This window comes from Trachinotus anak, unplaced genomic scaffold, assembly GCF_046630095.1.
Source record: "Trachinotus anak isolate AG129_WGS33_773 ecotype Australia unplaced genomic scaffold, CSIRO_AGI_Tana_v1 ptg000001l, whole genome shotgun sequence".
NCBI lineage: Eukaryota > Metazoa > Chordata > Actinopteri > Carangiformes > Carangidae > Trachinotus > Trachinotus anak.
Window position 1 is genome coordinate 10,865,099 of NW_027273852.1, and position 61,854 is coordinate 10,926,952.

The window sequence follows — 61,854 nt, forward strand, 5'->3', positions numbered from 1 at the left end:
CCACACAAAAAAACATCAACCATAGTTTCATTTTACAGCTATGGCTTCGTAATCGTAGGTGTTCTCCACATGTGCTTCAGACCAAATCATAAAAATCAGGCATACATTAACTTTTGCAAGAAAATCATTTATGCTAGTGAAAGCTTATATAAGGTTTGCAGTAAAAAAGAATATTTGTCCCCTGGCACAAAGTTATTGTAAAGTCCAAGAAAAGAGAGAGAGGAGAGTGGAGTCCAACTCCTCTGTGAGTACAGCACCATCCAGTGAAAAGCTCTTTCTGATTCAAATGAATGGAGCCAAGGTCGGGGCCAAGGAGTCTGGACGCTGTGCAGCATGCAGTCACCTCTCAAAGCAGCACTGAACACACGTTTTTGTGAGAGACCAGGGGCAGGTTTAGAAACTTTTGTATAGGGGGGCCAGACTGGGCACAGTTTTGAAGACGGGGGGCACATTTGTAAAATGAGTAAGTTAGGGGAGGGTTAAGACTCAAATATGAAGCCCTGGTTCTCAGTGATGATAACCTGTAGATTATTAATGGTTACATTGTCGTTTTGCTAGTATTTGTGGTCTCTTTTGAGGTGTCCTAGGTGGTTTTACATCTCTGTTTAGTCATTTTGCATCTGTTTTTGGTCTCCTTTTGGTTGTTTCGTTACTCGTCGTGGTCACTTTGTAGCTCTTTTTGATTGTTATGTGTCTGTTTTGGCTGCTTCGTGTCACTTTATAGTCACTTTACATCTCTTTTTTGGCATTTTACATAATTTTAGGCGTTATACATCTTTTTACTCATTTTACTTCTCATTACAACCAGATCTTTTTCTGGGGTGGGGCCTCTGGCACCAACCCTGTGAGAGACTGTACAACAACACCATGGGATGTTAGGACGAAAACCACAATCTATTGACTTTACATTGAAATTATTAAGAAAGCATGACATATTGTAATACAAGAAAGAAGCTGAAAAATGCTTCACTGAGTATGAGGTATGTCATGTGAGCAGCTGACTGTTTACAAGTTACCACAGGATTAGGATGGGGTGGATTTATGCCCCAGCTGAGGTTCAAATAATTCCATGTCAAATCCAGGGATATGTATATTTTGTCCACCCATTCTAAAGCACTCCTTTCAAGCTGATGGATATGGTGAGGGCACATGACATGAAGAGGATTTGCTATTCCCTTTCATGATTACTGTGGCATTGTTTCTCTCTAAGCTTTGCGAACCTCTGAGGTTGTTTGGGGAAGCCAGGCATGTGTTTGTTTGTCAGAAGCCCATTTATAATAGATCCGTATTTCAAAACAAAAGCATACCATCAAAGTGTTTATCTTAATCATTACATCCTAGTCAGGACAGCATTTATGAATTGTGTTACAATGAGGAAACAAGCCTCAAAACATGAAAGAACAAAAGAAACTGCAGGATTTAGTGATACTTGATACCGTGGAAGATGAAATAGCATCCATTTAGTGGATAGTTGGTTCATACAATAACAAGTTTGCTGGTTTGTCTAAATCCACACAGCCGTAGGAATTTTAAGAATCATTTTTAAGCCACTGTGCATGATGTGATGATTACTTTTTGATTTCTTTCTCTTCCAGTCTGATTTGCATTTTGAGGAGGAGAATTCCTCGGAGAATCTGCTCAGAGGAGTTGCATCAACCTTGTTCTCTGGATAGACGAAAAGGGCTTTATGTGTCTCTGCAAGCTTGTTAAAAAGCAAAGGAGAATGTCAAGGAAAGAAACACGTGGATATACCATTCCCAGTGGAACAGCCTGGACTTTATGAGAGAAATGTGCTCCAGTTTTTTTTTCCTAAATGGCTATTGCTATCAATGTATTTTATTAAATATGAAAAGTTCACTAACAAACTGCCAGTGACCTGAAATGTCATAAAATTTTCCTGGAACACAACTCGGAAGTGAAATAAAAGTGTGTTTGTTATTGCTGGTTCCGAGTCTGTGCTATTGTTAATGGTGTCATTGACTTTGCTACCTTTGAATTGGTACCCAGCCCAAGTTAAGATTATGATTTATTTCCTACAAATGACCTTAGTATAGTACATTAAAAGGCTGTAACAAATAGATCTTCAACTTTAGCCAAAGCTAAGTAAGTGGATCAACAGCACAGCCGAGTTACTGAATAGAAGCTGAGGCAGGAATCCAGGTTATGACCTATTTTTGTTTACATACACCTTCGTTTGCATGTCATGTCTACAACAGTTCCTGTGCTGACATTTACAAGTCCTGTGATAAATGTGGATAGCTGTTGCAGGCCTCATCTCCTCACATGGAGAGTGCTGGGTAGGGCTTAACATCAGCTTGTCAAGCGTCCACACCAACCACAGAGCATCCTGATAGGTCCATGTTGCAAACATGGTGACAAGACATCCGGACCTCGAGCTCCAACGGCCTCATAGCGCCACATTACTATTTCCTCTTATTAGTTCCCTCATTTATCAGCGAGACCCTTCACCACATGCCACTGATCTACAGTGATCCCAAAACCAGGACCACTCCTTTGATATGGAAAGAACATTCCCATCACATCAGGCAGCTCTATTCAGACAAACGACATTGATTGTAATTGTTTCCCATGTGAAGGTGCTCCTTTGAGTTACGTCTGATTTGACTTTAATCTGAATCTGAAGGTGTGATCACAAACAGGCCAAGAATCAGCAGAACATTGCACATGAATATCTCTGGAACTCATTTTTCTCAGTGTCTGGGTTTTGCTGCGAGGTGTGGCTGGGGAACAAGAGACAACATTGTAGTGGCTACAGCAAAGTGTGGATATGTCGCTCTGCCAACTGTCCTCTCTACATCCCTCCTCAGGCTCGGATGTTTAACCTTGAAGGCAAAGCAGCGCTGAACATATGCAAGTAATTCGTATGGAATAAATAACTGGATGATCTTATGACAGTCAGTACAGCTGCTCTGGTTTCTTTGTTGTTGGCTTAGCTCTCAGGAGGCAACAGTGCCAGGCTTCTAGCTGTCACTGTGGAGACCTGGAGCTGAAGTTCACACTTAACTTAAACAAGTGTTTACTGAGATTTACATGTCTTTAAGTGAAAGCAAGTTGCACCACCCAAACTAGTTCTGATGTAGAAATTATTTCTTACTTGATATTTAGACCAAGCAAAAGCCATCTGTTACTATTACGTTATGCAACAACATAAAGCCTGATGTCATTAACTACTAACTTATACATATGCATACTCACACATATTTTTCAAAATATCAAAATAAAACACTTACCTTTACAAGAAGTTAGGTTTTATAAATATATATTAATTCCTTTATTGTACAGAGGTTAAAATGTGAGCATGAACAGTTAAACCTGACTTAAATTCACATCACTTCAAATTCTCACACCAGCACATGTTAAGGGTGGGGATCTATTTGGGAAATGTCTAACAGCGTGCGAGTAACGGATCATAAACTTTGGTGTCTGTAGCTTTTTTTTCTCTTTTTTTTTTGATGTTTGATGATTCATGGTATTGGAGAACTGGAGATAGTGAAAAAAAAAACAACTTTATGTCTTTTTCACCCAGTTTTTCCATCAGCACATCTAAGCCAAACAAAAATCTCCTAGAGAGATAAACCTTAACACCAGATCGATGCTTCTCTTCACCATGTCAGATCCACTTGCCAGTGCAGGTATATATTATGGATCTGCTCATTTCCTCTCCATGAGCCAAAGAGCAGATGGATTGCACATTAAAAGACTTCAGACGCGCCAGTGGCCATTTATAAAAGCTAAAAAAAGTGGGATAGAGGCGACATCCTTTCAGGAAGGAGAAAGATTTAAAATGGCATGATTTCCCAAAGGCCTCAGTAACCAAAAGGCAGTTGGAGAAAAGACTTTGAGTAAAATATAACCAACTTGAGATTGTTTGATTTGTTCTGTACATGGATTCATAACATGTCTGATAAATGAACAGTCTCTCAATGCAGCACAAGGTTAAGATGCTCATTAGACAGCATGGCTAAGGTGGATCAACAAATTACACACTGAGGAATTTAATTAGGTGCAAAAGAATGGATGCATGTGTGTTTATGCTTAAATGTTCAGCTCTCATGTTGGATATTGATACAGATGTAATTCCTACTCTTAGTCTGGCTCAGCTATTGGAAGGAAAACACTGCCTGATGCTTCACAGAGATTAATAACAACCTTGGTCACACAGTACATTTGCATTAGATGGATGAGAGGAGAACATTTTATCAGACATCTGTTCAACCTGACTAATCTCAGACAGTTGGAACTGAAGCTCGCTTGCAGAACCAAATAAAGCCGTGAACTGTTGCTAACACTGTACAGTGACTCGTGGTGGACTGTCATCCAAGAATACCACATAAAACCAAATCATTCTTATAAAGCTCTGCTGTCCCCACGGCTTTGAGCTGGGGCTTCAGAGCATATAAAGGGGATACTAAACCCCTTTAAGAGACTTTGTGGCCTTGAGGTTAAGGTAACAGCTAATTGTTTCACTTGTGTCCTGAAGCTATTCACAGTGAGCTCATGAATCAAGCATGCGACTTATGCATCAGGCCACATCCCCTCATTCTGTTCATACAGCACACAGGCTGTGATTTATGGCTGGACAGTGGCCCTGCAGAGGTGTTGGATTCAATGAAATACAAGGGAGAACATCTGGAAAGCCTATTAGCTTCGAATCACAGCTTGGGCCAGTTTGATAGCGATGGCTGATGCAAGCCTGAAATTGACATGCTGGTGCACAGAGGGACACTGAGTCCTTCTCATCTAACAGACATGTGTGAACCGAGGTTGCTCATATTTTAAGTAGATCAATATTAATGGTCCTACTTAAAGCGCCAGGTGAGCTAATAAGAGCCTCAAATGAGCCTCTTCCATGTATCCATAATGTCTCCCAGATGTAGAGCACTTCAGTCCTGTTGGCGTCCTTGGCTGGAAACAAGAGAAACTCTTAATCTGAAAAATGAAAAGGCCTTGATAGGATAAAGCTGCGTGACACAGCCAGTGTTATACAAGTCATTCTAGTCAAGGATAATTGGTTAAGAAAGAGCATCGGCAGGGAGTGTCTGAACAAGGTACCCCACCTCCACTCATCTCAGCCCTGTAATAAGAGCATGGGGAGGTGTGTTGAAATACAACCCCGTCACTATTCATCCTCTCCCCCCTGATGCAGCAATGACTAGCATGCAGTCTGCTTTTCATTTAAGGGAATTACCTTTGGGAGGCCAGCAGACGTCTCCTGAGTTGCTCTGTGTGTGTTCTTCTCATCCCTGCAGAGCTGTCTCATTAACACAGAACCCAGCAGGCCTGGTTTAGCATAGCCCCATCTCTGTCCTGCTGAAGCCTGCAGCCTGCTGCATGGAAGCTGAAAATAATGACTCACACACATTACAAAGTCCCTGTACACAGTCCCCACTTCCAGCACCACTCCCCAGGTCGCTACAGCTAAAGACCTCCAGCCACTCTAACGAGTTGACTGTAATGTTGAGGCAACTTAAGACTGAGAGAACAGTAGAGCCGGGAGGGAGAGCTGGGTGAAGTGAAAGAGGTAGCACTGGTTTAGTTTAATTTATAACTTTCATGAGAAATATTTGTGACAGTGTGTGTAGTTTACCTAATGAGGTTTATGACATGATACATGAGTTCTTATAGCTTTTCAATCTGAACCAAGACCTGTTGTGTTATTCCAGACCGGAGTGGAGGAGCTATTACTCTTTTCCTCTGTAAAACATGTTTTACAGCCATTTGAAAAAGGCCTAATTATTCAATCATCAGTAGGGTGGCTGCTTCCTTTAGAGCACTTATGAGTTCAGGCGTCATCTCACCGGGGTGTGGCTCATATCATTTACATTTCATTAAAACACGCTGTGAGACATCATTGATTTCTCAGTAAACCAGGAGTTTCCATGATGCAAGCTCATGGGTGGGGGGTGCGGTAGACGCGTCACCCATCAGGAGCTGTCAGGAGCTGTCAGAGGACAGGATCCAGACCCATGGCCAGGAGAGGCCAAGCCAGCCAGCTGTCACCTCTCTGACACTGGCTGAGACCATCCATCTGGCTGAGAGAGGCCCACCATGGGTGGAGAGAAACTCACCAGATCCCAGACTACATGCACATGAAGGCAGGAATGTGCACACAAGCAGACATGTTTCATGTACACATAGATAGATGAACAAATGTTTATGCACATACTACGACATACATGCACTCCTCTACGTGTATGTACACATGTATGAACTTGTTCATCGTTGCATGCCAGCGCTATTTTGGGGAAATCATCAGTACAATCTGTGGTGCTGTCCACATGAATCATTCCATCACAGACGGATCCGGGAAATAGAAGTGACACGCTGCCATCAAGCCCAACAGACACAAATAAACAATTATAACATTTGGCCGTAACTCTTGCTTTCACATACAGTGACTCTCTGTCTCACAGAGTGAGCTTTAACAGCAGGAGTTTTTTTCCCATACACCTACGCATCATTATGGAGTACGTAAAAGTCCTCTGCTAGTAATAATGTTTGAATGAGTGGCAGTCTTGCTCAACTCCAAATTTAGACATGGCACAGTAGTAGATCCATCTCTCCTTGTTAGGTTTCACTGGAATTTTTACTGCTGTGATACTCATGTAAAGTAAAACAACATCACTGCATATTGGTCCAATGTGGAACACATCCACCCTGGCATGTTTAAGTAAGAAGGGTCAGTGGAGTTGCCAGACATATGGAGAACATTTGGAGATCTTCAGACTCCACATCAACCACAACAGAGACAATCAGAGTGTTGTACATCTTGTTTTGGTAACATCTAATTTTCCCAAAAATCTTAAATAGCCACAAAATCCCCAAAATTCTGGATCTATTTTACTAAAGCATTATTCATTTACTATGTTAAGTATTATTTCACCGAAGACTGAAATCCATTAAGATTATTGTCATTTGCACATGTGCATTTCACTCTGATAATTGCCCTTAGCATAATAGTGATTCAAAATGGAATTTCTGTCTTTTGGGTCAGATCTTCATTGTTCAGTTAGGATTTTATTCAGTTAGTGAGGGCTCAATTAACCAAGGCACAGTTTAAATGTGGGTGACCTCCATGAAAGTCTCCATGTGGGCGACCTTGTCTTTTCCTGATAGTGAAGTTTAAATTCTCAAAGCAGCAGCAGATATGTTATGTTTACAGGCTTTTGAAAGCACCATAGAATTTAATCATTGTTGTTGAACAATTCTCTGTACCATTAATGAATACATTACAGGAGGCTGTGGTTGATGATTGTGACAGAGATGGATGCTATCTTTTTGGTGTGAAGACAAAACCAGACTGACAATAATAACCCAGAGCTGTAGTCCCAACACATTATCTCCTCACACTGTTAACAGAGGATGTGAAGAATTAGAGTCAAGAAAAGGTGACTGTATTGAAAGACCGCACAAAACAGCTAAAAGTCCATTGCTGTGCACTCAGATGCAGAGTGTTATTCTGGTGAAGTCATCACGATTTCATGTCACACTCACGAGATGAGAGGCAACAGTGAGCCATGAGAAATATTACCGAAAGCACAGGGCAGACTCAGGAAGACAAAGACAGATGGAGGAGAGCGGGAGAGATCAATGATAATGTGATCTGATGACATAGTTGAGCGAGCTGTTCCCCTCTGGTGGTCTCACCATCGACCAACTCAGAGCTGGAGAGAGTGAATTTTGTTTGGATTGGCTTTAATCTTTCCATCAGACAATACGAGGCAGGCAGTATGCTGCAAGTGTTTTCCATTTTGCCACAGGAGAATTGTGTCAGGTTCTGCAAGTGCACAAGCACAGATACGTCAGTGTGGCACATTGACAGGCAGCTTGTTCAAATAAAGAGCTGACAATGCTCGTAGCTCAGCGACTCGACTGCTGAGAAAAGTATTTACAAAAAAACACATGCACATGACAACAGAAAACAAAAACAAAGTGATTCCCTCTGCTGGATCTCAGAAACTGTCTGTCCATGGTGCTGAAAGGATAAATTTCCAATTGTTGAAAGGGGCGATGCATACTTTTTCCACACCAAAGTTAATTACAAATAGTTACAGACTAGCTTAAAAATGTGATGAAATGGAAAACATAAGCTCTTGTGACAGCTTTGCAATGCAGCGTCAAGACTATTCAACAACTTCTGTGGATCTTATCTTTGACAAATATCGTCATATGGAGCTGGATGTTTGAGACAGAAGAGTGTGAAACCAGATGATGAGTGGTGCTCACTGCAAGGTAATATAGTATGTAAGTCAAATGGAAAATGTGTTTTTCATCTATTTTGTTTCTGTCTCAAGAGATATTCGTGCTTTGACTAATTTTCTTGACAGAGGAACAAGATCAAGAGTCTACAGTAATGCTAACAGCTTTGTGAGGCTGTACTTTAAAGCCAAATGTTAATGCTAAATGGTAACATCAGCACGCTATGACAATGCTAAAGCTCCTGTTGTATAATGTTTACCATCTTAGCTTAATGTGTTAGCATGTTGGGTTGATTATGCTGGTTCATGATTCTGGGATGTTTTGGGCACTATGCACACACTGTTGAGTAGCTCATGCAGGATTGAGAGGTTGTTGTCTGTCGTTTTCCCGCTGAGCCATTGGTGAAGTGTCAGGATCGATCTTTCACTCAGAGATTCGCACAACACATGGGGGGCAGGAGTTTATAGATTACCAATCAGATCGCAGCTTTAAATTGACCAATCAGTACGCAGCTTTAAATCAACCAATCAGACCGCAGCTTTAAACTGACCAATCAGATCACTTCTTATAAGCAACCAATCAGAACGCAGCTTTAAATCGACCAATCAGATCGCTTCTTGTAAGAGACCAATCATATCGCAGCTTTAAATAGACCAATCAGATCGCTTCATTAAATCAATCGGCCAATCAGATCACTTCTTTAAATTGACCAATCAGATCGCAGCTTTAAATTGACCAATCAGATCGCAGCTTTGAATCGACCAATCAGATCGCTTCTTCAAATCAATCGACCAATCAGATCGCAGCTTTGAATCGACCAATCAGATCGCTTCTTCAAATCAATTGACCAATCAGATTGCAGCTTTAAATCGACCAATCAGAATTCAGCTTTAAATCAACCAATCAGAACGCAGCTTTAAATCGACCAATCAGATTGCTTCTTTAAATCAATCAACCAATCAGATAACAGCTTTAAATCGACCAATCAGATCATTTCTTATAAGCAACCAATCAGATCGCAGCTTTAAATCAATCGACCAATCAGATCGCAGCTTTAAATCAACCAATCAGAAAGCAGCTTTAAATCAACCAATCAGATCGCTTCCTCAAATCAATCGACCAATCAGAACACAGCTTTAAATCGACCAATCTGAACGCAGCTTTAAATTGACCAATCAGATCTCAGCTTTAACTCGACCAATCAGAACACAGCTTTAAATTGACCAATCAGATCGCTTCTTCAAATTAATCGACCAATCAGAAGGCAGCTTTAAATCGACCAATCAGATCTCAGCTTTAACTCGACCAATCAGAACACAGCTTTAAATCGACCAATCAGATCGCTTGCCAGCTTGCCAGTAAACTTAACTTCTAAATTGATTATAGTATCTGGATAAAATAAATTTTCACTAAAATTAGCTACTAACTAATCTAATGTTATTGTAAAATCAAAGAAGACATTAACATTAGCTGGTTATTTGGTCATCAACATTATAAGGAATAGATAAAAACATTGTTACATTACCTGCGAAGTTTTGCCATAAAACAGAAATTTTCTAATATTTTAGAAATTAGGCTGTATTTTAGAATTTTCTGACATGGTAGCAGTTGTTAAATATAACTTTACTGTCTGCCTTAGCACTGAGAAACTTGTAGCTGAGGTTGGGCTAGAGTTGACCTACCTGGAGCATTTGAGCCTTCCAGTAAGTAGCTCTAAAAAATGCCACTAAATGTCATTTTTGGTTTCACAATGTCCAGTCTTTACTCCAGTATCCTCACTTTTATAGGTTATGTCTCTCCTGCTTCCCCCAGCCTCTGTTTTTCTCTCCTTGCTCTGTATACCTCCATCTCTGTTGCAGTTCCAAACTTATGTTCTTCCAACAAAGTCAGCAAAAAATCTGTCCTCATGAATTTAAAAACCTGACACATGGGTATTCATCATTAGTTATTTTACCATGATGAAATTAAAAAAAAAAAATCTTAAATGTCTCTCTGGCTTGTTGTCTCACTCAGCATAAAATATGTTATGCAGAATTTAGTCCATTGTAAGATGTACTGGAGTTCAGTAGCCAACTATTTGATTTGGAGCTGATTTTTATGACACCACTGCCTAATACTCTTACACACAGTGGCATGACTGAAGTTACTGATGGCTAAGCCGGTCTGGGGTTTTTACCTACAGCCCTTTGAATTAGCACCAGAGATGTTCTTCAGGGTCTGCGTCATCATGAATAAGAGCTTCCAAACAATGGAATGTATTTACTAAACACTATGCCTGTAAGATCTGGTGTGTGCAAAATAGCTGTGCGGGCGTGTAGGTTTTAAAAATAATACAATTATTAGTCCAAACTGCTATTTCAAAATAACTTACATTTAGCCTGTAAAGACTAATTTTGAATACAAATTCAATTTGTCTGCCTTTTATATATTTGCACTTCGACCATATTTTGAAATGGATATACAATGTTTGCAATCAGTGGTTTTGGGTGACCCCACTTTTTTGTTTTATTTCAATACTTGATACTACCACAAAATAAGCTTGATAACTTGATGTAAGTTACATTGCAACACTGAGTGACTGATGTGAGTATTAACAAAATGTAGAGACCAGTCAAACGTTTCTGCACATTAGTGCCTTGGGGATGAGATGACGATGTGCTCGCCCTTCACTCTCATTTCAGGCCACACCATCGAAACGCTGGTGGCGTTTACACCATGCAGCACCTCTCCACCTGGGAGTTTCTCTAGCTTACGGCGTGTTATATTATACATTATATTATTATTATTATATTATAGACATTTGTATTCATGCATAATAGCTCGTTTTAGCAGAAAGAAATGCAAAAGGTCATTAAATGCACATTTAAAAAATTGTTATATAATATACTATTGTTGTTTTTATAATAATTATTATTATTATTAAATATACATCATATCATATCAAGGCAATGAGATGGAAAATAAGCCAGCGTATGGGTGATCTGTTACCCAGCAATAGAGTTAATATCACTCACCAGGTTGGGTCAAATGAAAAACACACCATTCTGGGTTAAATGGTGAAACCCAGCACATGGGTCAAATCAACCCAGCACGTTTTCTGTCCCATAGTTACAGTTGAGTTATTTTTTGACCTAGAAGTTTTTTGAGTGCATCCTCTGGGAAACATAACTGTCATGGCAATCCATCCAACAGTCTTAGCGCGGACCAAAGTGGAGGATGACCGTCGGACTGACCATGTCACCCCTAGAACCACTAGTGTGGCTAAAAACCATATACCATGTTATACTAATGTCGACCTAATGTTTTCCAATACTTTAAAACAGAGGTTTGCCTTTTTATGCTATGTAGTGTTTGGCTCTGTTTCATAGTTAGCTGTGTGCCCATACTGTTTAGATAAAATGCACAAATTAGGCCAGGTTCTGTGTTCCCACCACAAAGATGAAAGCTGTCTCCAAAGCAAATGCCCAAGAGAGACCATAATGAAAACATGTAAATACTCCAAGCTTTTCCCTGGCCATTCAAAAGAAAATATTTACTTACTGAATCTGCTATTGATGTTTCAGATGGAAATTATTTCCAAGACATTGTGTGACAGAGAAAGTGTGCAGACAAAGAGATGTGACCAATCTTCAAACTCTTGCCAGGCCACAAGGAGATGTCTGAGACTCTGTAATTAGCTTTAAGCTGTCCTGATGTGAAGGAATGCATCACGAGGCTCACGCAAAAACTGTGCACACCTTCAGTCTGCCAGGGGGAGGTCTAATAATCAGTGTTTATATTGTGGTCACCAAATATGCACGTGGCAACAGCGGTACGTCTGATAGACCACGTGTTGTTCAGACATAACCAGACAGTAGGTGACATCCTCAAATTAAGTTCCTTATTAGGGGAATGATGACAACATTATAGGTGTACAAATCTCTGCAATGATCTTGACAGCCCCCCCTGCCCCTGCAGAGCAAGGCCTCCCTTCTTTACATTACAAAGGAGCTGAGATATATTTAAATACCTTCAATTACCTCTGAGATCACATTTGGTTCAGTAAGGACAGTCAACCAACTTTCAATCTTCTACCCTATATCTTTTTTAAACAGCCCCATTTGCAGCATTTATAGGTATATAAGTAGTATATTAATAAGTGCTGCCACTGTGTTGGTTACTGCCGTGAGTATAATAATCTTTCTTGCCTTGGGCACACTTGAAATTTACATGATGACCAAATGTTAGCAGAAAAATAAAAACATGGCGGTTGAGTTGGACCCAAATATACAGCCATAAACATCATCACCCAAGAGGAAAACCTTGTTAAATATATAGTATAATAATAACTCTGACAAACAATGCTCTGCCATTACTCCTCATACAGTAAAAGCAGGGTCCAAAGACAATCAGGATTTAATAGAAGTCTTTTATAGAGATAGGAAAGGGATATTATTTCATTATAATGTTGCAACCACATTTAACAATTTATCCGCATAATCATGGCGGGCACCAAGGTTGCACTGTCACAATAAAGTATGGCCCAGAAAGAGCCAAGAACTTTTATTGCGCTGATATTAATTGATTTGTCCTCAACTACCCAGACTTGGTCTCTGTGGGTTCTGCTTCTGCTTCCTCAGAGCAGTGGAGCAGTGCCAAAGCTCTGTCCTAACTCTGCATAAAAATAAATGAGAAGCTATGGGCCAGTCTCTAAAGTCAGAGGATATTGTTCGATTTCACGTCAGCCCTCTAGGAGGCAATTTAAACAACCCAGCATGCTAATCAACCTGGTATAAAAGGCAGTTCTGGAGGGTGGCCCATTTTTCTTTTTTTTTTTCTCCCTGTCCTATTGCAACAAGGCCAAGAAGGGACTAAACAATTTGAGAGAAAAAGCATAATCTGGCCTGTATCTGAGAGAACATTACACTGTACTGTAATGTAATGTAACTATATGATGTGGAAAAGAAAAACAACCACGCCATTAAAGGCCGTGTTCTGGCCAGTTGTTTAAAAAAAAAAAAAGCCTTTCAGCTATAACAATCAACCCAGAGAAATGATATAAAATGTGTTGGCATTGAAAAATAAAGCCTTGCTTGACTGGAAGACTCTGCGCCAGGACATGAGCATCCCTGCTGCCATCAAGCCATCAGCAATGTCTCAGTGGAATCACATTATGACCCTCATCTGAAGAGGCAGAGGCCCAATCTCCACAAATAATTCAATATTCTAATATCCCCTCAGTGTTTGTTGCGACCACAGAAATGTGATAGCACTCATCCTCTGCTTGTGCCCTGAACCCACAGGTCAGGTGGTTGCAGATCACAGACTTCTCTGTGACTCGGAGGTTAAACTAATCGTGCATGACTTTCTCACATGGCCCAACCGGTGCCCTCTGAAATCTGCAACAGCTTGTCATCCAGCAGTGGGTGAACCTGCCTGGTTGCTAGTTTACTGCGGCAGCTCCTCACTGAATTCACTGGCAACCTCCACTGAATTGTGCATGTGCTCAGTTACTGATACAAAATGTGACGCAAGTGTCCAATAAGAAACATGTTTCTTTGAACTTTGCCAACAATGTCTCTGAACTTCTCTGAATTTTATCCTTGGACCAGCTCAGACCCACACATTCCTACATAATACATTTATACAACTCCTCATCAAGACCCTGTCAACAGCACAAGGCAACATCACAAGTATGAACGTTTCAGACTTCAGATAAATGTTCTGCAGTAAAGTGCTATTAAGCCACATTTTTGCCATTATATTTTTCTACTGTGTATTTGTTAAGCCTGCTTTTATATCCAAAGATGTCCTTCAGCTGTCTCAGTGTTGAGGTCTTAAAAAGAACTAATTTCTAACATCCCAGTTTAAACAGCTTGTGACTAGAGGTAAAAACTGATAAACACTGCCCCCTACCGACACAGAAATATTTTACAGTTACTTCAAAAAACATCTGATTCAGAATCTGTTCTTTTTTCTGTGTTGAAGTTACAGTTTTGCAGTCTTCAGTTGTCAAACACAACATCATTGTATTACCTTGTTTTTCTGTTATTACACTGCAAGTGTATTGCATTTAATGTCAACAAGCCCCCCCAAAAATACATGGTCTCCATTATTCAACTTTTAAAAGGAATCTAAAAAGAAAGCTGCAACATTCAATAAACACTCTGACTATAACAATTTTTTTTCTTTATTTCTTTTTTTTTTTTTTTTTATTCAAACTTACAGGAATCTGAGCTGTGAATATATAACATGTTATACATTAGTGTTTTCTTTACTTGTCCGTGCAATGAAGGTTTCCCGAAACATTAGCAAAAACTACAATCACAGAATGGAAACAAAACACAAACGTAGTTGTAATGTCATGAATGAAAATCACAAACGATTCATGAACAATCAGTGCTGACAGTTATATACCCTGAACCATGAAAAACTTCTTATATTATCACAGCCATGGATTAGCAGGTACAAAAGAAACTTCACTTTTTTTTGTGAACATATATCTGATAATAAATGATTTTTAAAAGCATGCATGGGGATTACACCTTACAGTATGTATAAGTATGCAGCATCATGAAATCACATATATTAAGTACTTTATGAATCCTGAGGGATTTCTGAGTCTGATATTACTCCACCTGAAATAAAGCATTTTGAATTTTTAAAGAGAAATTCTCTATCTTCAGCCTTGTCTGGGTCTTTAACCTTTCTCACAGTCACTGCACAATCAACTAAACTTATTTCCACTACAAGTTAGAGTCTTATTAAAAGCAAGGCCAAATGTCATCTTCCTAATGTGTTAGGAAAAAGTCAGCATGAGAGTCAGGTGATTAGTGCTTTTAAACTAATAGATAAATATACAGCTTCTTATTTATAAAAAATATAGCATCATCAGTAGAAACTCTACTGAAAAATTAATAAGACAAACAATAAAAATATATATATAGAATGTAGTAGTTGTTGTTGTAGTTGTTAATCAAAAACATTTTAAGATTAATACTTGTCTATTACGAAAATCTTAAGAAAGGGGTACTACCAAGAAAGGAACAGTTTTTCAGTCCTCTCTGACTTTAACACCTGGCAGCCACTTCCTACAAACTGTCATTTCCGTAGTGCCTTTTCAGGGTCATGCATCTCTTATCTTTCTGTGTATAAAGATGGCTAACTCTGTTGTATTTAAGTCAGCTGTCTAGTTAGCATACTGGTATAACTGCTCTAAATGAAACCTTGATGTTATGTGACTTTAAAAAAGAAAAACCAACAGAGATAGAGGATCCCCCTTCTGCTTACAATCTACTGTGAACCTCAACCTCAAAACTGTCCTTTTTCACTTAGTCAACTGTCGGTTCTCAGTGGCTCTTAGTGAATGTCAATCTATCCATTATTTTATTTATGTCCCACAGCAAATGTTTGTCTGCCTTTGGACTGTCTTTGCCTTAAAGTCCTACATACGCTTTTAACTCTGCCTTTACATGGTTGAATTGATCTTATCCATTTGCCATGGTGTATTTTCATCTTCACTTTTACTGTCCACTTCCTTTTTTATTTATATTTTTATTTTCAGTTTGCAAAGTTGTTGAAAGGCCTATTTAAACACTTCAGTTTTCTTTTGTCCTTCTTTATCCTCACTCAGGTTCTCACTGGCCTTTCTTCCTTTGGGCCACATTGGTCCTAATTCTTCTCAACAGTTTTACCAACACCCTGACATTTATCTGCCCCTGGTGTGCGGCTGTCTGACTGCCCCTAAGACTCATCTGAGTACCTGGTTTTGCTTTGTGGTTCTTAGTCTGGATCTGCATGGGTAGTGTTTAGAAACCCTTAAAAAGGTTTTGGTTTAAGTGTTGTCTGGTTTTGTTTGTGTGGGACTCTGAGGCTGATGAGAGGTGTCTCTATCTATGTCATCCCTGTCACCTGTCTTCTCTTGTCTGTTTCTTTATGTGACAAATTTGAATCATGCTCTCGCAAAGCTGTTTCTGAACTTTTCTGCTCAGGAACGGTGGGCAACTGTTTCTCCTCACTAGTCATCCGATTCATTTCTTTCCTGTGAACCTGGTGAGTCAGATTCTCTGACGGTTTTTTCGGAGGTTTCTCCAATTACTTGATCTGACTTGGCATCTTCCTTGTGTTCACCAGCAGTGTCCTTAGTTCCCATATGTGGAAAGTTTTTGGTCCGACGTGAACGAGGCCTAGGAATAGGCCGGGAGGTGCAATTTGGAGGAGACTTTTCCTCCTCATTCTCTGATTCTGAAACAGAGAGTAAACAAAGTAAAGAAATTAGTACAAAACTGCACCTGTTTGTGTAGCCTTTGCAAAAGGGTTAAATCAAGGCAGTCTCCTCCAGCTTTTAACGTGCTTTTTATAGATACATATTTAACTGTCAAAACTAAGAAATGTTGTGGTCTTTCTTGGGTTTCTCATTGGTTGGTTTTTCTTCTATGAGGAAAGAAACAGTGAAATCTTATTTATTTGTAAATAATAATCAGTCAATAAATGAAACTGCTGCTGCATCATTTGCACCATGAATCAGATATTTTAAACTAAGCAAAAACCTGGGTGTTTCATCCAGTGACACTGTAAAACACACGCTAACCTTTAAACAGAGGCAGCACAATGACTTAACAGGTAAAAATAAATTCAATTCTCATTTCAGACTCTTATTTCATAATTTTATTAGCTTTCCTATCTGAACAAGATGCATAGTCGATCAAATGAGATCAGTGTATAAAGCAAATATATAGCATATATGTAGCAAGCAAAATATATTGCTCAGTTGTATGATGCAAGACTTCACAACACTAGTAGCCTGAAACTCAAAGAGTAAACACCTAGATAAAAGGAAACATGCTGGACGCTGACTGAGAAAGGTCAAAAACTCGATTTTAGCCGGTTGACAGGATTTTGGGTTTAAAGCTTGAATCTAACTCAGACAGTGTAGTTTCCAAACCTGGGAGTTCAGGAGCAGGAGATGGTTCCACCTCAGACTGTGTGTCCTCACTATCGTCCAACACAGCAACTTGGTCTGGTTTATTTTCCTTCTCAGTGTCTGAATAATCAAACTCTGGGACCTTGTTCTCTGATGGTCCTCTGAGCTGATCTGCTTCTGCATCTGTAAGAATAATATAAGAATTCATTGCAGCTGTTAATTAAGCTGACTATTTTCCAAGCACTATATTGTTAGCTTGTTATTATGTCGCAACTCCTGCTTTTAACACACACTTTTTAAAAAATAGATTCTACACTGATCAAATCTTCATGGTGACCTTTATATGACGCCAACAACAAAATAATTATGCAATATTTTGTATAAAAAGTATTTGAGTGTTATTGTCGACCATCAATGTACTTCACTTGTGACTGATTATCTAGAGCGAGAAACAAAAGTCACCTGTCCGAGTGTCTAGAGGAGGCATCTGTCCACCATCGTTTGGCTCAAATTTCCTTTTAACATTTTGGACATACCCTGCAAAGAGTGAACAGTCACAACCAGCAAAATTCATTTCTAGCACCCTTTGTAGTAGGCTATGCATCAGTGATGATAAATACATTTTTTGTTAGAGTAAACTTGTTGTAGAATCTAATGTTTTAAATCCATGTCATGTTCAGTGAAATAAAAAATAAAGAATTAAAGAAAGAATTCTTCCTGCTTAAGTCCTTTACAATCAGTTATAATCCATGACACACACTGAAATTATCTAAATTTCATCCCTCTATTCTATACGCACAAGTCATTGATTTCAATATAGCCTAGGTTAAACACTATGGAAAATGCAGACTGTGTGTCCTCACTATCTGCTTCTGCTTCTCCTTTGTCGTTGCCTGGAAGATTGTCTAGCTCCTGACAGGGAGATGGCTTTATACCCGGAGAGCAAGGAGGAGACGTAGTTTGCTTATCCATGTCTGTATTCTTTTCTAAGTCTGAAACCCAGAAATAAGAAATTAAAGACAAAGAATGTTTTAGAGATAAAAGATTAAACCTTACAAAAGCAGTCAGAGGAGTTGGGAGGCAGATAAAACAGTTAGGAGTAACATGTTATGCTAATATCAAGTAGTGCTGAAACAAATAACATGATTAATCAATTAAACGACTGACACAAAATTTATCAACACTAATTGTAATTATTAATTAATATTTTGAGTCACTTCACTCTTGGTCAAACTAAATAAACAATCTTAACAAGTCTACTTGGGTTTTGGGTTTCACCATTTTTATGACATATTACAGATTTTAAAAATTACTTAGTAAGTGAGAATAAACATAAGAATTGGTTTCAGCTCTTAATTAAGCGGAAAATCCATTTTCCAAGCACTATGTTGTTAGCTTGTTATCATGCCTATGGCAGTCCCTACTCCTGCTTTTAACACACACTTTTTAAAAAGAGATTCTACACTGAACAAATCTTCATATTGACTTTTATATGACGCCAACAACAAAATAATTAAGTATGCAATATTTTCATAAAAAGTATTTGAGTGTTATTGTTGACCATCAATGTACTTCACTTGTGACTGATTATCCAGAGAAAGAAACAAAAGTCACCTGTCCTTGTGTCTAGAGGAGGCATCTGTCCACCATCGTTTGGCTCAAATTTCCTTTTAACATTTTGGACATACCCTGCAAAGAGTGAACAGTCACAACCAGCAAAATTCATTTCTAGCACCCTTTGTAGTAGGCTATGCATCAGTGATGATAAATACATTTTCTGTGAGAGTAAACTTGTTGTAGAATCTAATGTTTTAAATCCATGTCATGTTCAGTGAAATAAAAAATAAAGAATTAAAGAAAGAATTCTTCCTGCTTAAGTCCATTACACTTTCAATCAGTTATAATCCATGACACACACTGAAATTATTTAAATTTCATCCCTCTATTCTATACGCACAAGTCATTGATTTCAATATAGCCTAGGTTAAACACCATGGAAAATGCCTTAGCACATAAATTTGAAAGGTGACAATGATTTGGACAATTTTGACCAATTCAGTGAATTAAATACCTGACAAATCAAGGTACTTAATCACATTGATTAAAATAATCCCATAAATCCAATATCGCTGCCACAGAGCAGTCCAGTCAGCATTGTCTGCAATGACCAGTAAAGGAACAGGAAAGTCTCTACTGGTTGACAATCATCCCCTGGTATGTGTTGTACTGCACAGCACTGAACACTGCATATCTAAGTCATTATTTCCTGCTCAGACACTGGTCTGCCTTATTCTAGCTGGTTAGTTTCTGTTGTGTTTAATCTAACTCAGACAGTGTAGTTTCCAAACCTGGGAGTTCAGGAGCAGGAGATGGTTCCACCTCAAACTGTGTGTCCTCACTATCGCCAAACACAGCAACTTGGTCTGGTTCATTTTCCTTCTCAGTGTCTGAATAATCAAACTCTGGGACCTTGTTCTCTGATGGTCCTCTGAGCTGATCTGCTTCTGCATCTATAAGAATAATATAAGAATTTGTTGCAGCTGTTAATTAAGCTGACTATTTTCCAAGCACTATATATTTTTAGCTTGTTATTATGTCGCAACTCCTGCTTTTAACACACACTTTTTAAAAAATAGATTCTACACTGATCAAATCTTCATGGTGACCTTTATATGACGCCAACAACAAAATAATTAAGTATGCAATATTTTGTATAAAAAGTATTTGAGTGTTATTGTCGACCATCAATTTACTTCACTTGTGACTGATTATCTAGAGCGAGAAACAAAAGTCACCTGTCCGAGTGTCTAGAGGAGGCATCTGTCCACCATCGTTTGGCTCAAATTTACTTATAACATTTTGGACATACCCTGCAAAGAGTGAACAGTCACAACCAGCAAAATTCATTTCTAGCACCCTTTGTAGTAGGCTATGCATCAGTGATGATAAATACATTTTTTGTTAGAGTAAACTTGTTGTAGAATCTAATGTTTTAAATCCATGTCATGTTCAGTGAAATAAAAAATAAAGAATTAAAGAAAGAATTCTTCCTGCTTAAGTCCATTACACTTTCAATCAGTTATAATTCCTGACACACACTGAAATGATCTAAATTTAATCCCTCAATTCTCTACTGTATACAAAATATCCTCAAAAATAAAATTATAAGCACAAGTCATTGATTTCAATATAGCCTAGGTTAAACACCATGGAAAATGCCTTAGCACATAAATTTGAAAGCTGACAATGATTTGGCCAATTTTGACCAATTCATTGAATGAAATACTTGACAAATCAAGGTACTTAATCACATTGATCAAAATAATCCCATAAATCCAATATCACTGCATTGGGCAGTCCAGTCAGCATTGTCTCCAATGACCAGTAAAGGAACAGGAAAGTCTCTACTGGTTGACAATCATCCCCTGGTATGTGTTGTACTGCGCAGAACTAAACACTGCATATCTAAGTCATTATTTCCTGCTCAGACACTGGTCTGCCTTATTCTAGCTGGTTAGTTTATGTTGTGTTGAATCTAACTCAGACAGTGTAGTTTCCAAACCTGGGAGTTCAGGAGCAGCTGATGGTTCCACCTCAGACTGTGTATCCTCACTATCATCCAACACAGCAACTTGGTCTGGTTCATTTTCCTTCTCAGTGTCTGAAGAATCAAACTCTGGGACCTTGTTCTCTGATGGTCCTCTGAGCTGATCTGCTTCTGCTTCTCCTTTGTCGTTGCCTGGAAGATTGTCTAACTCCTGACAGGGAGATGGCTTTCTACCCGGAGGGCAAGGAGGAGACATAGCTTTCTTACCCTTGTTTGTATTCTTCTCTAAACCTAAAACCCAGAAATAAGAAATTAAAGACAAAGAATGTTTTAGAGATAAAAGATTAAACCTTACAAAAGCAGTCAGAGGAGTTGGGAGTCAGATTAAACAGTTGGGAGCAACATGTTATGCTAATATCAAGTAGTGCTGAAACAATAACATGATTAATCAATTGACTGATTGACACAAAATTAATCAACACTAATTGTAATTATTAATTAATATTTTGAGTCACTTCACTCTTGGTCAAACTAAATAAACAATCTTAACAAGTCTACTTGGGTTTTGGGTTTCACCATTTTTATGACATATTACAGATAAAAAATTACTTAGTAAGTGAGAATAAACATAAGAATTGGTTTCAGCTCTTAATTAAGCTGGAAATCCATTTTCCAAGCACTATGTTGTTAGCTTGTTTTTATGGCTATGGCAGTCCCTACTCCTGCTTTTAACACACACTTTTTAAAAAGAGATTCTACCTGAACAAATCTTCATATTGACTTTTATATGACGCCAACAACAAAATAATTAAGTATGCAATATTTTCATCGAAAGTATTTGAGTGTTATTTTCGACCATCAATTTACTTCACTTGTGACTGATTATCCAGAGAAAGAAACAAAAGTCACCTGTCCGTGTGTCCAGAGGAGGCATCTGTCCACTATCATTTCGCTCGTTTGCCTCAAATTTACTTATAACATTTCGGACATTCCCTGCAAAGAGTGAACAGTCACAACCAGCAAAATTCATTTCTAGCACCCTTTGTAGTAGGCTATGCATCAGTGATGATAAAAACATTTTCTGTGAGAGTAAACTTGTTGTAGGATCCAATGTTTTAAATCCTTGTCATGTTCAGTGAAATAAAAAATAAAGAATTAAAGAAAGAATGCTTCCTGCTTAAGTCCATTACACTTTCAATCAGTTATAATCCATGACACACACTGAAATTATCTAAATTTCATCCCTCTATTCTATACACACAAGTCATTGATTTCAATATAGCCTAGGTTAAACACCATGGAAAATGCCTAAGCACATAAATTTGAAAGCTGACAATGATTTGGACAATTTTGACCAATTCATTGAATGAAATACCTGACAAATTAAGGTACTTAATCACATTGATTAAAATAATCCCATAAATCCAATATCACTGCCATACAGCAGTCCAGTCAGCATTGTCTGCAATGACCAGTAAAGGAACACGAAAGTCTGGACTGGTTGACAATCATCCCCTGGTATGTGTTGTACTGCGCACCACTAAATACTGCATATCTAAGTCATTATTTCCTGCTCAGACACTGGTCCACCTTATTCTAGCTGGTTTGTTTCTGTCGTGCTTAATCTAACTCAGACAGTGTAGTTTCCAAACCTGGGTGTTCAGGAGCAGGAGATGGTTCCACCTCAAACAGTGTGTCCTCACTATCGCCAAACACAGCAACTTGGTCTGGTTCATTTGCCTTCTCAGTGTCTGAAGAATCACACTCTGGGACCTTGTTCTCTGATGGTCCTCTGAGCTGATCTGCTTCTGCTTCTCCTTTGTCGTTGCCTGGAAGATTGTCTAGCCCCTGACAGGGAGATGGCTTTCTACCTGGAGGGCAAGGAGGAGACATAGCTTTCTTACCCATGTCTGTATTCTTCTCTAAACCTAGAAACCAGAAATAAAAGAAATTAAAGAAAAGGAATGTTTTAGAGATAAAAGATTAAACCTTACAAAAGCAGTCAGAGGAGTTGGGAGTCAGATAAAACAGTTAGGAGCAACGTGTTCTGCTAATATCAAGTAGTGCTGAAACAATAACATGATTAATCAATTGACTGATTGACACAAAATTAAACAACACTAATTGTAATTATTAATTAATATTTGGAGTCACTTCACTCTTGGTCAAACTAAATAAGCAATCTTAACAAGTCTACTTGGGTTTTGGGTTTCACCATTTTTATGACATATTACAGATAAAAAATTACTTAGTACGTGATAATAAACATAAAAATTGGTTTCAACTGTAAAAATCTTACGTCATCAATTAAGAAACCATTTGTAGATAAAATAACACTGGAATGTTTGTTTTTGACCAATTCAGTGAATTAAATACTTGACAAATTAAGGTACTTAATCACATTGATTAACAAAATCCCATAAATCCAATATCGCTGCCACAGAGCAGTCCAGTCAGCATTGTCTGCAATGACCAGTAAAGGAACAGGAAAGTCTCTACTGGTTGACAATCATCCCCTGGTATGTGTTGTACTGCGCAGAACTAAACACTGCTTATCTAAGTCATTATTTCCTGCTCAGACACAGCTCTGCCTTATTCTAGCTGGTTTGTTTCTGTCGTGCTTAATCTAACTCAGACAGTGTAGTTTCCAAACCTGGGTGTTCAGGAGCAGGTGATGATTCCACCTCAAACTGTGTATCCTCACTATCATCCAACACAGCAACTTGGTCTGGTTCATTTTCCTTCTCAGTGTCTGAAGAATCACACTCTGGGACCTTGTTCTCTGATGGTCCTCTGAGCTGATCTGCTTCTGCTTCTCCTTTGTCGTTGCCTGGAAGATTGTCTAGCGCCTGACAGGGAGATGGCTTTCTACCCGGAGGGCAAGGAGGAGACATAGCTTTCTTACCCTTGTTTGTATTCTTCTCTAAACCTGAAACCCAGAAATAAGAAATTAAAGAAAAGGAATGTTTTAGAGATAAAAGATTAAACCTTACAAAAGCAGTCAGAGGAGTTGGGAGTCAGATAAAACAGTTAGGAGCAACGTGTTCTGCTAATATCAAGTAGTGCTGAAATAATAAAATGATTAATCAATTGACTGATTCGTGACACACACTGAAATTATCTAAATTTTCTCACTCTAGTCTGTACTGTATACAAAGTATCCTCAAAAATAAAATTATAAGCACAAGTCATTGATATCAATATAGCCTAGGTTAAACACCATGGAAAATGCCTTAGCACATAAATTTGAAAGCTGACAATGATTTGGACAATTTTGACCAATTCATTGAATGAAATACCTGACACATCAAGGTACTTAATCACATTGATCAAAATAATCCCATAAATCCAATAACACTGCATTGGGCAGTCCAGTCAGCATTGTCTCCAATGACCAGTAAAGGAACAGGAAAGTCTGGACTGGTTGACAATCGTCCCCTGGTATGTGTTGTACTGCGCAGCACTAAACACTGCATATCTAAGTCATTATTTCCTGCTCAGACACTGATCCACTTTATTCTAGCTGGTTTGTTTCTGCCGTGATTAAAGATTAAACTGTTCACCATCAATCACAATTAGCAAATATCATTTGTAACACCCTTTGTAGTATGTATCAGTGATGACAAATTATTTGTTTGTGTAACCTTTTGAGGATTTTATTCCTGTAAATCCCAAGTCCAAAATGAGGAGATAAATAAGAAAATAATCGAAATATATATATTTTTTATATTCAATTATTTCAGCAGAAATGGTATTTTTTCAACTCCCTGTCAGTCCTTGTGCCATTGAGTCTGTAGCAGTCGGCTTAAGCATAGGATGGACATTTTCTTTTGTAAATTCCAACAGCAGAAAATTGACAGTCAGAGAGAAAATAACACTATGCATTATGATCTTTCACCATTATTAGAACAACTGTTTCAATTTGCTTTAAGCCGAGATTTTACTGCTGTTGTAGCACACAAAAGCATTTCTTAGCAATAGTAAAATGTTGTAATAAACCTTCTTACAGCTTCAATAAAACACTCTGTATTAATCAGTATTACCTTCTCCTCCTTCCATGTCTATGTTTACTGTGTGATTGCGCTGAGGAGAGTTGTCAAGTAGAGGCTCTGAAACAGATTAAAATATAATGCAGCTCACTAATAAGAAAGACAGATAAAAGATATATTAGACAATATGACCATCATCAGTAAAAAAAAAATACTTGTTATGATTGGGCACATATTTTTAATCAAATAAGTGCAGAAGTTCATATGTCTCATGATATACTATCACTGTTGTGCGCTCTTTTCATTCTCATCTTAAATTATTGACTGATTCATAGGATTAGTCTAGTGACAGAAACTCAGTTGACAACAATTTGATTATTGGTTAATTGATTTGTTTATAAAGGAAACTTCTGATTGAACTGATTTTCTGAAATTAATTGTAAAAATAATCCTCAGATTAATTGTTGCTGAAAACAACTGTTACTTGCAGCCCTGCATCTTAGGCTGACCATTTATAAACATAAAACATCATACCTGTACCAGGTTCCCGCTGTTTTTCCAAAGCATCTCTTTTTGCAAAACATGCTGGACAAGAAGAAAGAAACAGCATGCTCTTGTTTCATACATTGTGAAGATCAGAGTCACTAATAGCAGTGGCCTGTGTTCAGTATTATTACACATAAATGGCTTTCTACACATGCCAAGACCTGGAGGAACTTTTGATCTCTAGAGAATTGTTCCCCATACAAAACTTATTAATACACAAGTGAATATATATGCTCAGTGTATCTGCTAGTTCTATTCAGTTGTTCTCCCAGTTCAGACATCAGTGTCTCTGGTTAAGCTGCAGTTTTTCTTTACTGTACCTCTCCTGTAGAGCACTATGCCCAAAACCAGAAGGAGTAGTAAAATGATGGAGCCCACTATGCCAGCAGCCAGTGCTACAGATGAACTCTCCTCTGCACAGAAAGACAAAAGTTACAGTAACTTCTTATTATATTACATTCATTACTTAAACAATATTCACTTAGTGCTATAACTCTGAACATTTCAGTCTAGATTTTTTAACATGAGCTCTGCAGTCGGTCTTGATACTATACAACCAAAAGATATATTCATTTTGTGAATCACTGTGAAACAGCTTTTGATAGGCAATCTAATAAATGTATTATTATTGATTATAGACACGCAATATAAGCATTATTCGTGTGTTTCATTTTCTTTTTCATTTTCTGTTAGCAATAGAATTAAGATATTTGGTAGGTAAATTTTTAGAATATCCGTGTAAATTAGTTTTCTCATACTTTCTTTGCTTGAAATGACAAATTCCACAGCTTATATTTTCAATATACAGTAGAGTTAATATTTAAGTGAAATCTTACCAGAGTAGCAATTCTTTGCAGTGAATGTAGCTGTTTCAGTGGTCAGAGGGTTGCTCACCCTACAAGTGTACGTTTTATCATGATGTTCACCCTCCAGAGATATTGTTAAATTTGGGCCAGGCAGCACCTCTCCATGCGAGTCCCACTCATAACTCATTGAGGACTGAGGATCTGCAGAGCACGTCAGTGTTGCCTGGGTTCCATGTGTATTAGAGTTGCCGTTATTCATGTCACAGGATATGGTGGGTTTGGGAACCTTGCCTACATGAATACATGAATGAAAATTAATACATACACGCAAATAAGTGATTCCCTTATGTTACATGGATTTATACGATAACATACATTATATTCATGAATCAACACTTTAAATTTGCTACTGGGCACACATAAGAGGAACATCAGAAAGAAAGCATCACTGTGTGAGTTATAGCTGTACATTAAAGACATATGAACAAAACAAATTATAACTAAATTAAATTAATAAAATAACTAAACTGGCAGTGATATTCAATGATAATTAATTCTGCTCTTGTGTTATAAATAATAGTATAAAGAGGTAAAAACTGCAACACTCGCAGTAAACAGAAGAACTTTATTAGACTGATGCATTTTGTCTTATGGCCTTTAAAGTTCTTCTGTTTACTGCAAGTGCTGCTGGAGTTTCCACCTCTTTGGACTTTTCTCTCTCTCCACCTTGGAAGTATTTGAAGTTGTGCCAGAAACCTCACTTTGTCTCTGTAATTAATATTCTAATAATATATAAATATAAATAAGTTTGGGCAACTAAAACTACTTTGTTTAAGGGTTAGCGAAATATTGTGGTCATGACAAATTACTGTTACAGTATGGTTAAGGCAAGACTAAAACACTTTGAGTGGAAGAATGCTGCCATGGTTAAAGGAAACAGATACTGACTCCTACATGACATCAATGTCAAAACCCTGACTTTTTACTGCAATATAAGAAAGTCACAGCAATTCCTTCTTTGGCACTAAATGTAATCGTATACTATCTTCAGCTGTTTGAACAAACCACAAAAATCATCTGAAGAGCAAAGTGTCTTCATTGATACTAAGGCCATCATAAACAGCAAAGCAAGTATGCTATCTTGCTATCTATCTTGTTATCTTAATTTACTTTGGGTGTAGGCTGTGGTGAAAGAAATACACAGATTTTTTTCATATAGCAATGTAAAAATACTCCATTAAAAGTACTGACTGCAAAATCTATTTGCAGTATCAAAAATAAAAGTGATTCTGGGACAGATGTTACACATGACATTATTAGATTGTTAATCTAATAACATGCATGCGGTATTGTATTGTTGGTAATGATGGAGCAAGTTTTAATTAGCTTTATATTGTAAAGTTAGGTAGTCTGGGCCACTGTGTGAATGGTCTGTGGGGCTTCCACACTGACCCTTAAGACAAGCTGCAAATCCTACCAAATGGAGGTTACATGGAAGGAATGCAGAAGTGAATTTGAACACAAAAAGCCTTTAATCTACAAAATAAACCACAGTGAATGGTGCAACCATTACTGTGCTGCATAGTAATAATATTCTTAACTGCCAAATTCACGTGAAAATGCAATTCAAAAGCTATAAACTTAATTTTAAAAAGATGATGAAATCTGCAACTTGACATACAAACCTTGCCAAAAGGTACACTGCCTTTACAGTAAAAATATCTGCCACTACTGTACCCCTTTCAGATCTTATAGCTTTATATTATTACTTTTTCCTTTCAGGTTGGCTCATACAAATGTTCCAAGCCAGATTGAACAAACTTTCTTCATTGTACAGATTTTTCATTAATTGCTTTTTCCAGCCTGGTAAAAGCCACAAAATATTATAGCCTATAGTAGGTGACATTACACTGTCAGGTGCAACAGAAGATGATACTGAGACTTTCTAAGACAAATTCCAAAAACAAGAAAACTGGTTAAAACCACGACATTTCTTAAAGTGGTCATACGTGCATTTGAAGAACAAATCTGTTCATATGAGTGGTTCTTGCATGAGGCCCATTGTCTTGACAATAACCTTAATTGAAAGATTTACTCAACTGCAATAGTGACACATCAACTTCCAGCTGTAGAATGCAGATACCAATGTTTAAACTGATTAATTAACATATATACCCATTATATTGAAAAGATTAGTTTAAAAAAAAAAAAAAAACAAGAACTTACCTATGACCTCTACTTTATAACGAAAAGTATGCAACCTTTTGTTAGTGACTATTTCCAGTTCATATTCTCCACTGTCATCATATCTGAGGTCTGTGATACTTAGTTCTGCAGAAACCCAGTCAAGAGTGACCCTGTTTTGAAATTGGCCGTACAACTGTTCCTCCCTGCCATCAAAGTCTACCACTTTGTTGCCATCATGTTTCCACAGAATATCATCAGGTTGTCCAGTGATGTCTGGCTTCAGGTGCAACACTGTCCCTTGGAGGTGATATGTCAGAGGCTGTCCAGAAACTAGACAGAGAATGGAGAGGGGTAGGATAACATGTGAAAGAGCTTTGTATACTTTAAACATTGAAGGATATGATGACAGTACAAGCATTATAAAATGAAGTTCACCTGCAGAACCTTATTTTACCTGCAGAATTCAATATAATCTGATACAAATTAATCTGCAATAAATCCATAATGTTCCACCTTTGTTGACACTGTGTTGATTCGAACCCACTGTATGATCATTTTTGAAAATGCAGTTGGCAGTGGTGTACTGGACTGCATTATGGAGTTTCTACTATTTTCAATGTTGTATTACAAACTTTAAATGTAAGTGTGGCGGTTCAGTCTTGACCTTATACAGTTTAACATAATAATCTGGACTCATGGTTTAATAATGAGTTTTTTCTGAAGCTTTCAACTGCATTTCACAGTGTTCAACAGAAGATAGAGTTTGTTCAGTTGTCATGGAGATGGTTGAACTGTTTACTTAAAGTGTACTTGAACAGACTGCAGTGGGTCTGCAGTGTTGACGTCAACGAACAACCAATAAATAACACAAGCTTTTCAGTTGAATTGTGGTGGATATTTTTTTTTGCTTTTCTCTGAAATTTCATAGACTAAAAAAACAAACCAAAAAACAAAAACAAACCTTAAGTCAAAATTATATTGTCAAACACTTCAATACTATTCAGTCTTCAATAATACACAAACCACAGGCTCAAAAAGGCCCACAGATTAGCTCTGACATAGTGTCAACAAAATGATATAGCTACCAGATTAAGTGGGATAATGTCATTGTATTATTAGATGGGACAAGTATAACTACAGGCATGAAGTCTATATAAACATTTGCATACATAGTTGTAACAAATTAGGTGCATTTCTTGGTATTCCTTTAGTATCAGAAGTAATTACTGTATAGCTACAATAAGTTAGGCTTATATAAAGTCCTACATCAAGGCTGTTCTTAAACATTTGCCCAACCTTCACCACCGCATAACACATTAATACAACTTTAGATAAATCATTAACTTGACCCGCACCGCGGTTACCGTGCCCACACAAAAGTGCCAAGCTTAAAAATACATCTGTACAATTATAATCAACTCACCAAGGCAGGAGGTTGTGATATAAAAGGCCAGGAAATAACGCCGAGACATTTTAGAAAAGAACAGAACTCAGAATGCAGTCCTCGCTTTATCCTGATTTGCTTTCACTTTTGTTATGAGTGTCAAAATGTAGTCGTCGTCGTTCCCGAAATATGAACTCCAAAGGTCATTATGTTGGTTTTCCTCTGCTAGGTTTAGACAGATTAAAAAAAAAAACTATTAACGATACTTCTGCCAAGGTAAGCCGACAAGTGTATTTTACAAGCTGTTAACTTCTCCCAAACAAATGATCTCCAGACTTCCCATATGCAGGTGAAAGTTAACACCTGAGTTTCCGGTCTCTGTGATTTCGGGACCTTCACAATAAAATCTAAAGATGACCATTGATTCTACTCATGAACATGACAATAGGTTACAACGAGCTTCGAGGCTTGTAAATGAATAAATCATGTCCATATCTTTGGAATATATAAAAACGATACAAATACATTTTCGTGTACAAAACACAGACAACCAAATATATCTGTTCACCTACTTATGCGCCAACCACAGACTATAAACAGTGTTTTCTCTCGCTGCCTATCAGTCTGCCCCGAAAAACGAGACATTTTCCCAACTTGAGCACTGAGATGACCAGTAAAGGCCACGCCACACATTTTCTAAATACAGTTTGATTTTAGTATGTTTTAGATTGAAAATATACCGGAAGCTCATCTATTTCCTCTGACCGTTCACCTGGTGTTATCACAGATTGTGTTTCTGCCTGACGGTTGTGAAAGGTGTGTTCCCGTCGGAATGTAGGCTATGTGGAAGTAAGGTGATTTGTAAAAGCAGTATTCCTGTGAGATTTGTAGCCTAGTTTTTTGAAACCACGTTTGCAGTGTAGGACAATAAAGTATTTGTTTTAGATTAGATTTAAAACAGCCACAGACACGCACATACACACGGTGTCATTTACGTTCAAGTACATCATTGCCTAGTTTGTTTTTCAGGGTTTACAATTTAAACTGTAAAAACGAAAAAAATATGCATTAGCTGAAGTGCAAAACATCCATCCATCATACTACCAAAGTATAAATGGGTGAAAGATTGTGATATTGAAGCAGACCTGATATTATTTGTTGGTGGTGAGTTAGAAGAAAGGCAATGCCTCCCTAGTTTTGTAAGACAACACTGAAAGACTGCATGATTTACCTGATGTTTTAGTATTTATTTGTGCAGTATTTCTGTAGTAATATCTTTTCATTTCTTTTGAAACTTTATTTATTTGTATTACTGTACCATAATTGCTTGATTGTGATATAGTATTAAAAAAAAGTTTTTTGTTTTTAAGACAGAATGGAAGGAACCAATGACTAAATTTAAATGAAAGGAAAGACACGCTGTATAAAAATAGAGTTATGTAAAAAGGTTTGTGTCCTTACATTAGTCAAAACAAAATGATTCCCACTATTTGAAAGTGGCACATTAAATGAGCAATGCAATGCGTGTTAAAACATTTGCATCATTTTTTAACAGTTTATTTCAGTCTTTATGCATCCTTTCAGTCCCATTCGCATCAAAATAAAGTCCTGTTTTCAAGGTCTGTATCACTGGCACTCTGAAGCAGGTGTTATTCTGTGTATGTGAGTGTAGGACTTCATGAGTGTCACACTGCCATGGTGTGACACTCCCATAGGTAAAACACACTCCTCTGTCAGCACCTCTCGGGCGACGTCCCAGCACATCACTGTGGAGATAACTTGGTTTTTGTTATCCCGACCTCCCGTGATGAATAGTTTGTTGTTACAGGCAGCGATGGCGCAGCTTGCCCTCTCCCCTAGACGAGTCACAAGGGACCACGAGTCCGACAGAGGGGAGTAGCAGTACATGGCATGCATGGCACCACCTGAGAGCAGAAAGAATAAGGTTAAGAAATATATACATATATAAACTGATCCATTTCTCAAGCAAGAATCTCATTTCATATACAGTATATAGGAATATTGAAGCCAAATATAGATTCACACAAGTGGTGGAGGACTTCTACTACTCTAATATAAAAATACTCCATCACAAGTAAAAGTCCTGCATTCAAAATGTCACATAAGTATTAGTGTGAAGGTTTTATTAGCGAAATATATTTAAAATAAAAAAGCAAAACCACCCACAATTGGTTAAGCTAATTAAAGTTAATTTTACTATTTTATATACTGCTGGGTAGTTTAGTCTGTTTAAGTTTTAATATTAATGTAGTGACATAAAGATATTTCACTCTGAACTGCTGTGGCATAGTGGCTAGTATATGTAGATGTATAAAGTTTAAACTAAAGTATAAATACCTCAAATATGTACTTAGTTACATTCCACTACAACTTACCAACTACATAGATGCAGTTCTTGAATGTAACGGCATTTGTGCATTTGGTTTCAATGGGAATGGGCGCCCGCAGTTCCCAGCAGTCTGTCCCAGGTTCCCAGCACTGAACCTTATCAGTTGCCAACTTTCCATTCGGCCCACCACCAATCACATAGATCCATCTGTCAAAGCTTGCAGCAGCAAAGGAACTCACACCTACTGCAAGAGGTGTCACCTGCAATAAGGGCAGCCAAAAGGGCTTTTGAGTAAGAGTATGTGATGAAGTATAGCCTAACAGACTTAGAATGAAATATGGAAGTATATTGCTTAGAAGCAGTATCCTTAAGGAGCATCAGATGTGCAGTATGACATCTAATGTACACAATAACAGTAAAAAAAATCAGTGTCTTATTAGTCAATTGTTCCCAGCTTTGAGAAGCTGTAAACACAACACTGATATGACTTTGTAAAGCTGACATTGCAAACTGTATTAGAGTGGCCTATTTCGACATTGAGTCGACATGGACCAACATTAGGATAAATATGGAGGTCATGTTTATGACCACTTCACAAATGTGAGTCGAATATTCACTCTCTTTTGGACAGTGTTTTGGTCCTCACCAACTCCTGAGGGAAGTATTTTGCAGCTTAATGTTCCACCATGTTCACCAGGTAGTCTTTAACTTTTCTCTGTCTGCCGTTTGGTGCTGAGCAGGTATTATAACATGGGTTACCTGCTGCTGCAGTGACAGTGAACGAAATCTAGCTCACATTTGATTGTTAGAGCCTTTTAGCTGAAAACAGCTGCCTTCAGCCACTGGTGATGCAAGTCATATCAGGATAGTTGCAGGCCGTAAAACTTAAACAATGCATTGAAAGGTGCTTAAACACTGTAGAAAGGAGAAGAACTGCAGAAACGGGGGTAATTCTTTCTCATCACTACAAGCAACAGTTTTCACATACTCAGAGTCATTTGTAACATATGTCAATTATGTTTTACCTGTATCCAGCGATTGTGAAAGGGATCATAGGCCTCTACGCTAGCAAGTCTCTGAACCCCATCAAATCCACCTAGTGCATACACCTTCCCCTCATGGACTGCCATCTTGTGTCTCCAGCGGCCAGTTATCAGAGGCTCGATTTGGATCCACTTGTCCAGGGCACCGTTGTATTTCCAAACATCATGTTGTGTCTCCTTACCTCCTGCAACAACAGGAGCATTACAGAAAACTGTCACCTACAGTAGGCACTATAGCTTCTATCCCAATGTGTCACTGAGTATTTAGTAATGACTCTATCATTGCTCTACATTGGGGCAAAAAGTTATTATTCTGATTAAACATGTAAAATCCAATGACAGAGTCTGAACTTTCACAGCATACATGTTGCTGAACAGTTAAAGTAACCACAGCTAATGTATCATTTCCTGAGTTGGGAAACACCTAAAACCACAACTGTTACTGCAGATGATGTCATGTCTTCCTGTTGTTTTGTTCAGTGTAACTTTTTCATTAAACTGTTACAACGTCCCATTTAAATAAGAGCGGCCTAGATCCATTTAGAGCAACCTGTTTACACGATGGAGATGCAAGAAAAATGAATACATGATGAAGGACACATAGAAACTTTTACTTTGCAGATGCATAATCAGCTGCCGGTGAACAATTTCACTTTCATCTGGAGAGGGTCACACATTTTACACGAACTAAAGCTTTCTATGAAAATATAAATATGTGACTTTTCTCACCAGATATGTACAATTCATTGCGGAAGGTGATGCAAGCAAACTCCACCCATTTTCTGTTTTGGGACTCATCCTCCATCTCTGTGATTGGCAGCCTGGCAACCTCTAGCCTGCTGCGTCTAAGGGGGTCCAAACAGGTGACGGTGGAAATGAAGCGTTCATCTTTAGTGCAGCCTCCGATGATCAAGAATACCTCTGATAGAAAGTGCCGCACACGGGGTTTAGTTCGTTCAGAGACCACCTACAAACATGTTGTAGAAAGCACATTAAACTATAAAACATTATGATATTATAATTATAACAATACAGCAGATAATGTTACCACAAAATGAGTTGGCTAGAAAAAAGTGATTTTTATTCCTAAAAGTAGCTCTTAGTGCAGTAAATATGGGACATTTTAAAGGATAGTAAGTAGGTTTAGCCCCTGGCAAAGTGAATTAATTATACTAACCTCCCTGCCTGAGAGGTGATAGGCGCGGGCCTCTTGCAACAAAGGAAAAGCTTCACTGCAGTGCCGTATCAGTTCATCTGACTCCACTTTTTCTACAAAGTATGCTGGCTCCAGCAATGGCAGTCGCACATGTGAGAGCAACCTGGCCAGTAAAGGATAGCGTTCATCCTTCTGGGCTCTCACCCAGCGCATGAGTGCCTCGAAAACGCACTCCTCCCATTTCACATCAAGGTCATCCCTCTGCAGGACAGCCTCCATAGACTCTGCTGGCAGCTCCAGGAAGTCCTGCTGCTGGACCACCTGGGAGAATTGTGAGGTGATGTAGTCCTGAACCTTGGTCTTCAGGGCCGACAGGGCGTGACTTTCGGCCAGATTCAGGACCCCAATGCAGTTTTCCAGGTGCAGGGACTTGCTCAGAAAGCCAGCACACGCATCCACGACACGCAGGAACTACGAGAAACAAGGCGAGCATGAGAATCACTGTAGCTTTTCATCTGAAAATTAAGTAAGCACTCAGATGTACACATAGATGGTTTCTCAGTATTCAGGTTAGGACCTGGTGGTGAATGAGCAGATTCAACTATTTGAGATTTATGAGCTGTACGAGGATTTCAAAAGTATGCAACACTACAGTTGACAAGACAACGTGAAAATTGTCTTGAAAACCCAAAGAGATGTCACATGCCATAAAAAGATAAAAAAGATTAAAAGCCAACAAATGATCACCATTAGATGTGTTTCCTCAAACTATCCTAAATCTTAATCTGATTCTAGCCTCAATCCCAAACCAGCTCCGAACAGCCTGATGAAGAGCTGAGAACCAATCAGAATGCTTGAATTTATTTTTAATCCTCAAATTATATTTTTAAGACTTCAAACTGCTTATCACAAAAATAGAAGTACAACAACACCTGCCTCACTTGTTGTGTGACACAGCTGTGTAGTTAATTTAAGCCTGTATGGAAAACTGATCCTGAGTGTAAACAACTGGGCAACTTTCACTTCCCTCTTAGTGCAACACATTTCTTAAGCAGTGAGATGTTTGTTCCACTGAATGGAGGAAATACTGTCTGTAGTGAGAAGATCGTGAGGCTTGCAAGATTGTAAATGTGGTTCTACACTAACAGCAGCAACATGATATTGCTAAACATATATTTCATAAAGGTCTGAGTGAAAGTTTTTTCCTACATTCGCCATGGCTCTAACTTTGGTAGTTAGTCCTTTTACTTCTGGTGAAATACATAGAATGAAACAAATGTTACAAATCTTATGCAAAAAAATAAAAAAACTTTTGAATGGATCGTGCTAAAAAATAATGATGATAATAATAATATTTTCTTTACTGGTTGATTTATGCTTTGAGGATTTTAGGAGTTTATACAATTTTTGGTTTAGGATTAGGTTTAGGACATGGTAACATCATATTAAAAAATCCACATTATTATTTCCAATTTGTTGAGAACTTTTTCTCGTTATTGGAAATCAAATTGTAATGGTTAAAGTTTGTGATTACTGTTGATAACGTGCTCAAGATTTAGAAGGAACTGTGTGTGTGTGTCAGAGAATGTTTGTGCTAAGTAAACTACCAGCGTATCTTCTTTAAATGTTATTGTATATAACTGTCGTTTCACCTGAAATTGACTGGCAGCTTCTAGTATCCTCTGGACATTTGAGTGTGTGAGGAGGGCTCGGCTGGTGTAGGTATACTCCAGGAGAGAGCGCATTGTCCCACTGTCCAACCCCTTTATTTCCACACACTTCTCATGACTCTCCTTCAGACCACTGCAAAACATTGCCCTACACAGAAAAAATGTCATTTAGTAAAACCAACAATCCCATCACCACAAAAAAAAAAAGAAAGAAAAGACAATGCTAGTTTACTTTTACCTGAAGTACTGACTGGCAGCAGCAAGTATGGCTCTATGGCAAGGGAAGTCATACCCTTCAACACTCAGTATCACATCGGTCAGCTCTCTGTTCACTCGCAGAGTCTCCATCCCTCTCTGCAACTCAACAGGTAGACCTCCATCTTCCCAGTGGATCTCACTCTCTCCGGTTGGATTCTCTCTCTCCTCATTTGGGCTGGAGTCATCTCCAACAAGCGGCACGGGACAGTCTGTCGTCGTCTCCAGTGAGTCACTCATCTTTTGCAAGTTCTTCATAGACTCACTCTCCTCAGAGGAACAGCATGCAACTGTTCTGGGTGCACCTGCATGCATAAAACGGCAGAAAATAACCCCGTGTGGTTTACGGTCGTAACATTTGTGTCGCTGTGAGATGTGGATTTGTTTTTTCCTGTCCTCTTCATACTTCCTATTCCTGTTCTGTGATGAACATACGTATGTAGCAATGCTTGTTTCTAGACACTTCCTCTTCTTGTGTTGAGTAAATTTCCCCTAAGTCACGCAGCTTTCCTCTTCTTTTTTTTCCAAGACCCCACAGGTGTCAGGTTTCCAACCACCACCACCTCATCAAATAGCAATAACTGCAAATAACACTCAGCATCTAAATGTGTCATATCTAAAATACATTTTTATATACTACGTGTTCCTGTTTTTCTATGAGTTGCTAAGATCTCACTTCTAATTTAACTGTCACCACTCCATCATTCTGGCACTTCAGTAAGAGAGAACTGACTTTAATCGTGAGAAGCAGCTTGTGACCAGAAGGCTGCTGGCAGGATGAATGTGGGTGGGAAAGTGGAAGCTTTTTTCCCCTCCCTCATTATCACCACTGAGGTGCCAATGCCTAGTTACCATAGTAACTATGTATATTACATTGCTTTATTAATTTGCTTTACATATATTTCATGGTATTGTATTAATTGTATAATGTGTGTAGATACTGCACACGATACATTATCATGCATGCATGTTATAGGAAACGGGTACGTGAAATCCCCCTGCGTTTGCTCAGTCAGGGCGAAAGTCACAAACACAGCTGCAGCAGGGATGTATTCCCCTGTCTTCTCCACCAGGTGGCAATGTTGTCTGATTGATCTAACACACACACACATACATAACACTAAAAAACAATATTACTGAATCCAAACTTATTTCATTGTTGCCGAAATGGGTCAGTCTTGGACCCAAGTTATACACATATTTCCTTACTGAATCAGCAGAGGGGGGGCTGGTTGGTGTATTTTATTATTTCTAAGAGCGAAAACTTACAGATATGTGTGTGCGGGGGGAGGGCGGGTCCATGTGTACTCACCTGCCTGAAGCAGAAACAGCAGTGAACACCATACCACTGTTTCACTTCGCACTTTTTTTTTTTTTCAGCTATGGTTGAGGTAAAATGAGCGTCTCATCTCTGTGTTTGTTACGGATTTCATCGTTTTGTGTAATTACATGCGATGTAATTTCGTGTCACATTTGGTGTATAATGTATGTCAGCCCTCACTGTGAACCTCTGGGTCCACAGATTGTCAGTGAATCACATCGAGTGTAGATCTCAGACAGAACAAAACTGATTTGTCTTTTTTTTTTTTTTTTTTTTTTTTTTCTTAACCAAGCCTACCACCAGAAAGCTGCACATGCACAAATTTGACATATGTCATCAAAATAGATATAAGCTTTACTATGAGAAAAGTATGTTGAAACTGCATGCAGTGCAGTTTGCAGGAAATATTTCAGACTTCCTCTTGGAGCGACCTACAGGAAACGTATACCACATTATTAAAACACAGACAGAATTTCCGACAGAGACCGACTCGCTACTGCTATGGTGTGAACAGTGTCACCTCTGAAGCAGGTTCAGGATGAGGGCTTCCCTGCACTGCCTTTGGACGATCAGTGTCCTTTACGGTCTAACTCTGCGCTGTGGTAAGTAGTTCACTGAATTCCTGCAGTTGAATTGGATTCTGCTGAGGGATCATGATGAATGCAAATATGGTAGAATATGTAAATTAACTTAGGTCATGCTCTCATTTAAAAAAAAAAAAAAAAAAAAAGAAGCCATTTCGCATTTTGTCATTACTCCAGGTCCATCATGAATATGCCATTCACAAATAAAAAGACATAATAATAACCACTAATACATGTGTATATTGAGCTACACTGTAAACGTGTCTGATACACCTAAAATTCTCATGTGCTTCTGGAAACTCATTTTTATGATTTTACAAAATTGCCTTTTGCAAAGACTTCTGTGATAAAACTTCGTGATTCATAACTGTTGATTCACCTGTGTTATTCTCTTTGCCTTTTTTAACAAAAATGTTATTGATGTAGACAAACAAATGACTTGCAAATTATTTTCATGAAATCGAAAAAGCTGCACTAATCGCTTGCTTTCTTTTGAGGGAAAATTAATTACCCTGCCATGGAACAGACCTTTTCCACTATTTGCAAGAAACTTGTTCTCATGAATACATACTTAACATTATATGCTGTAAAACGTTTCCATTTCTTGTGATGTACAGTACAACTCACAGGCTTTATAGTTTTCCCTCACATATCCATGCAATACTGAGACAAAGGTTAGACCCTGAAGTGTAGCACCCTTATAAAACATTAATAACATTTAAAGCTGCAGTATTCAACTGACATCTGTGTTTTGTCTGTGTGTCACTCAGGAGAAGCCAAAGTGCTCACTGAAGTACAGGCTGGGCCTCTGTATCGCGTGTTGGGCTCTCCGCTCTCCATCTCCTGCAATGTGAGCGGCTTTCTCAATAAGAACGCTCGACAAGAATTTGAATTCCGTATTAAGAAGCCTGAAAATCCAACATTTGAGCTCAACATCATCAGCACTAGAGACCCAGGCTTTGGGTATGCCATGTATACACAGCGGGTGATGAGCAGGGGAATTACTCTGAAACATTTGTCTCCAACCTCAGTCCTGTTTGAGATACAAAGCCTACAGAAAGGTGATGAAGGGGAATATGACTGTTCTGTAGTCAACTCAGAATCTGTTTATAGAGGAACCTACAGTGTTCAGACAACAGTCAAAGGTAATCAGTCAACATTCTACTGTAAGACCTACTTTACAATGTAAGTGCATCACTGTATTGTAAGTTGGCAAAAATGTATGACTTTCATGTTTTTGTCTCTTTTTCTGATATGGGGCCATAGTGATTGACAACTCCCTAAGTGTTTCATCATCTGAGACCACACCACTGCACTATAATGAGGGTGATGCTCTCACTTTAACATGCCAAGCCTCCAGCAACACCATCCAGCACACCCATCTGTCTTTTGCCTGGTTTCTCCATAAAGATGGTGAGGACAGCGCTCGGCCTATCATTTCTCTGGACAGAGATTTCACACTGAGTCCAGGCCAGGGGTTTGAAGAGCGCTACCAAGCTGGGCTCATAAGGTTAGATAAAATGGGAGAAGCCAAATACAAGCTAATGATGGCTCAACTGGAGCCGTCAGACCAAGGTAGGATCTACTGCCAGGCTCAGGAGTGGATCCAAGATCCTGACCGCTCCTGGTACTCCATTGCACAGAAGGATGCAGAGGAGACTACGCTAAATGTCAAACCCAGAGGTTAGAAGCAACTATCATTTAATTGGTATAATCTATTAATAGCACAACTTGACACATTCATTTTTACTTTCCCTCTTCACTGTCAATTTGGCTTCTTGACAGGATGTGTGTCTCCGTGTGGCATGTTTGTCTCACTGTGATTATTTTTTGCCTTGAGCAGAGGTGGTGCCAGACACGTCCTCTCTGGTGGTGAGAATCTCGGCACAGCAGACAACGCTGCAGGAGGGGCAGGAGCTGTCGCTATCCTGCAATGTAGACACACAAAATCTGGATAAAAGGTTCTTCTCTGTAGCCTGGCTGCGGGCAAGTGTTGAGCTGGCCCGCATCGGCCCTACAGGTGTTCTGTCTGTGGGGCCTGAGTACAGTGGCCGAGAGAAACAAGGAGAGCTCAGGGCAGCCAGGATAGGTGATAGAGATTACCGTCTCATATTGCAGCCTGTCAGAACTGAGGACAAGGGAGAATACTTCTGTAGGGCATGGCCTCAGGACAGAGGCCAGGATGGTGTCTTCACACAGGGAGCAGCCCAGGATTCCAGCCCCCAGAAGATCAGCATCTCAGCCACCGGTCAGTCAGCAGATAAGGCCCTACTAACTGAGATAAACACACATACAGGCATTAATTCAGGGTTTAATTTCCTTTCCTGTATGATCTACAATTGATTTTAAGGTTATTAATAATGATAATGTCTTTCTTAATGTTATCTTCTCAAACACAGTCATGCCATCTGTCTGTTGCCTTGTCTCATCACAGATAGTGGGCTGTCAGTCAAAATGCAACCCGATGTGAGTGTTAACGAAGGCGACAGGCTGAACCTCAACTGCACAGTGGATGGGATTAAAGGTCAGCTCTCCGTCACCTGGCAACACAAATCAACATCAACATCAACGGCCTCCTTTACCAATGTCATCAGTCTGAATCAGGAGGGTGTTACGGAGATAGAGGGGAAGTTTGTGAGTCGCAAAGTGAGGGCAATGCGTCCAGCAACTGACTCCTTCACTCTGGAGCTTGATGAGGTCACGCCCTCTGATTCAGGTGTCTACCAGTGTGCTGTGTCTGAATGGAAAGCCAACAGCAAGACCTACAGCCAGTCACAAACCACCACTGTGACGGTGGCTCCTACAGGTAAAATATGTCTCTGTCCGTCTGGGGAGTACAAATCATTTAGGACAAACAAATGATGAAACCTGCATATTGACATAACAGCTTCCTTTTATCAAGTGGTTTGGTTCCTCTTTAAAAAGGGAGAGTCATTGATATGTTGTCTGAAACTTCTATGAGAAAACACATTTGTTAAATTTTGCTGAACAAGTGGCAATGCTTAGGATGTGGTTTTTGGTCAGTCTGCCAACTGGTGTGTCTGTTAGCACTTCCATCCATCCAACAGTTTAATCCATACTAAGATATCATGACAACAGACGGCCAGATTGCCATGATTTATAGGATGGATATTCATGGATCCCAGATGATTATAACCTAATGATTTAACCCCTCTGATCTTTACTGTGGCACCACCATCAGGAAATACCATGCAAAAAATTACATGCATTAGATTTATATACAAGTTTGCATGCAAGAAATTTCAAAGGCAAAACAGGCAGATTGCCGTGACATTTGCACATGCTTCCAAGAGAAGCATGAAGATTTTGATTTTAATCAGCACACTTTGAGCCTGACTACAGGCAAAGCTCTAAGAAAAAGAAAAAAAATATATTCTTTGTGATGCAGGGTGTAATGAATATTGCTGGGTTCACTTCCAGGGTTTTAGACTTGAAGTCTTGTTAACATGTGTTTGTTGAAATGACACAAAAATACAGACTTTGGAGTATCTCACTGCATAAATTTGCATTTAATGGGGAAAGACGGATTTTCTTGAAAGTCTTGAGACTGCTTAATGCTTTAAGTTATAAGTTTTATGCGAAGACAAGTGTGTTGACACAGAAGTACTTGATATTTAATGGATGAAAGTTAATTTTAAATATATCAGTGTGCCTGTGAGCGTGTTAACCTCATGTTTTAAAGAAGGAAATGATTTTGAGAAATGGTTTGCAAAACAATGTGTGAACGTAAGTGAGAGAAGCAGACACTACTTTGGAAATGTCATGTACTCACATCTCTTTTTTTTATTTAGAACACTCTTGAATGCGTGATGGTTGTATCATCACTAACTTCTACTCTCTTATTCTCCACAGACTCATTTGTGAAAGTGAATCTGATAAGTCGCAACAATGTAGTGACTGTCGGAGGAAATGTGGAGTTGATTTGCCGGGTCAAAGGGCCACGAGTGCCACTAACACTGAGCTGGAGCCTGCAGCGTGATGTGTCAGTTGTAGATACCATCCTGACACTGTACTCTGATGGTGGCCTTAGTTGGTCCGGAGACCAGCAAGGCTACCAGGTGAAAGTACAGAGCAACTCAAATGAAGTTCTTTACTATCTGCTTATTAATGGTGCGAGCCGCAGGCAGGCAGGAAGCTATCAGTGTAGTGTGTCTGTCTTCCTGGAGAATGCATACAAGAAGCTGCCTTCATCCCACCTGCTGGCTGTGATGGTGCAGAACCCAGGTACCACTGACATTTTGCAAGGCTACCTGCCATCAATGAAAGCTACTCTGTGAAATGTATTTGTCTGTCTTTCTCACCATATTTGACTTAACTTGTCTCTCTTTTCTAGAGAGCAAACTCATGCTGACCTCCTCCCCCAACTTGACAACAAATACCGACACTGATGTAGAAATAAAGTGCTCAGTAATGTCACAAACCTTTGCATCCTCTCGCTACGCTGTCACCTGGCTGCATCAGCAACTGGCAGGAAATAAGACCATTGTAAGCTCGGACCGGGATGCCCTAGTAACATTTGGGACCCAGGTGGAGCAGAGCAACAGACCACGAATCAACATGAGGCGCACCAAGGGCCCTAGTTTTGAGTTGACTATTCGGCAAGCTCAGATCTCAGACAGTGGCTCATACATATGTGAGGTGGTCGAGTGGCTACAAGATCCTCGTGGTGATTGGTATCAGCTCTCGCCAGTGTCCACAGTCACAGTGCTCACAGTTATTGAGACGGGTAAGTTTGTTCATCTTTAATTAGCTCACAGAAAAGTTCTCCAGATTTCTTTAACCAAAGGACACATCTAATCAGCAACATTTAGGCCACAACATTTAGAAAATAAGAATTTAACACAATATTGTTGATTTATGCGGGTTTCTTTTCTCTGCCCGTCCTCTTTCTCTAGCACACAATCTTTATTTAAGGTTACCTTAGTTTAGCACAACCACTAGACTAACCTAACTAGGCTGCTCACTGCAGCTTCATAGTAACTACACAGTGACATAGTTAAATGTCAGTAAAACAGGAAATAAGAGTATTTTTCAAAACATTGCACTGTCATTTTAAAACTTGGGCAGACAAATTCCTATTCTCAATGTCATAGAATGGAGTGTGTGGTTGTCTGCATGTGTTTTGCTAACTTGTGCCGCACAACCACATATGTTCTCAGCAAAGTAACCATTTTGTAATGGTGCTGGCATATGTTATGGCCTAGTGATGTTGTTGATGGCTTTATGCCTTATGTTGTCTTCTGTTTGGTGTATACATCTCCACTTGTTCTTCTTTACTGCCTCTTTTAGTACGATTACAGATATGTTTTCTGCTTCTGTCCTTTGTAAAACCCCTTAATCTCCATTTTGTCTTTCCCAGACTTCTCCTTCATCTGTCCATGTACCTAGGAATTTAATTTTAAGTCTCATTGAAATCAATCAGCTCTTTAAACTAAAGTTGAATAAAATGTGTTTTTTTCATAGTAAAAAAACTGTCTGTTGTAATGGCTGAGGCGGAGCAGAATGTGAGCACATCCCAGGACTTCACTATCCCCTGTAACATCGCCATACAATCCAGCAGTGAATCTCAGTTCCAGGTCACATGGTTTTCGCAGAAGGAAACAGAAACTAAACAACGCCCCATATTCACAGCCTATCGAAATGCTACCTTACAAGACAGGTTTGGGAAGGGTGATCAGCTAAGATTTGGCCATCCCCTACCTAACCAGTTCAGCCTTACAGTCCCGAGGGCGGGTCCTGAAGATAGTGGCCTGTATTTCTGTGAGGTGGAAGAGTGGCTCCCATCTCTGTTTCAAGGGTGGAGGAAGTTTGCAGTGGAAAAGTCAGAATATATGACTGTTAATGTCTACGCAGATGGTAAGCAGTGTGATGTGATTAGCACTTTATTCTCACCAAATATCAGCTGTTGCAATTCATTTGAAATCATGTGTGTATGTGAACACAAGTAATTCACTTCTTTGCCTTCTTTGCAGGAGAGCCGTCTCCACAGTGTAACTCAGGTACCTGGATAGGGATATTTGCAGTTTTTGTTGTCTTCTCTCTGGTGGTGATTTTCCTACTGGTGCTGAAGATTTGCCGGAGCAAGCGTGCAGGAGGAAAGAAGTCAGGCGGGTCTCTGTGGGTAGAGAAACACCCTCTGGAGACCAACCCTGGTGTAGAGGATTGAACAACATGGAGAGGACAGCAAAGAAGAGCAGCTGAGGATTAAAAAAAAAAAATCTACTCATATTTTTTTATGTGCCGTGTTGTATATGCAATAATGTTTTATCATTTAAAATGTTGTACAGTACATATTTTTTATTTGTTATTCAGAATTAAATAAAAAAAAAAAAATGTTCAAATGTTTTACTCTCTGTGCAGCTTGGAATAATTTTGCCTTTATGAATTAATGAAATTCATTAAACCATTAAAATTGAACAGGCACTTTTCATTTTGCAGTTAAAACATATTTGCATAATCACCAGCCTCTTACAGCTTTCGTGCGATGGACAGTCAAGCAAGGCAGCATATTAACTTTGTAGCTTTGCACCTACAAAGCAGCATACTCTGACAGATTCCTATGTAGCAACACACTAGGCGTTTTGATATTGGGTCTTTGATGAGAACAAGTCAAAGCTTAGCGTGTCTGAGGAAGAGGCTAATCATGCAATGTGGTAAGATTTCAAAAATGTCATAGTAAGTTAGACGGTAATGAATCAGCCAGGAAACACTGTGGTACTGTAAGAGCACCAGACAACTGTGTGGTCAACTAGCGTGCTGATATATGTGTCTTGCAGAAGCACAATTCTCAAAGAGAAGTAAAGATCTGCTGAAAGAGTTTTTGCTGTCATTAGATAGTTGTCTCGCTAAAGGTTACACACTGTTTTAGATGATAAGCCCATTTCATTTACATGTGATTCACAGTTCACTTTTAAGATAAAACATGGAGGCTGTGTGTTCATGTATAGTTGATTTTTCTTTATTGTTTTGGCTCTACTCAAACAAATTGGATTTGATGTCTGATTTTCAAGGTGTGCACATTCATGATATTTGTCCAATGTAGGTACCATAGCCTTTTTCATACATAGTCTCCTTATTTTGGGACAATGCATCAGGTCTGTGCTCCTAAATACACAGCCAGAGCTTTTAGGGTGAGAGGAATGTTCTTGACTTGCCAAGTCAATAACCTCTATCCAGCTGAGCCTGTCTCTCTCTCCCTTAAGGCCAGAGTGAAACTAAAATCTACCAAAACAAGCAAGAAGCTGAGGTGACTGCAGTACAATCCTAACACACCATCACCTGATTTCTGCTGGTGTCACTGAGTTGTAGAAAATCCACTGTGCCAAAAACAACAAATCACGTCACCATGAAGTTACTCAATGAGCTGCACTGTAGGCTACGTGTATATGTTTGCATGTGACTGTAAGATCTTGAATCTCTGCCATATTGCAGCTGCTGCATTTTAAAAGATGTTCCTGCTCAACAAAATTAGATTCTGGAGAGTTAACAAATCAAAACTTTAGAAGAAAGTAGTTTCTTTTCCTCCCTCCCTCCCTCCCTCTTCCACATCTCATCATTTCTCCCTACATCAGCCCTATCAATGTTTAACACCCCATCCATGTAAGAGGCAGGAATAGAATCCATTTCTTGCTTTCACTTGAGGAAACAGGCCAGAACACAGAAATACTCCCATACTGAGAAAGAGTCTTATCTGACGAGTGTATAGCAGTTATGCACAACTGAAGGTAAAACTAACTGGTTTTCTGAGAGATGTAAGAAACTAAAAGAACACTGAGGAACTTTCATACAGGCTGTGGTTCTCTCAGCTCCAGAGAGTTGATGTAGCGCTGTCTTTGGTCTTGAATTGTACCGGCCCTTCACAGCCTGGTGGACCAGCTCTCTCTTACAGCCTCCTTCTTGACTTTATTGTAATTCCACTCCCTTGTGTTTCCATGGCAATGCCTGTCAGAGCAAACAAAGAAACATTGAATTTGGGAGGCAAATCGATGCTTGTGTCTACGCAGCAAAGACTAGACATAGCGGGGACAAACTACTGTGTTCAAGGGCAGCCATGCTAGAACTCTGCCTTAAAATCTGATCATTAACATATTAAACAGTTCATATCATCACTTCTTGTTTTCACAATGATACTGTTGCATACAGTTCATAGTCAAAAGTGGGATTCACAAGACCACATCTATAATCTTTCTCTTCCAAAAGCTCACATGTGTTTGAAGATATTTTGGTTCCCAGTTTGCCAGCATGTAGCTGGATGCTTTAAGCTGGTTATCTCTAACGCTATGATCTCATTCCAGATCTGATTTGGCATCAACTTGATGCTCTGTCCTTCATGTGCCATGACTGGATTTATGAAAACTTTGTAACTATTGTACTATAACATCTTGAACTGGGTACACACATTTACAAACACTGCTAGGAAGGTTATACCGCAGTGATTGTAAATCAGCAATATCCCAGCAGCATATCTGTGCTTGCAGCAACATCTACCTGTTTATGGGGAAATAAACATGAAAGAAGATTTACAACAGTATCTCTTATTTGCATACCTGCAGACTTAACATTATTTATTCAGGGCATTACATTCAAGTTTCCCAGCGCCAGAACTTAGACATCATAAGCGCCGTCTGTCCGGTTTAGTGACACACCTAAATGGCACCTTGCCATCATCAATGTTGTTAGTTTCACTTATGCCCTAGTGATGTCCTGACTTTTCATCTAGCACCACCAGCAGGTCAAAATTTTTCACTTATCAACTGAAATAACTGGCGCAACAGTAAACACAGACATTTATGGTTTCCAGGAGTTCCACCAGCTTATGTGATCGATCCCCTGACTTTTCCTCTGGCGCCACCACTAGGTTGACGATGGTGGTACAAAGTGTAATGTCTCAACCAAAAGTCGCTTTGCCATGTGAACTTTGGTATAGACATTCATGTCCCCATTAGAATGACTTACAATAATGGTGGTGCCCCCTTGACTTTATATTTAGCTCCATCATCAGGTCAACATCTTATGTTTTATGACCAAATACCTGCACGAAAAGACATTGGACAGTAGTGGAGTACATTTACTTGAGTACTGTACTTAAGTACATTTTTCAGGGATCCGTACTTTACTCGAGTATCATGTTGGGGGGAGACTTATGACTTTTACTTCACTACATTTGAAAGGCAAAATTTGTACTTTTCACTCCACTACATTTCCACCCATAAGCCAAGTACTCGTTACTTTTTCTAATAAAAAAGTGGAAACCTTGTGGATTTAGTGTTTTGTTGACGTTTTCCTTCCAAAAAAAACATGATTGGATTGTAAAGATGTCACTAACAGGGACAGCCTATCAGCAATCACGTTCATTTTTCCTTGCAGGAATATACTTGGTTTAGTACCATAGACTGTATATAAAAAGTTTAGTACTTACTTGTTGATGACAGGATGGTGGACGAGGAGGCAGGTACATCCCAGCAACGCACAGGCTGTGCCAACCCATGGCCATATCTCTCAAGTATATTCAAGTTTTGTGAAAAGAATAGCGACAGTTTTCGCTTTCAGTGCTTACTTTGCTTGCCAAAAGCAAACTACATCATGGCCTACAGAAATTCGCCGTCTAACCTGAGGAAGCATGTCCAGGTATATATATGCATGCTATGCCTATGTTAAGCCTAATGTCTAAGTCCTGAAATAGAGTTGCCTTACTTTTTCTACTAGTCACAGAGATGGTTGATAAAGTGCACTAAAGGATCGGCTGGCTGCCATTATATATTATATTTAGACCACCAACATAATATTTATTTGACCGCCTAGGGGTTTACAGTAGTTTAATAGCATGCTAATAATAGTACCTATAGGCTGCTATAATTTAACAAGAGTAATAATATTTATTTGACTGCCTAGACTTGAATTTAACTCATTTCACCACAGTTCAGGATATAGAGCTACATTTGGTCTTGCTAAGTTGTGACTTTTCTGATTTTGCATTATCACTATTGCTTTATGCTTACCAGATACAAACAATTGATTCTACTGGGTGAGTTTTATGAAAGTTTAATTTACTGTATTTTAAAGTTTTTGGGTGCTGTTTTCATTCTGTTCGGTTCAAAGTCGCCTTTCATTCATACACTCTGCCAGATGTACGTCAGAAATTTGCCTTGCGGGCTGCTTAGGAGTGTGAAATAAAGTAACATTTAAAATGTGAAAATGACTTACCTCTTTTTTCAATTAAGTTGTTTCATTTTTGTTACAGTCTTCAAAGGTATTTACATTAAAGATTCTACAAAAACTCCATCCAGTAGGTTTCTGTAGGTGAAGATATTGTGCTAATAATAATCGCTATTTAGAAAATTTACTTTTACTTTTAATACTTAAGTATTTTTAAAAACAAGTACTTTAGTACTTTAACTTAAGTAAAAATTTGACAGTAGAACTTTCACTTGTATTGGAGTAAAATTGAAAACACAGTATCTGTACTTTGACTCAAGTAAGGAAGTTGTGTACTTCGTCCGCCTCTGCCCATCAGTGCTGAACAGAAAATGTTAGAATGTTAACGTACTAAACTAAGATGGTGGCAGCTGACTGCTGACTCTTTTTGTTATGAGAGGTCAAAATGTCGTCTGTGAGAAAGGTCTTCTTTTGTCTGCTGTGCATCCTGTCTCTCTTACTGTCATCTGTATGAAAGACTCCTTATGACTCTCTCACACACACACACACACACACAGTAAACAGCACAAGTGATCAAAGGTTGCCCTGAAACACCCTCCTGAACAAGAGGATAATGTGTCCTGGCAGAGGTAGAGTTGACACGAGGGACGAGAGACACTCAAGATACCATCTGCACAAATTATGTAATACCTCTCCTGAAATCTGAAAGTCTTCTCTGAAGCCTCCTCTCACCTCAGCTCACTGAATCTCTTTGCTTACACCCTCAACTCCTCTCTACTCCCTCACGGCCCTGCCTTGCCTTTGATATTCCCTTTTCTCACAAGGAGAGGGCACAGGCCTGACAGAACTGCCATCTGTTGCTCACCCGGGTAAAAGCTACATGGTTTTGCTCTCCCTTTTGTCTCCCTCTCTTGTCTCTCCACATGCAGTCTTACCGCCTGTCCACACTAGAGGGAGCTATTGTTACCCAGAAGGACAGAGACATGCAGAAGTCTCCAGGTTAAGATACAGACGGGTGAGTCAGAGTCCTTCAGAGCTTGTCGTCACAGCACCCAATCTGAGAGTCTCTTTCTCTGCTTTGACTTGTTGACTGTCTCAGCAACACAGCTTGGCGAGCAAGTGAATGTCTGTATGTGTAGAGGAATAGTGGAACAAATGCCTTCAAAGTTGGAAGGAGACATAAAGTACAGGTGGAGAGTCTAAACGTCGGGGCCTGGTGTCTCAGAGGGTGTGATGGTGACACCTCAAGGCTGCACATTGCCACCTAGAATAGCAGGATTCGAGAGAAGTCGAACTATACCGAGCGTGAGTGACAGGCCACGGCCTCTTCACGCAAACACAGAGAGAGAATTACCCCCTTTATCCAATCCCACTTCAACACACAAATATATAGACACACAGACTGTATACAAGTCTCTAAACTGTTAAGAGCTGCTGCCTTTTCTTGTTGAGGCCTGATTGTTATCCCCAGAGATGGTGCCGGCTGGTAGAAGGAGCTGGAGAGTCCAAAATAAAAACAGCTTAAATGGTGCAATATGAAGTAATAGCCTGTTCTGCTCCCTGTCAAGGGAGCTCTCAACAAACTCAAGCTCCTGTTTTTTTGTTTTTTTGTTTTTTGTTTTTTTTTCACAGCTGTACTCTCACACTGCACAGATGAACATCCCAAAGCTGCTTTATCTTTGTGCCTCCTGTTATGGTAATATAACTCACCAATATGTACAGTATGCATTTGGCTTTCATGTTTGTGCGCCTGTCAGTCTACTTGTGGACGTGTATATGCTGTTGCTGCTACCTTTAATCATATTCGCAGTATGCTGTGTCTCCCCTGACTGACAAAACATAGAGAGGATGATGACAATTGCAGATGTCATTATAATAGCACCACTGAGTATTTACTGATTCATGCGTCAAAGTGAAATCAATCCATCATTGTTGGTGTTTTTGTTTTTTTGTTTTTTTTGTATCGTGCAGACACATGTATAAAATAATGAATCTTCCTTGAACCTATTTCTCCTATGTCGTTCCTTCTTTCCACAGGGGAATGTGTTTAACAGGACAGCAAAGACATTTCCATCCCACTAGATTTCTTTGTTTTGGGATTGAATGCAAGATAAGTTCTACCGCTGATAAAATGATAACAAACACACTGTCGGTGCTTCTTTATAGGACTGCAGGGGCTTTTACTGTGAGACTTCTGCGAGCCTTGCAGCTACTTCTGGCCATTATCACAGCTGTCATCATCCATGCTGGAATCATTCAGAAATTCCTTTTAATAAATTATTGTGCATTTATATCAAAGAAACATCAGTGGCAGCAACATGTGCCCATTGTGAATAACTGATGACATATCTAACTAATACTGTGGGAGTTTCCATGCATCTATTTGGCTTGCAGATGACACTCTGCCAAGGGCAATCTGAATCAAGCATCACCAAGGAAACAGAAGTAGCATGAAGTCTGAGATGTCAGCTAGAGCAGGAGTTTTTAATTTAGCACAACTGTGATTTCTGGCTGATGTTGTCATTGTGAACTTTCCTGGGTGAGAATATGGGAAAACAACAGTTAAGCTGGTTCAACGCCGTCTGTGTAGAGTTTGACGTTATCTGATTTTGATAGTGACAGAGCTGCTGCTGAGAAGAGGCCTCTTGAGCTGAGGGATGAGAGTAGAGGAAAATGTCAGCTGCTTTCCAAAACATTCATTCATTGGTATCTCAGAGCAGGGCAACAATAGCTATAACTCTGCAGCTATCAGGGAAGTCTATCAGCAGAGGCGACACAAGCTGCTAATCAGCCAATACATCAGCCACTGGCACTTGAGGCTTTCCTCACACCCAGAGCCCATCAGGGTTTTATTTCCAAAATGTTTTCCTGAAAGGTAGAGAGGGTGGAAATGTCATGGTGAGTTTGACTTTAACCCCGCTGCACCTTGTTGGTACACACTGTGTGAGAGGGGAATGAGACCAAGAAAGAGACTGCTGAGAGTTTTTCTCAAAGGCTAATAGAAAAATCTGGCATAAGACTGTGTAGCGTCTGTCTTTGCATCTTCCTCCGCACTTCATTTGCAGCATGTCTGTGCGGATTTGCTTTCACCTAATTATCATCTGTGCCACTTATTATTTTTCTATTTTGCCTCATATATCACTAGCTTTATCTCAGTCTTGCAGATATCTTTATTTTGCTCTTGGAGGCAACTAGAAAACCTTTTTCTTTAGCAATGGATGATTATTTACACCACTGTGAAACTTTGTGGAGCTCATTAAATGTAGAGTTATCTTCTTTTCCCAATACTTTAGTCCTCAAATTGTCACGGTAACACCTTTAGCACCACGAGAGCAACCTGAACTGTAAATGAATAAAACTTTTCAGTTGCCTTTGTTGCTTTAAGCCACTCTGGTGCAGCCTTGGTGGATTAGTGTATTTGCCTGCGTACCCAAATCACACAGGAAAAGCTACGATAAAGTACAGCTCAAATCAGACATATCCATCAAACAAACAGAGCCAATCTGCCGTTTTCTTTAGTTTAGTTCTGCACATTTGATTAGCTGTGCAATGCCACAGGACACCGCTATCCCTACTGCAGTGAGATAATTGTGTGTTCACAGGCACAAATGTTTTTGTTCTCTGCACTGGCATGTGTACGTCTGACAGTTCTTCTGTGCCGCCTGAACAATTTATTCACGCCATTATGCCAGTTTTGACGGGTGCCTCGCCTGTGACTAAGATAGCTACAGTATGCTAGTGAGCTGACGTCTTCATTAGCAGTGGTTTAGATGCTGTCACCCCCCCCCCCCACCCCACCCCACCCCATCTCCTCTTCAGTCACCAGCAACGACGCTCTGCTGCGCCCATCAGCTCCCATCAGCCTTTCTCTGCGTGTGAGGAGCTCCCCCAACTGCTGCTGCACTAATTCATGTTGCTAATTAGCTGACAAACACTGTACAGTTCGACCAAGGACCTGGCACATTTACTACACTCATGTTTGTATACCACATCTACAACCACACACACACACACACACACACACACACACACACACACACACACACACACACATACACATACACACATACATAAATTCCCATTCATACACATCCACAGTTGCATGCATATGGCCTTTAAGTAACATACTCTCACATAAAACAAACATTTTCATTCAGTGTATCCTTTCTTTTACAAACTGAACACATATTAAGTTAGTACATGATTTCACATTTGTTAATCTACAGTTCTAATAGTAAGTACTATATAGTTTAAAACATCTTTCCTCATACTTTCTAATCAAAAATACACTGTAGCATACATACTGTATTGATATTGAATGTGTACAGTCATTTCAACTAAAATAGTGGATCTGATTATCAGCCCCCTTTTAAAATCATACATTATAATGTGGCTACCATGGTAACCAACTCCTTGAGACTACTGACAGTAAAAGTGGAATAAAAAAGTTTTTGAATGTAAATGAACCACTTATAAGTGACATTAATCTCTATTATATCTAATTTATCATCCTCATTAGTGGATTTTCTGTGAGACTTGTATCTGTTCTATCTGGGGGTCAAATCAGGTAAGTATATGAAGAAATATGAAGCGAAAAGACTTTAAGCCTCTCTCTCTCTCACTCTCTCTCCCTCTGCAGATTTTCTCTGTCTCTCTTTCTGAGCAGCTGGTTGATGTGACACTGAGGCAGGCAGACCTGTCACACATCATCAGGGTCTTACAGTGTGACACAGTGGGCCTTTAGGGCACAGAGATGGTCTGATCCACGTCCACATGTAGGTATATCATTTTTTTTTTTGTCTAGTCCAGAGCACGGCCAAACTCAAAGTCATAATGGCAGTAATGAGAGGTCCCATGATACTTTTATGCCACATTCTTTTATTCATCATCTGTCAGTCTCTGCCTAATTACATACAGTACAGATGTAGACATCACAGGAGCTGCTCTTTTTATTTCATTTATAGTTTGCAACCTTGAATTAGAAAATGACCCCGCAGGCACAAGTAAAATATACACAATATATTTGGCACTGTTCATAGCATTTGATGCAGCACTGAAGGGGTGACTGTCATACTTTGCTGCAAACACTATTATAAATCAGTCTTTCCTCTCTTTATCTTGTTTGCCACTTAAAGGAAAAATCCACACTGATTCAAATAGGGCAGAAAATTGATGGTGCAAGGAAAGTTTGAATCACTTTGCACTTCTGGCAACACTGCAATCAGAGATGTAAAAGCATGTGATTTTCTTTTTCTTCTCTTTTTTCAGAGGCTGATTGAAAACATCACTGATTGGTGTGTGGTCAAGAGTGCGGCATGCTGACAATTGCACCCACAGAAGCTTTTCAGCAGCAGTTCGCTACTCAGTAATTCAGTGTAGATTTACTTTTGAAGTCGTATCCTTTAGAGATCATCCCTTAGAGATCACCCAGGAATTATGTTTTCCTACACTGGAATAAATTATGTCATCTTTTAAATTCTCTTTCTTTAAGACTAATGAGAGCTGAATGTGCTGATGCTGTGCAAGACATTAAGGTATTTACAGGTTGCAACTCACTGAAGAAGCTGCTGTTTTTCTTTTTCTTTCTTTTATGCTTTAATGACATAAATAGATCCTTAAAAACTAATCATCTCTTTACAACATACGGTAGATAGCCAAATCCGCTCCCGACACAGCTAACATGAAAGGCTACCCCCTGGCAAACCTCAAACAGGAGACAAGTGTGTGCGCTGATAGCATGTTTGTCATGCTTAGCCTCGCTCTTCTGTGTGAAAGTGTACTAGCAATGACGCTTATGTGAGTTTAGATGCTGATTTACGGTCATTTAGCAGTAGATGTGGTCCTTTCAATGAACCATACATAGTATATTTAGCACTGTATATGAGCTCAATAAGGAAAGCTATACAATGATAAAACTTTATCAATACCTAGTGTCGGCATTTGGTCTTTCAAACTGTATTGGTAGTGGTCTTAAAACAAGCTGGTAAGGGCTGAGATACAGGTTTTACTGTAACAAACCTTACAAGTCTTTCATCCTCAGGATCTCTCTGCTGCAGCAGGACCATTAGACGTCATGATGCAGTGTGCTGTAATTGGTATTTCTGTTGGTAAGCAGCTTCTTTATCCCAGAACTGAGCCTCACACTGTGCTGGAGACTGTCTGGTATCAGAGCTGCATCGAACACATGAACCTGTACATATCACTCAGATAAATGCCTTCAAAGATGAACAAACTCCGATGCTTCAGTAGTACATTTTGTTGGGAGTTATTTGGTCTGTATGGTTTTTGCTCCATATCCAGGTATGGTGTGAAGCTACTTCCCTTCTACCTCTGTATATAATAATTCCTCCCATTAAAGTATAACAGCTGTTGCATATGCAATAAGATGACCCCTACAGCTAAGGGGAAGTTCATAAATTAACATTTTTTTTATTGCCCTGTGTCATCAAAATTGGCAGCTCAGTTTACACAAATGGCAAAGGGTGGTTTCCACTTTGATGTGGTAATGAGCTGTTTTGATTTCTGTGTGTCAAGCATGTTTTCACGGTGAGAGGCATTCCCAACAGCTACTACTTCAAAATCAATTAAAACCTTTTTTGCTAACAGCCCTGCCTGGTGCAGAAGGGAGAAAAGTAATTTTCTCACCCTCTCTCCCTCAGTCATTTGAAGAATGTGGACCAAGAAGAGCAGAAATGTGGAGTCCTGAGGGATAGAGAGTAAGTCCTGGATTCAGAACGCTCAGCTGCAGTGTTATCTCTGCTGCATGTGTGCTGCTTACAGCACGCTTACAGCAAAGCATGTATGCACAGTACACGGGCCAACTGGGACTATATCATTTCTCTTTTCCAGATATATGTATTTAACTCAGTGTATTTGTAACGAGGACATTTAAATGGAAGATTGCATGTACGCCTAGTTTTAGCCACATTATTTTCCTCTGACAAAAACGAAAAGGGAAAAGCAATTTTATAAATATAACGCTCTTAATCCACTTTTGATTGTTTTGAATCTTGGTGCAGCTAATGCTAATCAGTCATGAAATCCAAGTCAAATCTGTGAATAACAATGTGATTTATTGATTCCCTGAACTTCATGTAACAAGTCCTTGAACTAATATCCCCCGGAACATTTATTATGCTTGAAATAATATCACATGATTTGATGAGGCTGGTTCCAAATATATATTTAAAGTAATATTATGCTTAACAAAAGCCTTATCCTCATTACAGTAAAACAACATTACAAACTGTAATTATTTTCCTCAACAGATTTCAATGCCAAAGGTTGAGCCCAAAAAACAATACTGACCCACAAAAATGATTTCTGGCTTCATGCTGTAAAATGAGAATATCAGGATTTGCGAAATGTTGTGTGTTATGATTCATAGGATTAAGGGTTCTCTGTTGCACAAGTGCTTACAGTATGCAATGTTGGGCTTGGAAAGTTTTTGAACTGAGGTGTGTCAAAGTTTGTTTGGGCACGATCAGATTTTCTGCACAGTCGACACCTGCTTGCATGAGCCTGTATGTGTGCATGCATGACTCCCTTCAGGTCCCCACATGTTGTTAACATGTCGCTATTTTGCAGCTTCTCTCCCTCTATAGACCAGTGTTTTTCCAGTAAGGGAGTCAGTCACTACAAAGAAAAATATAGCAGTGTGTACCTCTGTTTATGAATTTTGAAGGACATGAAAGGTGCATATGAATGTGAATGATGAATGCAGTAGAGATGAAAAAGGACATCAGAGCCAAAGGCCTGCTAGAGAAAGTGTTTTGCATGGGAGTTCTGGCATGAGATAGTGTTTGCATCAGAGGCGGTGTTTTTCACAGCAGGTGTATGTATGTGTGTCCTAAACTGTGTGTGTATATGTGTTTCTTTGTGTGTGCCCGTGCGTGATGAATATGCAAGTGTGTTTGTTTAAGAGAGTGTAAGTGCATGACTCAGCCCGGGGTGGGCAAGCAGCTCATGTTTCTTCTGCTTGGCAGGCAACAGAGATGAGATCGGATAAACCTGATCAGTTAAGGAGCCCTGTGCTTCACCTCTTCCAACAAGACTTGGTCAAAACCTGGTATATGGCTGGACAGGACTGTGTTCTATTCACATTCTGCCTAGTTTCAGTCCTTTATCTGTTTGCTTCTCTCCTGCTCTCTGTGCTCACATATACAGTATTTTAATACAGCTGAAATCTCAATTAAACTGTTCTCATTTACATGTTTACAAGTAACTGTTTGCGCCAATTCATTGGCAGAGCAATGGCCAATGGGAAACTCCATCTAGGTCACGTGGCATTTGGCTGACCAGTGGTGGAAATATGATCAGTCACTCAGTCAGTCAGTCAGACAGTCAGACAGACAGTCAGACATTTGTGATTATAGGGGCGACCCCTCTGTTGTGGTCCAGCCAAAAAATACACTACATCAGTTCCAAAATCTTTAACTGTAAACTCTAAAACTCCCATCTGGTTTGATAAAGTATCACATTGCCTAAATTTAAATAAGGTAGGCAATACAAGTACAACACAGAGTATAGATAGATAGATAGATAGATAGATAGATAGATAGATAGATAGATAGATAGATAGATAGATAGATAGATAGATAGATAGATAGATAGATAGATAGATAGATAATCATGTCGGTGGTAGCACTGCCATGGCTACTATTGGCTTTTACATTAACAAGCGCTTATCTGACCCACTCATTGTAGACCATATTTACTGTGTGACTTATTGTGCATTAGTGCCATCAATACTTTAATGTGACCTTTAACAGGATTTAAGACTTGTGTCCTGGATACTGTGGCACTCTCAATTGTCCCGTCTCAGATTTCATTGTCAGAGGTGATGTCACATTGTTTTCTGAGTACTGTTGTGGACACAAGCACAACTTGATGACCCTGCAATTTTTTTTTTCTTTTAAAGGTTAATGAACTTTCTCAAGGACACTTGAACAGAAGTCATGGTCAAATAGAGAAACAATTACTCCTTTCTGGTCACCATAAGGTTTGCATTGGTCTGCATTATTTAAATGCAATGTGAGATAATTCTCACCATCCAGGTCCTATATATCGAAATGAATATTAGTAGTTCAGTTCATATGTCTTGTTTGCATATTTTATCACCACATATGATTTGACTAAATTAAATGATGCAACAGTGGCTCAGTCACCTTCTGGAAAATATGCTTAACGCTTTCTTGTCAAGAGATAGATGAGAGATTCAGTTCCACTCTCATGCCGTCACAGTAAATGTTAAGCTAAATCACATGTTAGTGAGCTTTATAGATGCTGATAGGGTGATTTTTTTTAACCTTCAGACAGAACCAGGCAAGCTGTTTCTCCCTGCCTCCAGTGTTTATGCTAAGTTAAGCTAACCATCTGCTGGCTCTAGCTTCATATTAATTGTTGGCAGGTGTATTTATAATAGAACAGTATCACTAGCCTGCGGATTCTTGTCCATTATTATAATGATGAGTGTTCAAGTTTTTCTGTCTGTCTGTTGTCCGTGTAACAGACTGGAGATTTGTCTAATGTGTTCACCTATGGGCTGATGTTTTACAGGAGGACAGTCTCATCATGTTTTTGTGCCTGGGATAGGCGCCATCATCTCATGAGACTGGAAAGTATTAAACAAGTGGGTCATGGGTTATTGATATCAGTCTAATGGCCACTCATGTTCTAAATGCTGTACCTCATCGCTAAATTACAGAAGTACACCAGACCAGGAGACATTCAGGTATTTTGCAATGCTGCTTGCAATTTGCATTGGCTACCTACAACAGATGATTGATGATTATTTAGTTGAAATAAAATGATGTAATGTGACAGGATTTCTATTTACTCTTCCATTTAGTTTTTTTTTTTGGGCAATATTCTTTTGATCATCTTATGCTAATGCAACAACATATAATAATGTTTGAGAGAGCAACAACACCAAAATGAATGCCTGAGGTTAAGGTAATCCAATAATAACAGTGTATTGCAATCCTATAATTATTCCTTATTGCCTTTCATACAAAACCTGTGTTCAACACTGGTCAACAGCAGGGATCCCAGGTTGGATAACATATGTTGTGAGTTGTGTTGTGTTGATCTGAAAGGGGAGTACCAGACATGTTCCTGGTACTGACACTGGTTGCACAAATCCCTTTAACTGCTACAATTACATCACAGCTACCTTGTAATCTCTCCAGACTTCACTGCCACCACTGTAAAATTATTTTTTACTGTACAAAAAAACCACAGCAATGCCACGTTCCTCAGTTTATTCACTCAATTGATTACAAAAAGTAAAAGGTGTAGGTGAATGTTAACATCAACACTCAGCATGATACATGCCATCACTTCTCTATTAAAATTAATACATTTTCACGTACAGTGCCCCTATCTTGCTACCAGCTTGGATAATGCCATGATTCAGTAATCTGGTGGTGTATTAACTGTACCTCCAAAAGCCTTTTTTGCCCACATACTTCCTCTTCCAGCCATGAGTCATGTCAGCTGTACATGGGTGTGTGGTGAACAAGAGTTACCTTGTTCTGCGTACACAAAGCAAAAGCTCCAGTTAAGTGTGACCAGGAAGAGCAAATGATGTTTTACAGCCTGGAGTTGATAGATAGCATCTGCTTTGTTGTTGTTACCCAACAGCAAAAAGGACAAGCCTGTACCTGTGAGGGATGATGAGGGATGTGTGTGTGTTGTGTAATGTGGCTGGTGTTTTGGGGCGTAAAGTCGAACAATCTTCACAAGGTGTCTAAGCTCACCTTGATGCCCTTGCTTTCATTCCCTAAGATAATAGCCTCTCTCTCTCTCTCTCTCTCTCTCTCTCTCTCTCTCTCTGTGTGTGTGTGTGTGTGTGTGTGTGTGTGTGTGTGTTTGTGTGCATGCATGCGTGCGTGTGTGTCCAGTATGCTACAAATGAATAATGTATGACATTCAGCTGTGTTTGCACGTTGGGCAACACCCACATAATCAAGATGAGAAAGAAAGACAAAGACCGAGAGGGAGAAGAGATGAATGCAACACAAACACACGAACCTCGCTAAAATTATTTTTAATGAAGCTCACAGAAAATTAGTTCTGCTGCACGCAGTGAAAGAACAAGTGTACACAGCTGTCCTTCTTCACGACACAGGAGGATTTTTATTCACACTGCTGCCAGAAACTGTCATAATTATATCTGACGTGTTCTGTTCAGTGTGGCCATGCGGCTCTGCTGCTGACAATGTGAGTATCTGGACACCTGGTGTAATACAGTGTAATGATACCTATAGTAAGCCTAGCCAGACTGGGGGAAAGGATCTATTGTTACTCAGATGTTCAAGTATTTGTTCACTTCATTCAAAAGCCTTTAATTGCCACATTCAGCAAGAGTAATCATTTGCAATAAAATAAATATAGAATATTTCTGGCAACCATCTGTCAGCTAATGATTCTGAAAATTACATGTGGTGTTCGGGCTTTATTTCAGCTCTGCCATAATTTAAAAATAAAGAGGATTTAAATAAACATATATTAACGTCCTGATAACTACCTGCAAAGGTAGGAAGAACACTCACTGTAATCTTGCAATTCCCGCAAAACCTGTGTTTCACTCAAAGCCTTTGTTCATGCTCCCATGCAAACTTTTGCAATTCTTTACAATGGAAAAATCTAATGGAAAAAAAAAATTCAAATTTCAATGAAAAACAATTACAGTGCAAATAAATACATGCACATACAAAAATGAGCATGCATTCACACACACACATAAGTACCGGCATTATCAAGTAATCATGGTAATCCGAGTCTTCAAGTGGAAAGAAAAAAAGACATCAAGTCTGAGTAGCATATAGCCCAGACATGACAAAGTAAGGGAGAGAAAAAGGCCATCAGAGCTCAGGGATGAAGATGAAGACACAGACAGATAAGAGGGGAAAAAAAGTGGTAGCTTGACAGTCATTTCATATTAATACTCTACATTAAGAGCCCCTGTGATGAATAATTAATCTGCTGGAAAATGTAGTGACTTGTGGTCTTGGCTGGCTAATGCATTGTAAAAGTAAAGCCCCTTTTGAATATTGCTATGACTGTACACAGCATAAGTTGGATCTGTAGAATTGTAAATTTCTATAACTTAGCTTTATTTTTTAGCTTTTACAAAAAAAACGCTTGTACATGGCTTCATGACATAAAGGCAAAATTACATCTTTGACTGCACCAGCCTCAGCTGTATCTAATCACAGGTTATCTATCTGACAATGCAGTGTGTAATCTTCTGAGCCAATGTGAAGCGTGGCGTGAGAAATTGAACTGTATTACTTTGACTGTGTAGTGACTCAGCTCACATTTCATATACATTCCCAGATAGAGGAGTGACATTCTTGAATCTGGTTGGTCCCAGCTGGAGAGTTCTCTTCTGCCTGCTGTCTGTCAGTCTGCTGACTGTCAAAACCCACAGTATATACAATATTGCCGGCTGGTGCCTGTCGCTATACTTCCTTCATGCATGTATGGCCCAACAGTAAAGGCGATGTAGGATCAGAGCATGGACATGTGTATTGGGGAGTGATGTTATTTTTGATTGTCAGTGTATGCGTATTTGTTGATGGAATGCGAAGTAGCTTTGCACAATAAATTATTCTCCCCACAAGCAATGCCCAGTCTTTTTTTTTTCATCATAACCTCAGTTGCACTCATGTTTATTTCAGAGGATCCACATATTGCAATATAACTTTTGTTTGACAACGAAGTGCTACACTTTCTCTGTTCTCTGTTTATCTTCCCTCCATCTTCACCCATCTGGATTATTCCCCATTCCTCTCTGCCTTGCTCTCTAACTCTGTTACGTCTCAGTCCTCTTAGAGAACCCTCTTAGAATAAACATGGCCAGAGGTAGTTTCAAAAGTTTATTTCATTTTTTGAAACCATCAAAACAAAGAGCTTTTGTTCACTTATTTATAGTTACATCATTTGTTTCAGACGTCATTTGTGTAATAGGGCTCATAGTATCCTATGTGCACCTCAGTGTGAATTCAGGATCTATCGACAAAGTGAGTGCAAATGTGTATTCCTTGAAGTGACACTTGTATGTGTACATTTGTGCTATTGTATGCATCTGTGTGTGTATGTGGACGTGTTTGTGTGTGAACTGCCTCTACACAGTCCTCTGTTTAATACTGACATTAGACTAGAGATGAAATGCATAAAGAAATCCAATAAATCATTCATATACTTTTGGGACATAGTATGAAAATGAGTGTATGATGAAATAAGTGAACAAACCTCTCTGTTTCTCCACATTGAGCTTCTCTCGGTTATCCCGTGTAACCTTGCTGACGTCATCCAACAGATAATGCTGTAAGGGCACTAAATTATTAGCTATAAAGGACACTCTTAAGAGGGCTGTGGCGATCAAGACTTACCTAGGTGATGGACCCTGTTATGAAGTGCACACAATGCAGCCTCCTCTGTTTCCATGGAGACCTATTGTGATCCCCGGCATCCACTGTACTTGCAAACATTTGTCTGAAGCCTTTCTTTTTTTTTTTCTTTTTTCTTTTGTCTAAGCAAACATGGTTGTGGATAGTTGCCAAAGTTGGCGTGAGGGGTCAAAGGTGATCTCATCTTCAGTCCTAACATGATGCTGGGCTCAAACAATATTACAGCTGCCTTCTGGCTGCCTGCCTGCCTGAACAAACTATGCCATCACTCGGCCATGCAATAAGGAGTCAGTGGAGAAC

At 39.2% G+C, this 61,854-nt stretch overlaps 3 protein-coding genes across 15 annotated transcripts; 1 reads left to right on the plus strand and 2 right to left on the minus strand.

Moving 5' to 3' along the window:
* Positions 1–14,373: 14,373 nt before the first annotated feature.
* LOC139620272 (neurofilament heavy polypeptide-like) lies at positions 14,374–29,762 on the minus strand. 13 transcript variants are annotated; one of them, XM_071475640.1, is made up of 15 exons: positions 29,621–29,762; positions 28,237–28,527; positions 26,041–26,301; positions 25,525–25,617; positions 25,193–25,243; positions 24,713–24,778; positions 23,323–23,598; positions 22,322–22,597; positions 21,579–21,662; positions 20,685–20,846; positions 19,918–19,992; positions 19,471–19,632; positions 18,737–18,811; positions 17,144–17,305; positions 14,374–16,443 (listed from the first exon to the last, which is right to left on the minus strand). In XM_071475640.1, exons 1-15 carry the CDS (start codon positions 29,667–29,669, stop codon positions 16,217–16,219), a joined length of 2,310 nt encoding a protein of 769 aa, XP_071331741.1. In that variant the 5' UTR covers positions 29,670–29,762; the 3' UTR covers positions 14,374–16,216. The 13 variants fall into 13 exon arrangements, with proteins under 13 accessions (XP_071331741.1, XP_071331740.1, XP_071331735.1 ...); XM_071475639.1 differs by lacking the exon at positions 18,737–18,811 and adding an exon at positions 17,585–17,659 and having other exon boundaries at positions 20,685–20,960; XM_071475634.1 differs by having other exon boundaries at positions 20,685–20,960.
* Positions 29,763–30,807: 1,045 nt separating this feature from the next.
* On the minus strand, positions 30,808–36,555 carry klhl6 (kelch-like family member 6). The gene is made up of 7 exons (XM_071475730.1): positions 36,039–36,555; positions 35,783–35,948; positions 34,152–34,601; positions 33,704–33,941; positions 32,957–33,159; positions 31,978–32,191; positions 30,808–31,506 (listed from the first exon to the last, which is right to left on the minus strand). The coding sequence occupies exons 1-7, from the start codon at positions 36,368–36,370 to the stop codon at positions 31,208–31,210; spliced, it is 1,902 nt and encodes a 633-aa protein (XP_071331831.1). The 5' UTR covers positions 36,371–36,555; the 3' UTR covers positions 30,808–31,207.
* Positions 36,556–37,406: 851 nt separating this feature from the next.
* LOC139620355 (immunoglobulin superfamily member 3-like) lies at positions 37,407–44,327 on the plus strand. Its single transcript, XM_071475771.1, has 9 exons — positions 37,407–37,978; positions 38,731–39,105; positions 39,227–39,643; positions 39,804–40,208; positions 40,395–40,766; positions 41,834–42,205; positions 42,315–42,707; positions 43,445–43,837; positions 43,954–44,327. The coding sequence occupies exons 1-9, from the start codon at positions 37,915–37,917 to the stop codon at positions 44,145–44,147; spliced, it is 2,985 nt and encodes a 994-aa protein (XP_071331872.1). The 5' UTR covers positions 37,407–37,914; the 3' UTR covers positions 44,148–44,327.
* Positions 44,328–61,854: the final 17,527 nt, after the last annotated feature.

Coding starts and splice junctions, on each gene's coding strand:
- LOC139620272 (XM_071475639.1), bottom strand. CDS start 29,669: ATGTCTCGGCGTTATTTCCTGGCCTTTTATATCACAACCTCCTGCCTT. Junction 25,618..26,040: donor TGCAAAGAATTGCTACTCTG/GTAAGATTTCAC, acceptor CTTTCTGTGCAG/AGGAGAGTTCATCTGTAGCA. Junction 17,306..17,584: donor TCCTCTAGACACTCGGACAG/GTGACTTTTGTT, acceptor TTATTCTTACAG/ATGCAGAAGCAGATCAGCTC.
- klhl6 (XM_071475730.1), bottom strand. CDS start 36,370: ATGCATGCAGGTGCACCCAGAACAGTTGCATGCTGTTCCTCTGAGGAG. Junction 32,192..32,956: donor TTCACAATCGCTGGATACAG/GTAAAACATAAT, acceptor CCCTTATTGCAG/GTGACACCTCTTGCAGTAGG. Junction 31,507..31,977: donor GAACTGCATCTATGTAGTTG/GTAAGTTGTAGT, acceptor TTCTGCTCTCAG/GTGGTGCCATGCATGCCATG.
- LOC139620355 (XM_071475771.1), top strand. CDS start 37,915: ATGAGGGCTTCCCTGCACTGCCTTTGGACGATCAGTGTCCTTTACGGT. Junction 39,644..39,803: donor GCTAAATGTCAAACCCAGAG/GTTAGAAGCAAC, acceptor TGCCTTGAGCAG/AGGTGGTGCCAGACACGTCC. Junction 42,708..43,444: donor GCTCACAGTTATTGAGACGG/GTAAGTTTGTTC, acceptor TTTTTTTCATAG/TAAAAAAACTGTCTGTTGTA.